At 37.2% G+C, this 72,089-nt stretch overlaps 5 protein-coding genes across 7 annotated transcripts; 2 read left to right on the top strand and 3 right to left on the bottom strand.

The window, feature by feature from the left end:
- Positions 1-24,584: 24,584 nt before the first annotated feature.
- LOC109002511 lies at positions 24,585-30,697 on the bottom strand. 2 transcript variants are annotated; one of them, XM_035688031.1, is made up of 4 exons: positions 30,606-30,661; positions 30,202-30,523; positions 29,528-29,696; positions 24,585-28,487 (listed from the first exon to the last, which is right to left on the bottom strand). In XM_035688031.1, exons 2-4 carry the CDS (start codon positions 30,313-30,315, stop codon positions 24,775-24,777), a joined length of 3,996 nt encoding a protein of 1,331 aa, XP_035543924.1. In that variant the 5' UTR covers positions 30,316-30,523; positions 30,606-30,661; the 3' UTR covers positions 24,585-24,774. The 2 variants fall into 2 exon arrangements, with proteins under 2 accessions (XP_035543924.1, XP_018835839.2); XM_018980294.2 differs by having other exon boundaries at positions 30,202-30,697.
- A 430-nt stretch (positions 30,698-31,127) lies between these two features.
- LOC118347996 lies at positions 31,128-31,820 on the bottom strand. The gene has a single exon (XM_035688711.1). It carries the CDS (start codon positions 31,818-31,820, stop codon positions 31,128-31,130), a length of 693 nt encoding a protein of 230 aa, XP_035544604.1.
- A 20,143-nt stretch (positions 31,821-51,963) lies between these two features.
- On the top strand, positions 51,964-52,475 carry LOC109002501 (probable carboxylesterase 15). Its single transcript, XM_018980287.2, has 2 exons — positions 51,964-52,258; positions 52,318-52,475. Exons 1-2 carry the CDS (start codon positions 51,964-51,966, stop codon positions 52,473-52,475), a joined length of 453 nt encoding a protein of 150 aa, XP_018835832.1.
- Positions 52,476-58,192: 5,717 nt separating this feature from the next.
- Positions 58,193-64,861, top strand: LOC109002513 (BTB/POZ domain and ankyrin repeat-containing protein NPR1-like). Of its 2 annotated transcripts, XM_018980296.2 has the most exons (5): positions 58,193-59,486; positions 60,649-61,399; positions 62,660-62,857; positions 63,940-64,237; positions 64,411-64,861. In XM_018980296.2, the coding sequence occupies exons 1-4, from the start codon at positions 58,929-58,931 to the stop codon at positions 64,230-64,232; spliced, it is 1,800 nt and encodes a 599-aa protein (XP_018835841.1). In that variant the 5' UTR covers positions 58,193-58,928; the 3' UTR covers positions 64,233-64,237; positions 64,411-64,861. The 2 variants fall into 2 exon arrangements, with proteins under 2 accessions (XP_018835841.1, XP_018835840.1); XM_018980295.2 differs by having other exon boundaries at positions 63,940-64,472.
- A 3,425-nt stretch (positions 64,862-68,286) lies between these two features.
- On the bottom strand, positions 68,287-71,243 carry LOC109002514 (transcription termination factor MTEF18, mitochondrial). Its single transcript, XM_018980297.2, has 2 exons — positions 71,061-71,243; positions 68,287-70,889 (listed from the first exon to the last, which is right to left on the bottom strand). The coding sequence occupies exon 2, from the start codon at positions 70,647-70,649 to the stop codon at positions 68,880-68,882; it is 1,770 nt and encodes a 589-aa protein (XP_018835842.1). The 5' UTR covers positions 70,650-70,889; positions 71,061-71,243; the 3' UTR covers positions 68,287-68,879.
- Positions 71,244-72,089: the final 846 nt, after the last annotated feature.

Below are 72,089 nucleotides of genomic sequence, written 5' to 3'. Positions count from 1 at the left end.
TCCAGCATCTCAGCCACGCCTAGCCATGCCACCGTCGATAGCCACCCAGGCCGTCACCATGCGTAAGTCTCTCAGTAAGGTGCCATCCATCTCCGTCTCCTTCTCGATGCTCTCATACCTCTCTCTCTCACTTGTCATTTTTTTCTCTCTCAGTGCTCCGCCGCCGGGACAGCCACCTTCATCTCCGCACCGCACGCAACTCCTCCATTCACAGTGAGCTACCTCTACCTACCTCACGCCGAACTCCATTCCTTCCACTAATCTCTCTTTCTGCCCCACGAGCTCAGCCACCCTTTTTCTGTCGTAACCACCGCCCTCACCACCATACACAACCGCCCAACTCGCCGCTCATCGAGCTCTCAATCTCTCAGTGAGCCTCTGCCTCACAAACCATTGTTTTGCTTTTACGTAGCATGAGTTTTTTTGTTCAAGTAGTTTTGTTAATATGAGTTTACGTAACTTGGTAATGTGTCGTTTAATTAAATAAAATTACATTAATACCCTTTGCTACATATTATTTGGATATGGAATTACAGTTTTGCCCTTGTTATTAGATGGTTTCAATTTGAAATTTTGTTTATATTAAATCTGTTTTTACATGGTTTATGCGAGATGTATAAGAAATTTTACGGAAAATAAATAAGATTTTCAAACTGTACTATTGGTAGCAAATTATTTTAGTAACTGTGTAATTTTATTTTTAAACATTTAAATTATGATTAAAGCTATTTGTTTATTATTATTTAAAGAGATTTTTACTAGTACTTACCTTAAATGTTGCGTATTATCAAAGAAATTTAGAGAATGAGGATATTTAAGGTTATGAAATTTTAGGTTTTGAGGAATTAAATAGGTTATTTTAAAAGCTTAGGATTAAATATCGAAATATGAGACTAATTAGAAATTTACGAGAATTACGTGATTATTTTATAGGTGACGATTAATTATTTTTCGACATTTTTGAGGAATTCCGAAAAAGCTAAGAAGTTCAGGTAAGCGAGGTTCCTATGCTAGACTTTGCATTAAAATAAAATGAGTTAAGGTTATTTTTGGAAAATATACATATTTGATTATGAAAAGAAATTTGAACTACCTTAATTATTTGTTCTGCATTACTTATGAGATTCTGTTTTAGAAGAAATTATTTTTTGTCATGACTGGTGTAGACATGAGTTTATTTTTTACATTCTCATTCTGAACTGTGAAAAGAGAGAGAATATGAAATTTTATGCATAAATTATGTCGTGATATCATTTTGTTCTGTTCTGAAGATTTTCTGTACTTTAATATGATCTGATGTGATTTCTGAAAAACCTTTGGTATAACATTCTGTTTCTATTTCTGCTCCGTTCTGACCTCACCACGGGTGTAAAACTGTGGCCTCTGTTCGGGTTGGTACCAACTTTTCCATTTCTGGTGTACCCACATTGGAAATAAAATGGTTTTCTGCGTGGTCATTCCTATGTGTACACTCGGTGCTCCGAGAACGAATTAGGGGAAGATTCACATTCTGTTTATGTTCGGTTAGCTACCGGGGTTTGCACAACCCTACCACGGGGGTTAAATATGGTATTTGTTCTGATATGATAAGATAAGATGTAATATTTCAGTTTATGCTATGCCAAAGGGATTTTGATTATGAATATTTTTGAACTTTCGCTCTAATATTTTTGATAACATGTTATGACGCTGCATTTTGCATTTCGAAAGTAAATATTTTTTTCTGCATTCTGAACTCTGTAAATGCTCATGTTTACATACTAGTATATGTCATCTGCTTACTGAGTTGTTGATAACTCACCCCTTATCTCCAAAGATTTTTCAGATAATTTTGATGGTCCAGCTGGAGAACAAGAGTAGGAAATTTTAGCAAGGTATGATGATCATAGTGGAATAAGTGTCTGAGGGTACAAATGCTTATTTGAGAGTCGTAGTAGTAAATTGATTTATTTTCAATTATTTTGATTTGATGAATTAAAGATATTTTCGAGTCTTTTGAGAGTTTTTAATTTATGTTGTTGAGAATTTCTTTATTGTCCTTATGAAGGAATATAGATTTTTGGGTTGAGTAAATGAATTGATATTTTTTGAAAGTTTCTAGATTTCATGGTTGTGTTATTGAAGGTTATATTAAGTATTAAGTACTAACTCTCCAAACCTCCGGGATCGGGGTTTTACAAGTATCCTCCATGCCCCTATAGTCCTTAGAAGTAATATCCTCCTTGTGAGGGAAAGATTCCTCTTCTTCCCCAAAGGTTGGGTCAAACAGAAAAGAGATGGATACCCGTTGCCACTGGGGTCCAGCTCGGAGGGCAGGGTCTCACCCCCCATACACTGTAGTGGGTTGAGAGCTTGTAGTGTTTTCTCTTTTGCCATGCGCGTTGTAAGAGGCAATGGCGGCATGTTCCCCCTAACCTTCACCTTGGTCGCCATTAGTAGGTGGGGTGGCATCTAAAGGTGTTAGAGGGCCAAGACCCAGCGAAAAGGTAGCACAGATATCCACCTCGCCATCTCCTCTGTATTCTCCCAAACCAGATGGAAGAATTATGGGAAGCTCAAAGGAGGGCGACGAGGCCAAGGCACCAAACTCCCGAGAAGGGTGGTCAAAATCAAAAGCAGTGGCCAAGTCGCTAAGCACCTAGCCAAGTCAAAAGCAATGGCCAAGTCCCTAAACACTAGGGGAGGTCTCGCGTGGCGTTGGAGGTCTGGTGGCAGGAAGTGGCGTGGATAAAGGCAGCTCCCCATCATGGGTAAGAATTTGGGCATCACAATGGCCTCTAGTCGGCGGTGGCACGGGAGTATTGCTAGCCTCCTATTGATGGGCGGAACGCTCTGGGCGAGTGTGTTTGCCTGTTTTCTTAGCGGGGGAAGAAGCATGCCTCTTTTAGGAGGCATTATAGTTTTGGTAAAAAACAAACAGCCTTTCACACTTGAGCGAGAAGGCATGACTAGGAAGCAATCAATATTTGTAAGGGTCAAATGGACTTTTGTCCAGATGGTGTCCTCATTTTCCTAAACCCAAGCAAGCATGATATCTACACGAGCTTGCTCTCGCTCCAACAAGTTGACGACCATTGCTTTGTCATCTGGTACCCTACGCCAGTTGGCGTTGACAGGGAATTCGCTCCTTAAGGCTTTACCATTAGGAAATTACCAACCTTGGCTCAAAAGGAAAACAAATTTTTTTTGCCATTGTTTAGTGTTGGAATGGCGAGACTCAAAATGTGCTAAGCATCCAAAACGCATGTGGACACTGTAGATGTTGCCCATCGAGCCTCTGATGGAATAACACCAGGAACTCTCAAGCGATCAAATCTAGGTACACCCCTTTAGCAGGCTCCAAAACCATCTACCAAATAATGCAACTACAAAGGAGAACTTGCCAAGAGTGAGAATGAAGTTGGGATGAATGAAGGGGAGCCTCAAGCCATGGGAAAAGGCACAAATTGGCAAGGCTACTTTCTTAGTGAAGCCTTCCTCGTCAACTGCTCCCCGACTGGGAAGCTCAAGAGTCACGGATTCAGGTATCTTGTATGCACTCTGTAACTTAGGAAGGTACTTACGGGTGAGAATGGATCACCATTTTAAGCCCTCAAAGCGAGGAACGTCTCTCTAGATGGATGATTCCGAGGTAGATGAAGGGGTTCTTGAGTGGACGGTTGTGCCGAACGTCGGTGAGCCATTTTGAGTCGATTGAAGTTGGGGTTTAGGAAAGCCAGGGTTTCGCAAAGAAATAGGAAGGTAAGAATGTAAGAACGCATAGGAGAGAGAGCGAAGAGAGAGAGAGAGAGTGGCGAAAGGGATAATTATGGATGAGTAGGGGAGTGATGGTTACACAGTCATGTAAAGGAAATCGAGGAGGGGGCCTTGTAACCGCATCATTATATGATCTGGTAATTTAATGAAAAGGAGGGGCTCATGGGACAAGCGTCGCAAAGGGATGGCGGACGTTTGAGTTCTTCGAGACCCATGGAGGTGAATTGGCTAGCGGAATTTCTATTGGACTCTTGCCCAGAAGAGGAGCTAGTAAGCAACCCACCCATTGGGTGCCACGTCAAACATAACCATGACTCAGGGAGATGAAGAGACTAGCAGGGTTGCATCTTCAATAATTCCCTTCGCGTCCAAACAAAAGGAATTAGTGGGATAACTGGAGGGGCCTGAGTAATCCCTTACAAGGAATGGGCCCAGTGAGGGAGCCCAGCCTAAAGCCAAAGCAGGCAGGCCTTGGAGACCTATGTGATTCCACTTCATAGCCTACTAATAAGGTGAAATGGATTGTTAGTTCATAACAGTTAAGATGAATCCAATATTTTTGGGGTAATCCCTAATTAAAAAAAAAAAGTAACTGAAGAGATAAGGCTTAGGCATGATGATCATCATTGGTACTTATTAGTAACTTGTTATGCCTATATATACTGTGGGCAGGTAATACATTAAGGTAACTAATCATTGAATTATCATCTGAGTGACTTAGCAATATACACCACTGACTTAGGCATCGGAGGTGTATTGGGCACACCTGGTCCCCACCCTTGTTACTTGCAAGTAGAAGGTTACAGCCAGCAGTGGGACACTTCCTTGACAACCCACTTGATCTATGGTTAAATGAATGAAGTTAATGTTCCATAATCACCATCATTGTTGATTGTGGGATGGGTAACGATTGATAGAAAATAGAAAATATAATAGAAATTGAAATGGAGAAGAAGATGAGAGAAGAGAATGAAGAAAAAATACTTTCTAAGTTACATTTTTTTATTCTCAATTGTAATTGAATACATAACATAAGTTCCTGTCGATAGAAAAATTAAATGAAAATGAGATAAAAGTAAATATTCTGAAGATTATTATGAAAAGTATGAAAATCAAATGGTTTTATTAAGATAAAATCAAATTATGAATATTATCTCTAACAACGATGAAGCCGTGCAAGACTATGCCATCGACCGCCCAAGCACATCGGCATAGCATTTTCTTAATATTTTTAATAAATATGTTTATCTCTAAAGTGTAAGATATTTTTTAATCAAAGATAATTTTTCAATTATCTGCCATGTAATGAAACCAAATAAGTTAAAATTTGTGTCCTTATCAATTGTTTCAATTTCTAAGGTGCGTGTTGACTTTAATGGTTACCTAATTCAATCACAACCCATAGTGATCTTGGTTGGAAAGAGAACATACTTTTTAGATCTTTATACATGTGGGTTGATCGAATACTAAATATTCAATCGGTCTTCCTTAGCTTATAAAGTCCAAAGTTCACGAGTTATAACTTTTAACATAAACAATGAAGAAGTTTTCACATAAAAAATGAAGATGACAAGCTCTAGAAATACAGTTGGGTTTCAATTGGAATAATTAATTAAGCAACACCGGAACCATCATCTTTGCAAAAATATGCAAAACCAATTCAACTCATAGTTTAAGTCAGAGATGAAGCTACAACGAGACTGTTATGAACCTGAAGATGAAACGGTATCATGCAGGATTAAAGGAGTATGCCATCGTACGAAGAGTGTAGGAAAATGATGTGTTTCGGTTAGCATTAGTGAAGCTGTGCATTTTGAGCTTTAAATGTTCCATTTCAAATATCTGTCATTTAGTCTTTACTATTTCAATCATTTTGGCTGTAAGAATCTGGCAGTATAAGTCAGAGAAGGGACTAGAATGAGGCATCGTCTGGACAGTTATCAATACCTTGATCTGTAAGGAGGTTGAGTTCCCTCCAAGAATCCCTTATCAATATACATGTGACTCTCTTTAGTATTTTCACAAGCAACTTTCAGCCATCTCTTATTTCCATTACAGCACCCATTGGTACAACTTCGTTCATTTCCTTAGACGTTACATCACAACTATCACAGCAGGTTCCTAACAAGTGGTATCTAGAGCCCAACGATCCTCCATGGGGAATAGGGTAAGCTTCAACAAACAACAAGCAAATTTTCTGTTGATGGAAAAGATTCTTGACAAAATGCTGCAGATCACAAAATTACTCTACCGAATGCATTCGAATTGCAACATTTTCAAGCATCAAGTACAGGAATCCTTCTTGGTCCTTGAAACCAAACTACGCAGGAAGAAGAAAATAATGCAGTAGAGGTGGAAGAGACACTGGCAGTGTCCACGGATGTGTATTCCTAAGAAATTCATCTTCCCTCACTTCCCTTAAATCCCTCACCCTCACCACAAAAAAATAGTCTGACTATATTACAACATGCAAATCTCTCTCACTCTCATTTCTCTACGTCTTCCGTAAGAGAAAACCTTCTAAACAAACAGTCGTCCCTAAGTATCTCTATCCCTTCCCACACCTCACTCATGGTCAAATCGAGACATGGCTATATGGATGGCTATCGACAGAATGGGAAAATAAACAAGAAAGGAATGAAAGAGCTAAATTTGGGCAAGACCTCCCCAGTGAAGCAAGTGAAATGGCCTAGGCAACACAAGAACACTCTGGTATCATGTTCTGGGTTGTGGATCTTTGACCCTGACACTCACACCACCTTTCAAAACCACATAGCATGGAATGGCATAGGGGTCAGGGGAGCCGCCATCGCTGTTTGCCGACCCATCATTGGCCATTCCATTACTTTTGACGGCTAGATCTGGTTTTATACCACAACCGAGCATTTTGGAAGTTCCAGGGTGGAAGCTTCTTCTTATTCTCTGCTCAACACCGATCCATAGCTCCCTCTCCGTTTCTTGGTTCAACTACCGCTTGGTATATTGCATTGGAACCTGAAGGGGTGGTGATTGGAGCATTGTTGCCTATTGTAGCACTGCTTTGTATTGAGTACCAAAGGAAACACTCTTGAATAGGGAATAGCAGTTCTCGAAGGGCAGCGACCATCCCTACCTTTACGAATGGTGCCGATACTTGCACCACATTATCCGAATTCGACCTTGAAAAACCTTCTACCATGGTCATCCTCCTCTCGATTGCTCGATGCTTAATAGAGCTTAGTGGCAGACCCAAAGCCCATGTGGAAGCTTTAATGGGTAAACTGGAGTGCTCTGAGAACATGGTAAACGTGATAATGGAATGTGGAGTTGTTCCAGCTTTGGTAAGGCATCTCCAAGCACCAGCGGTGGTAAAAGGCGACAACAGTCTGATGCTATTAGGAAGTGGCTTGAATCAGATGGAACAGTGCATGTGTCGTAGGTTCGCTCGAGCGAAGTGAAACTTGGCTCGAGCGAAATCAGACAGAGAGTCTCGCTCAAGCATCGCTCGAGATTCAGCTCGAGCAATTTCAAGTCAGAGAGTTTCGAGAGCTTCGCTCGACCCTCGCTCGACATCCAGCTCGAGCGAGTTCAAGTCAGAGAGTTTCGAGAGCTTCGCTCGACCCTCGCTCGACATCCAGCTCGAGCGAGTTCAAGTCAGAGAGTTTTGAGAGCTTCGCTCGACACCCAGCTCGAGCGAGTTCAAGTCAGAGAGTTTCAAGAGCTTCGCTCGACTTTCGCTCGAGTGTTAGCTCGAGCGAAGTACAGAAAACCTACGTTCGCTCGACACTCACTCGAGTGTTCGCTCGAGCCAATGTTCACAGAAGTGAACATTACTATTCCTATAAATACCAAACGGCGCCCACTTCTTAGATAACTTCAGAAAATCACTTTTTCACTTGTTTTTAGTGTTTTCTTGAGAGAGAAGTTATAGAGTGAGTTTTGAGAGATAACTTCCGTGTGAAGTTTTGTTGTATTCATCTGTACTTCATCGTTGTTGATAGGGAAATCTCCGATACCGACCCCACCAGTGGACATAGGCTCATTTTGAGTCGAACCACTTAATTTTTGGTGTTCTTTCTGTGTGATTGTCATCTTTTCTTTCGTTTAGTTCCGCTACTATACTTCGAGTTAGTCTTAGATATACAGTTATTCCCAACAAACTGGTATCAGAGCTTGGCTCAAACAGATCTGGAGGGATGGCTATGGCTAAGTTCGAAGTGGAGAAATTTGACGGTCAGAACAGTTTCAGTTTATGGCGCATCAAGATGAAGGCTTTACTGCGACAACAGGGCTTGTCAAAAGTATTAGAAGTGTCGATATCCGAAGATTCTCCGGCTCCTTCGAAAGAAGAAGAAGAAAAGGTACACAGTGCTATTCTTTTGTCACTATCTGATGGAGTATTAAGAGAGGTTGCTGACGAGGAGACTGCAACTGGTCTCTGGTCGGCACTTGAGAATCTGTACATGAAGAGATCTCTCACCAACCGTTTGTATTTGAAACAACGGTTATACACTCTCAAAATGAAGGAAGGTACTCTTATTACTGAACAGCTAGATGAATTTAACAAAATCATTATGGATCTTAGGAACATAGATATTAAGCTTGAAGAAGAAGATCAAGCGTTAATTATTTTATGTTCATTACCCACGTCTTTTGAGAACTTTGTAAATTCCATGTTATATGGTAGAAATTCAATTTCCTTGGTAGATGTAAAGTCTGCTTTGAATTCTAAAGAGTTGAGAAATAAATTGAGTGTGAAGAACACTAATAAACAAGCTAGTGGCTTGTTTGTTAAGGGGTCCTCAAGCAGGGGTAGATCAAATGACAGGGGTTCAGATAAGAATAAGGAGAAATCCAGGGGCAGTTCACAACCAACGTTCAGTAAGAAGAACGTCAAATGTCATTACTGCCATAAGTTTGGTCACTACAAGAATGAGTGTCCAAAATTGAAAAACAGAGAGGACGGCACTAGTTCATCTAATGCCGTCAGTGTTGCTGATGATAGGTCTAACGACCTAGACCTTGTTCTAGCAATTAGCGACTCAAATAGTCGCTTTAGTGACAAGTGGGTCATGGACTCAGCTTGCACTTTCCATATGTGTCCCAAGAGGGACTGGTTCACTAACTATGAATCGGTCAACGGAGACTCCGTTTTGTTAGGGAATGATATGGCTTGCAGAATTGCTGGAATTGGTTTGGTCCGAATTAAAATGTTTGATGGAATTGTCCGAACATTGTCTAATGTTCGACACATTCCAGATTTGAAAAAGAATCTTATTTCTTTGGGCACACTTGATTCGTTGGATTACAAGTACACTGGTGAAGGTGGAGCTATCAGAGTCAGTAAAGGCTCTATGGTTGTGATGAAGGGAGATAAGACAAATGATCTTTATTTCCTTTAGGGCTCTACGGTGACAGGTGCAGCTGCAGTGTCTGTTTCAGATGATCCGGATTCAGATGTCACACGTTTGTGGCATATGCGTTTGGGTCATATGAGTGAGAAGGGAATGTCAATTTTGAGTAAGCAGGATTTGCTATGTAATCAGAAGATAGGGAAACTAGATTTCTGTGAACACTGTGTGTTTGGAAAACAGTGTAGGGTTCAGTTCTCTACAGGGGTTCACAGAACCAAAAGTTCTGTGGACTATATTCATTCTGATCTTTGGGGTCCATCTTCAGTTCCGTCAAAAGGTGGAGCTCAGTATTTGCTTACGTTCATTGAAGATTTCTCATGGAAGGTTTGGGTTTACTTTCTGAAGCAGAAAAGTGATGTATTTGTTAACTTCAAACAGTGGAAAGCTTTGATTGAAAATCAGACGGGCAAGAAAATCAAGCGACTTCGCACTGACAATGGTATGGAGTTCTGCGGAGGTGAGTTTGATGAATTCTGCAGGAATGAGGGTATTGCCAGACATCGTACAGTTAGACATACTCTACAGCAAAATGGAGTAGCTAAACGGATGAACAGGACTCTCTTGGAGAGAGCCCGGAGCATGCTTTCTAATGTAGGTTTGGGTAAGGATTTCTGGGCTGAAGCAATCAACACAACCTGTTTCTTGGTCAATCGTTCTCCAGCCACAGCGATTGGTTTGAAGACTCCGAATGAGGTATGGTCTGATACTCCTGCTGATTATTCGAATTTAAAAGTTTTTGGTTGTCCTGCATATTTCCATGTTAATGATGGAAAACTTGAGCCAAGGGCAAAGAAGGGCATATTCATTGGGTATGCCAGTGGGGTGAAGGGATTCAGGTTGTGGTGTACTGATCCCAAATCACCCAAGTTTGTGATCAGTAGGGATGTCACTTTTGATGAAAAATCCATGCTTATTCCGAGAAAGGAGATTACTGGGTCTACAGGACAAGAACAGGATGTCAGAAAGCAGGTGGAGTTTTAGGTTGAAGCACCACAAGGGCTGCCTCGTGGCACCCAAGATCATGCTATTGCAGATGAGCATGATTCTGATCCGAGTAGCAGCGCACAAGATGAGCAAGACTACAGTATAGCGACTGGTAGACAGAGGAGGCAGATTAGACCACCTCAAAGATATGCTCATGCAGATATGGTGATGTATGCTCTTACTACAGCAGAGAATATTGTCGGTCAGGAGCCTTCCAATTATTCAGAAGCTGTCAAGAGCGCAGATTCTGCTCAGTGGTGAGCAGCTATGACTGAAGAGATTGAGTCTCTTCACAAAAACCAAACATGGGATTTGGTTCTGTTGCCAAAGAAGGTGAAGACTGTTGGCTGCAAATGGGTCTTCAAAAGAAAAGAGGGAATCCAGGGTGATACCGATGCAAGATACAAGGCACGCTTAGTTGCTAAGGGCTTTAGTCAGAGAGAAGGCATCGACTTCAATGAAGTCTTCTCTCCAGTGGTGAAACACAGTTCGATCAGATTGCTACTTGCCATAGTAGCATTGTATGACTTAGAGCTGCAGCAACTTGATGTTAAAACAGCGTTCCTTCATGGTGAGCTTGAAGAAACCATTTATATGCATCAGCCAGAGGGATTCATTGTTGAAAACAATGAAGATCATGTGTGCAGATTGAAGAAATCTTTATATGGTTTGAAGCAGTCGCCAAGGCAATGGTATAAGCGGTTTGATTCCTTTATGATTGATCATGGTTATTTGAGAAGTAACTATGATAGTTGTGTTTATCATAAGGAATTATCTGATAAGTCTTTCATTTATTTGCTATTATATGTTGCTGATATGCTTATTGCTGCTAGAATCATATCTGACATAGGTTTGTTAAAGACCCAACTCAGAAATGAGTTTGAAATGAAAGACTTAGGTGCTGCGAAGAAGATTTTGGGAATGGAAATCATCAGAGATAGGAAAGCTGGAAAGTTGTACTTGTCCCAGGGAAAGTACATTGAGAAAGTGCTTCAGAGATTTGGAATGTTTGATTCCAAACCAGTAAGTACACCACTTGCTACGCACTTTAAGCTTTCAGCTAGCCTATCTCCTCAGACAGATGAAGAGGAACGGTTCATGGCTAGTGTTCCTTATTCCAGCGCAGTTGGCAGCATCATGTATGCAATGGTTTGCACCCGTCCAGACATTTCACAGGCAGTGAGCGTGGTTAGCAGGTATATGGCTAATCCGGGTAAGACTCACTGGCAGGCTGTGAAATGGATACTCAGGTATTTGAGGGGAACCATGAACTTTGGGTTAATTTTTGATAGAGATGTCGATCTCAGTTCCAAAGTTACTGGTTTTGTTGATTCTGATTATGCTGGAGACTTAGATAAGAGAAGATCATTGACAGGTTATGTTTTCACTCTGTGTGGGTCAGCTATTAGTTGGAAAGCAACACTGCAATCCACTGTTGCTTTATCAACTACCGAAGCAGAGTACATGGCAGCAGCAGAGGCTGTTAAGGAGGCCATTTGGTTGAAAGGCCTGGTCAATGATTTGGGTTTGAAGCAAGATAGGATCTCAGTATTTTGTGACAGTCAGAGTGCAATACATTTGACCAAAAATCAAATGTATCATGAGAGAACGAAGCACATTGATGTCAGGTATCATTTTCTCAGAGAGATCGTTACAGAGGGTCTTATACAGATTCTGAAGATTGCTACTACAGAGAATCCAGCAGATATGATGACTAAGCCAGTTGCAGTATACAAGTTCAAACTTTGTTTGGACTTGATTGGTGTTTGCAGTTTGTTATTCCCGTAAGGGATTTGGTGGTGGGGATTGGTTTTGTGGTCAGAGGTTTTTTGTATTTTTTGGCAGAGTTCAAGCCAAGGTGGAGATTTGTTAGGAAGTGGCTTGAATCAGATGGAACAGTGCATGTGTCGTAGGTTCGCTCGAGTGAAGTGAAACTTGGCTCGAGCGAAGTCAGACAGAGAGTCTCGCTCAAGCATCGCTCGAGATTCAGCTCGAGCAATTTCAAGTCAGAGAGTTTCGAGAGCTTCGCTCGACCCTCGCTCGACACCCAGCTCGAGCGAGTTCAAGTCAGAGAGTTTCAAGAGCTTCGCTCGACTTTCGCTAGAGTGTTAGCTCGAGCGAAGTACAGAAAACCTACGTTCGCTCGACACTCGCTCGAGTGTTCGCTCGAGCCAATGTTCACAGAAGTGAACATTACTATTCCTATAAATACCAAACGGCGCCCACTTCTTAGATAACTTCAGAAAATCACTTTTTCACTTGTTTTTAGTGTTTTCTTGAGAGAGAAGTTATAGAGTGAGTTTTGAGAGATAACTTCCTTGTGAAGTTTTGTTGTATTCATCTGTACTCTATCGTTGTTGATAGTGAAATCTCCGATACCGACCCCATCAGTGGACGTAGGCTCATTTTGAGTCGAACCACTTAATTCTTGGTGTTCTTTCTGTGTGATTGTCATCTTTTCTTTCGTTTAGTTCCGCTACTATACTTCGAGTTAGTCTTAGATATACAGTTATTCCCAACAGATGCCTTATGAGCATGAGGTGGAGAAAGGAAGCGCTTATGCACTTGGACTTCTTGCTATCAAACTAGCACATCAACAAATCATAGTTGATGCTGGAGCTCTACCACATCTTGTGGATTTGTTAAAGACGCCAAAGAATGGTGGTAACTCCCAACCTCATGAAAATAGCCTATTAAAACCCGTGTCAGTATTGAAGGTGGTATCCCTCCTCTTGTTCAACTACTCGAGAATGCGGGCACAAGGGTATAAAGAACAGTTGTAGGGGTCCTACGAACCCTTGCACTAAAAACGATGGAAACAAAACTCAGATTGTAGAATGCAATTTTCTACCAATCCTTGTACAAATGCTTTGGTCTGAGGATGCCACTATACATTATAAATTGGTTGGTGTGGTAGGGAACCTGGTCCACTCATTCCCAAAGGTAAAAAAAGTTCTCCTCGCTGGAGCTTTACAACCTGCTATCAGGTTGATTAGAGAAAGAAATAATGAAATAGAGGCTGGCAAGGATAAAAGTATCCTGCCTTTGTGTATTGTATTTATAGATATAGATTTACAATGAACAAACTGATATGTACAATATCCTAAAATATAGGAGATAAGGATAACCATCCATATACATAGAACTAAGCCAACTACAACTCTATCCTGATAAGCACATACCTAACTCGTGGACTCATCTTTTAGCATGTTGGAAGAGATAACTAATGTTGTAGGCTGATTTATCTTAACATCCCCTTTCAAACTTATGGGAGGACTAATGACCATGAGTTTGTCTCTGAGTTCTAGAAATCGAGGAGCAGTCAAACCCTTGGTAAAAATATCTGCACATTGATCTGCAGTTGCGATGTAGTGAATAATAATGTCTTTGTTCAACACTTTTTCTCTAATAAAATGATAATCTACTTCCACATGTTTTATTCTAGCATGAAAAATAGGATTAGATGTGATGAGTGTACGAAAGTGCACTCTAAATATCCTATTATTGGACTAAAATGTTAAAATGTTAATAGAAATCATTAGAATTAATGTGTATTCTTGAATTGAGTTTCTATTTACTTTGGGATATTCCTAAATAGATTTTTATGTTTAATTTTAGAGTCTATAAAAGAGCAAGTCCAAACCCATTCAAATTCAAAGGACTTTCAAGTAGGCAAGCCGTTGGAACAACTTAAGAACTTTCAACGAGTGTAGGACTCTTCAAATAAAAATAATGATGGGTTTGAAAGTAATTCGGATCAAAGTCCAAAATGCGTTAGGAGATAGAATGAACACACGTTATTATTTTAATCATAACTTTTTGCTCAAATATCGGATTGATGCGATTCTTGATGTGTTGGAAATCTATTTTAAAGGGTTACAAAGTTGTCTCTAATGTAAAATGATCTGAGAATACACTTGGAACTAATTTTCTATGCTATGCTAAATTTGGATTAACAGTATGACAAGATGTGATACTTTGTGAATTGAATCTGTATCAAGATTGTTTCAGGAATGATGCTAGACTAGATGTGATACTTTTTATAAATCTTTGGCTATTAAATGTAATGACTACTAATTTTGGCATATTTTTTTGGACTTGTTAGAATGGATTGTTTTCAATGCATAGCATTCTATGATTTCAAATGATAGAATTTAGTTTTTATTCTAGAAGATAAGATTATTATTCCCTCCTCTACGTTTCATAGGTAGACATAGTTAGTTTTTTGCATTTGGGTGTCATATTTTCATTCTTTTGACTGCCAATAATTTTTTTGAATTAAAGAATTTGGCCAAGAAAGAAAAAACATATTTTTGAATGCTACTCTTCACCCACTAATGTTTCTAGGATTTTTTTACACAATTGGAAAACGTGTCTTGCACGTTGCACCATCAACTAGTGTGTATATATATATATATACATGAATACATATGAGAACTGAATATGAAGCAAATAATTCATAGTACTGGCAGAGCTGATGCAATAAGGACACTCCACTCAAACCAATAGACAAAAAAACTTCACATGATCATGATCAGCTTATTGAGATCCAGAAGATTCATGAGAATTTATAACCTCAGGAATAATTAGTCTAATATCACATGAGTTGGAATGAAGGTTGTATGCATATCCAAAAGTGAACCATCATCTGGAGTTACTACATCTGCATGCAAATTAAATGCTTTTCTTTCTGCAAGTGCGAAATTAGAATAAACACATTTAACATGACTGCGATAACTCCTCAGCCATTAATTAATTACTAGTCTGTGCCATCAATGGCAACCATTAAGCTTCGGTTTTGGTCAAAAACATCCAAAGAACTTTATAGTATGGGTGGAAGTTGACCATATATACCGTGTGAACATGGCAATTTTTCATGATATATAAGAAAAGTATGACCTGGTGTAAAGACTTGTCTGCATGTCTTGATCTTTAATTTCCTCGTAGCAGATGATGTAACCCGTCTTCGTTCATTATACTCGATAAACGTATCCATATTATCTGCTGATAATGTAGTCAAGATGGCAATTTTTAGGCGAGGATATTAAAAATAGAAAGGAAATGATAAGCTACAAATTTCAAACGTTAAACTTAGTGGGAACTGTGCCGACCCTTATTGATTTTGTTTTGGATTCATAATTAATTGTTGAAATAATATTTGTTTATGTGATTTTAGTTATTTATTATTTGTACGTCATTACGGCATCTATCAGCTAATCATTCAAATAATTGAAAATTATTAAAATTGGCAAATCTGTGTATTTTCCCATCACTCAATTATTATTATTATTTTTTTTAAAAGACGATGCTTTATTAATCAATCAATCATTACAAAACTTCCTTTTAAAACAATAGGCTTAATACAATCAGGAATCATTACCACATCTAACAACAGCAGCATCCTTGTGATAAATGGCATATTGAGCAAAGTAGTGTGCAGCTTTTTTGGCTAGCTTATTAGTGTGATGAATAGACCATTGAGCAAATGACTTGAGCATTAATTTTGTCTTCCAAGAGCAGGCCAACTTAAGCAGGCCAAATATTGAACTACTTGCAAAGAATCACCATCTAGCATCACTCTTTTAATCCTCATATCCTTACAAACATTCACAGCCACTTACAGTGCAACAGCTTCAGCCATGAAAGAATTAGCAACTACGGGCTTTTGAGTCATGACAACATCCAATTACTTGACTACTGGTATCTCCTATAATCACTCTAATGCCTACCCTCCCTCTGGATTGAGCACATGATGCATCCAAATTCATTTTAAACCAGTTAGCAAGTGGTTTAGTCCAAACAGATCTCTGAGCAGCAATAACATCTGGTGATGACTTTCTCACTTGATCCATCTAGAACAAATAGTAATCCTCTGTAGCTTTGTTTATAAGGAATCTAGGATGATGAAACTCTTTGCTATGAACAGTAGAATTCCTTTTATTTTTCGAATCATGTTTGATAAATGATGTTTTTATTTCTTGTAAGAAAATATAATAGAATTAAATTTCAATCTGGTCCCACGATCTGTAATTTTTGGACCGGACCAAAACCGATTGAACTATATTTATTTTTTAAAAATTATTTTTTTATATACATAATATATTATTTTATATAATAATTGTATTAGTTAATTATGTAATTTTATATGCTATTAATAATATAAAATGTTAAATAATATATGCTATCAATTAATAATATATCATAAATCATATGATAATTTATGTTATTAATCATTATATGTGGATACATTCATACATACTCTACAATTTACACTTAATTAAAGTAATACTAATTGGGTAGTTTTTTTAAATATCCAAGTTGCAAGAAAGCATGAATAATCTATGTACAATGAAATTATTTGATATTCATTAACCATATATAAAATAGGACATTATTACTAATTATGCATAGTAAAGAGTAAAATCTAAGTTAATAAGCAGTAACTATCAACATCATAAATATAATTATAATGAAATATTTTTTTAATGAGTTAATTCCATAATCCACATTAATAACTCACTTAATTTTAATTTTAAAAATTTAAATAATTTTTTTATTAATTTGTTTTTCAATGAAACAAAATAAACAAAATAACTTGGCCGGACCAGACCAAACCGGTAGCTCCAGACTAGACCGATAGCTACCGGTTTGGTCTGGTCCACCAAGAGTGATGGGTCCAGCCTGATATGAACCCGCGGGAAAGGAATCCCTTGAACCCACAGTCAATTTGAAAACTTCCCAAGAAAGCCAAAATCAAGTCAATGGATGGAGAACCTAGACCCAATGAGAACTCATTTCAAGAACATAGATTATATTAAAATCTAGACCCGTTGAAGAACCCGTCTCAAGAACCCAGATTACAAAGGAGGAACGCCACAAAGGTTGTGATTTACCTTTGATAAGTTCAAAAGTTCAATTAAGAACAAGAGGAGTAAAACTCAACTCACAATGAATAAATTCATCAAATTTCATAAACTTCATTTACTCATTAGAATGAAACTACATAGAGTATTTAAAAGAAAACCTAATGAAACCCTAGCCAAAATAAACCCCCATCTTCCAAAAGTGCTCCTGGATGAACAGTGTCGCGGCTACAGTGCCGCGCAACAGTAACTCTGCTACAGTAACCCTAACCCTAGTTCAATAAAATAATAACTTTCCCAACATGCCCTTGCATAGGCCCCCTTAAGTGCTTCCCATAATAAACTCAATTATTCTAAACTAATAAAATAAGTTCTTTAAATGAATTAAATAAGTTGAAACCCTTCAAGAGCCCAAAGCCTTTAAGTCATGTCGTTGCCTTCTTCCGTAGCTGATCAAATGAATTAAAACAGGATCCTCATCCTTCAAACCCCATCTTGAATGTTGGCCTCTTGCTAAACTTATCCCAGGTGGATTGCATCAATCCTTGTATTGTCTCTTTGATCTTCTTGGCCCATCTGGAAGTTGCAAATGATCTTTAAGACTAGGCTCATCTTGGTTCCCATCACAGCCCGATCCAGGAAAATGATAGACCGAAAATTTTGATTCATTATAATAAAGATAAGATACAAGGAAGAGCATCCTCCATAGTTACAATCATATCTAAAATGGAAAGACAAATTTTGTCAATAAGTGAGCCATAAAGTTCCCATTTCACCTCACATGAGAAACCTCCCACTTAGCAAGATTTTTCATCCACTGTTTTGCTTCACACAGAAACATACTAGCACTGCTCCAACCTTCCTTATCACCATGTAATGCATTGATTACTGGCAATGAGTCCCCCTTAATAATAACCTATAACCTATATGAGGCCTAGATGCAAACCAAACTTAATAGCCTGAAGAGCTCCAAACATCTCAGCCAGTAGAGGGTCTGGAAATAATTGTTTTCTTAGCCTCATGGTAGCAATTATCTGTCCTTCATTGTCCCTCACAGCCACACCAACTCCAATCTGACCATGAATTTTATCAACAAATCCATCCCAGTTCAACTTGAACCACTTCGAAGGAATGGCCTTCCAATCTTCAGCTGAAGTGCATAATTGTCTAACTATGTTGCTGCTCTTAAGGTCCTCCTCAACTAGCAAGTCAAGAATGACTCTAGCCTATTCACAATAGAGTTAGGATGTAAAAACTCATTGTCGATCTGCACCAAATCTTCATTGCCAACACCACAAACTTTTGAAGAATCTGACTATCCATAGAACCTATTAGTGCTTCAAAAAGTTGCAACATAGAGGATTGAGGCAGGTAGCATTTCTGCAATCTTTTAGAACATTGACTCTAGACATCCCTAGCAGACTCACACCTCCATATAACATGTATCGCATTCTCTTCTTCCATATACCAAATAGGACATAATGGGTGATCAACGACTTCTTTTTTAATAAATTTGACTGGGTAGGAAGAGCCTCCAGACAGGCCCTCCAGAAGAAAACCTTGTCTCTAGGTTGAACATTGAGTTGCCAGATTTGCTTCCATACCTCTTTAAAATGGTTACTACTTGAAGCCTATCCCTTTTCTGCCAATTCCCTTGATTTCTCCATTTGGTACGCCCTCCTGATAGAGAAGCAACCATCTTTTGAGCCCTGTTAAATAATTATATTCCTGTTGTTTAGAGTACTAATTGGAGTTTTCAAAATAATATTAGCTTCCCCTTGCTAAAAAATCTGCTGCACCAAATCAAACTTCCATTGCTTAGAATTAGGCTCAATCAAATCTACCACTATGGCTTTACTGTCCAGCACCTTGACAGGGCTTAGGACCTTACTAGGATTAGAATGATCTAGCCATTTATCCTACTAGATATGGATATCACTCCTAGTATATATCCTTTAAAAAGAACCTGATTCCACTATATGCCTAGTTGCAAGAAAGCTTCTCCACACATATGATGGTTTAGAGCCCAATTTTGCTTTCTAAAATGTGGAGCCTTGATAGTATTTGGCTTTCATCACCTTAGTTGCAAGAGAATCAGGTTCTTGGATCAACCTCCAACATTACTTAGCAAGCATTGCTTTGTTAAAGCACTTAAGGTCCCTAAAATCCATGCCCCAACAAATTTTGCCTTCCCCCTCAGTTTCCATGGTACCTAGTGAATTTTATGCTCTTTTCTTGCTGCTCCCACCAAAAATTCTGGATTATACTAATAATATATTTCAACTAGTTAGGCAGCTTAAAAACACCAATAGTGTAGGTGGAGAGAGCTTGAACCACAGCTTTTATATATATTTTCTTCCCTGCTTGAGATAACATCTTAACTCTTTGATTAATAAGTCTCATTATGATATTATCTAAGATTCCTTTGAAGGACTTGCTTCGATCCCTTCCCACTACAGATGGCAACCCATGATATTTTTCATATGACATGACAATCCTCATCTCAGTAATAGATAGGATGTAATTTTGAGTAACCTTGTATTTTTGCTAAAGATAATAGAGGCTTCTCAAGATTTAATCTTTGTCCTGAAGATGTCTCATACATTCTCAAAAGACAGAACAACCTTCCCCATTTAATAGAATTAGCCTTACAAAATAAAAGGCTATCATCCACAAAGAAAATATGAGAGATTCTAAGCTGACCTCTTGCAACTAGAACACCATGAATCAAATTATTCTCCTCAACCTTTCCAATCAGATTACTCGAAGCTTTAGCACACAAGATAAAAAGATAGGGTGAAAGAGGATCACCTTATCTTATACCTCTAGTTGGATGGAAAGCTTCTTGAGGATCTCCATTCACCAAAATTGCATAAGAGACAAATTCAACGCACTTCATCACCATCTCCACCCATTGAATGCAGGATCCCATTTTGTATAACCCTACTCTTAGAAAACTCCACTCAATTCTGTCATAAGTCTTGCTCATGTTTAGCTTTAATGCCATGTAGCCTTCCTTACCTGTCATTTTACATTTCATACTATGCAAAGCCTCTAATGCCACAATGACATTTTCAGAAATTAGTCTATTAAGAACAAAAGTTGATTGGGAAGGAGAAATTATGAGTGGCAAAATTTTTTTTAATCTATTTGTAAATACTTTTGAAATAAGCTTATACATCACATTACAAAAAGAAATGGTTCTGAACTCATTCACTTTAGTATGTGCCTTTTTCTTGGGGATTAGTATAATGAAGGTGTTGTTGATTTATGCTAAGCTGCCACAAGACAGAATTAAATAGATGTCAAAATTCAAATCCGAAAATAATATAAATCTGGCTACAATCTAGCATGAAAATCTGGAAACTAGTTTCTAAAAATAAAAGTTTCATAAAAGAAATTATCCTAAGAATAACGGAATTATTGAAAATGAAAGATTCAGTAATAAGCAGCTTGATTTACGAAATTCGAGAGGATTTGGTGATTAGCAAATTGATTACAGAACTTGGAAGGGTCCCACCGGGTAGATGTGTGCTGAATATAGCTAGTCTCATCACCTACTGAGAGGAAAGACTCCTGATCGGGATGATAGAACCCTCTCACCAACCGAGAGGAAAGACTCTCGATCGGGATGATAGAACCCTCTCGCCAACCTACCGAGTGATAAACCTGCTTGCCTTTTATTGTTGTTACCCACGATGTCATTTAGGTTGGTTGCTTAAGTTGGTCGTTTAGACTGGTCGCCCAATCTATTGGCCCAAGAGGTAAAACATCTCGCTTATCGCCTAATTCTTGTCGCCAATTCTAGTCGCCATTGGGTCTCCTCCCATAAATCTCCTCGGTTCTCTTCAGATCTCGTCACCTCTCGTCAATCTGGATCCATAGTCTCTTATTTTGTACCAAAATGCTTTTATTTCGCACTAAACATTTTCATTCATTCAAATCTAAGAAAATAAAGAAAAATATATAAAAATAAAATAAAATCAATTGAATTGAATTGAAGGAAAACTGACACTTTTTCATAATTAGAAGAGTAATAAAAATCACACTTATCACTACACTTCCTCCAATCTGATAACTCACTTCTTGTGTCATACAAGCAAATGGCATATTGTAAACTTGAATCCAGAACTCCTCTTTATTGAAAGGCACCTTATTGATCGACATGTTGCCATCAAAAACTTGAAGGCACAGAAGCCATCGATCAAATGACCATGGCCTATCATTGATCACTCGATGCATGTCCTTCTCCTTGTTGAACTCTATGAGAAACTTGTTGACTCCAGAATTGGATCTAACTCTCACACCTCCAAACCTTTTTCATTATACTCTTGAATGCTTCTTTATTAATAGACTTATCAGCCACAATCATGGCCAACAAACAAAGCTAACCATGTTGCATTGCTCTAGCCATTGAATTAGATGTTAGAGCCATCCCTTCTTTTACCCTCTCAGTGAGACATAACCTTTCCCACTGCTTTGCTAACTCTTCCTCCATGACCACCTCTTCAAACCAGATGCGCTAGCCTAAGAGACTCACACTATTCTAGAGAGAAACTTCACCCAACAAGGAGAGAACCCAGTCGGGCCTACTAATACTGAACAAAAAAGATTATTAATACATGAAGGCAAGCTTATTAATACTATTTGAATTTGTATCATATTATTATTAAAGTTAGTCAATGAATTTATATTTAAATTCTTTTATATATACATGATTTTAAATATTTAGATTGTATTATATATTGAGTTTAATATTTTTCTAAACACTTAAATACCTGAACGTACAACTTAAATCTAATGGCCGGTGCAAATAATATTCCAACAAACCACCAGCGCGTGTTGGTTCACCTGTTGTCATCAGCATGCGTGGAGCACTTGAACCAATTATGCTTTGAATTTGAGAAGGAGCTAAATGGTGATGAGGATATATAATTGAGAAAGATAAAACAACTGCTGCTTTACAATTTTCCTCCAACCTGCTAATAATTCGAGTAATTGCTTTAAATTATGTATGTATAATTGTTTTTTTCATGATATCCATGTTTTGTCCTTTATTATCATTCTTTTTTCGATTTTAGTTTTGCCCACAATGAACTGACATATTAAGGATTAAAAAGTATGTATATATGAATAATGTTGGGTACAATCTTCAAATAGACAAGTCTCGTGCAAGTTTTTTTGTAAAAAAAAATGAGTCTCACTAATAAAAAATAATTTTTTTTACATATTTTTAAAATGAGATCCACTCATCCATTTGGGACTTGTACAAATTATTTCTCGTATGTGTGTATATATGCATATATATATATATATATATATATGCATGAAAATGATTGGAAAAGGTTTGTTGTGGTGTCTTTTGATTATTCACATTGGATTTTAGGATTTGTTGATTATTTTGGAAAGGGCTACGTATTACACGCCCCAAAATTGTATAAATTATTTTTTTATCAGAAAAAAAAAAAAAAAGTGTATAGACACAAAGAATAACAAATCAAATGTTAAATTCACCATAATATGAGCCAATCACCTTTCTAGCTATTGATCATGATTAACAAAATTATGTGAGCAAAATTAAAATCTAGTTATCATTAGCAAGAAATTATTTGACTCAAATTGATTTAAATAAAATATCAAGATAATTCATATTTTATATTAAATGGATACAAGGTCAACCCTTTCTCGATCTAAACGTGGAAAATTATAAAATTAGTTAAATGCGTTTTTCACACGCTTTGGCATGAACTTACGAAAAATTGGTGCTTTGTACATGGAATGCATGGATAGTTTTTCAATCCTGCAGTAGTCTTCGGTTGACTCACAAAAGACTTTAGAATCATTAAGGCTGACATGAAATTCAACCGTCATGTCGCTTTATATAATATTCATAGAATAAACGATTTCCATGTGGTTTTAAAATTAATGCTACGAAAATGTTCCTATTAATAGAATGTTGGATTTCCTTTTTTAATTATGTTTAGAATCGCTAATTTAAAAGAGAGCTTGATTCGTATATATTCTGTTTTTCTTATAAATGATATTAGTTGTTAGATATCCCACACATTCTATCAAGCTTTTTTTTTTTTACATTCTAGCTAGTTACTAATTTATTGCTGAGAACTATACTGCAGGATTTAAATAGGGTTGGACTCTGATGATTCCAACGGAGTCAGAATGGTGAACTCCGACCTCCGACTTTGACTTGGGTCGGAGGTCAGTTTGAGTTCCAACTCTAACTCCAAATCAGAGCAGATTTCGACTCCGATCAGAGTTGCCAGAGTCAGAGCAATAGTGATGTAGAACATAAAAATAATATAATGTTAGGAAAACAAACAACTTGTGTTCTGCCACCAAAACACAAGTCAATAATTCCATTATCGATGTTGTGTGTATTTCCAGAATTTTCTCAAGAACCAAACGAAATTCAAATGTGAGAGAGAGAGAGAGGAACCCAAGACTAGTGCCATCACCTGAGACTTGAGAGCCTCACATTCCAGAAGTAAAAAAAAAAAGGAAACGCCAAAAGAAGGAAGCACAATGAGCAAAGCTAACCTTTACGCACTGAAAGCTCGCAATCTAGTTTCAAGTTCGGACAACAAACATCTAGGACTCCCCATGCTTTTCCGTAAGTCCAAAACATCAACATTCAAAGAGAGAAGAAAAATCAAGAGGGAGAATGGAAGGATCGAGAGCTTAGGGTTAGGCAATTGGGGGGATAAGACAATAAATAAATAAATAAAAAAGCGAGTGCAGAATATAAAAGGAAGGTGTTAAATCTCTTATTTGGCCCTCCTTGGAAAGTTAGGGTAGGTTTGGGGGGTGAGATGAGAATTTTGTGTTTTGTTTTAGTGTTTAAAATATTATATTTTAGTATTATTATTGTATTGGGATTTGAAAAAGTTGAATTGAAATTTGAAAAAAGTTAAATTGTTTATTATATTTTGTATAGGGATTTGAAAAAAATGTAATGATGAGATGAGATGAGATGAGAATTTTGTGTTTTATTTTGATTACCAAACCTGCCCTTAGTCTCATTTTTGCCCCACTACCCTGCCCTCTCGATTTTGTAGCTATTTTGACATATTAGTCAAAATTTGGAAGTTAGAGCCGATATCAGTTCTGACTCCGACTCCTACTATTTTTTACACAAAAATTCTAACTTCAACTAGGAATTCAGAATTTTCCGACTTCATCGGAGCAATTGTCAGACAAATCGGAGTTACGGAATTTTTGTCCAGCCCTAGAACATGTCATTATCCGAGTAATTGTTTTAAGGGAATAATTAATTAGCAGAAATGATCATTATGCCTTTTCCCATTCTTTCTACCATTTGTAAATGGATTCTTTTCGCAGCAATTGCTCCTGGTTGCAAATGGGGACAGACATTGTGTTCAGACAGCTCGAGATGGATCTTTCAGCCCAAAGTTTGAACGATGTCCTGGGTTGGACGGGGACAACCATTGTGTTCAAAGTCCAGACAGCTCGAGATAGATCTTTCAGCCAAAAGTTTGAATGATGGCCTGAGTTTGAGCTGGCTGAGGCATCCAGGAGAGAGAGAGAGAGAGAGAGAGAGAGAGAGAGCAAATGTGAAAACACAATGAATAAATAAAAATAAGTATTTAACTGTCACCCAAAACGAGAAATCATAGGCAAACATGCATCAGCGAGTAAAATAAAACCAGAGTTACTTCATCCCCAGTAACTTCACCTACAGAAACGTCCGAGCTTGCACAAGGGAGGATTTCCCAGCTTCAGAATGAAATATCCTTATTTCTTCATTGTGAAGCCAAGGAATTCAGTTTCTTTTCAAGAAGTTTGGCATGCCGAAGAGTATCCAAGGCCTCAGCTTGTTTTCCTGAGCGTTTCAAGTTTACTGCCTTCACCTTCTCTGTCTTGATCCGTTCTTCCAGTTGAGTTCTCTCTAGATTCGAGTTTTCACTTCTACCAGCATTAACTTTCGAAGGCTGCTGTCTTTCCGGGACGCTTGGTACCACCATATTAGCACCTTCCAGTCCAATTGCTTTCAAGGCATGTAGCAGTTGAGGATCGAGAAGATCCTCAACAACCACATCATCAGCTGGTTCTAACTTACTGACAGAAGAGACCGTGGAATCGTGAGCAGCCAACTCATCCAACTGCATCTCGATTGCTTTGGCCAACTCAAACTCAGCTTCTGCTTCTTCCATCCGACCTTCTCTTCGCAGCTTCAGGGCCTGGCGTTTGTGACCAAGAGATTCCTGTTGCAATTTGACACGCTCGCGACTGGACAATGGTTTTGGAGCCAAATTTGATGTACCATGCTCCTTTCTTCCAAAAGGAGGAACGTCAGAAGAGGACACGTCACTTGGACCAGTTTTTGGTTGGGAATTGTCCTCCAGACTCTTCTCAAGCAGTTTAGCTTGGCGAAGTTCCTCCCGAGCTTCTCTCAAATTTCCTTCTCTCTTTAAAGCAACTGCTTTCCTTTTATGAGCCAAAATTTCTTGCCGGAGGGAGCTATCAACCTTCTGTAAGGGAAATTCCTGAGCTGAATTTGCTTCATATGTATTTGGCTTCTCATCTGAATGTACCGTTTCTCTTTCTGTAGTTGTAACATGGTCCTTCCTTCCCAGATCTTTTTCTGGACTTTTCACAGATCCCAAATGAATAGCAGGACAGGTGGGAGACAATTCATCTGAACCCAAATTTAACTTATCCTCTTTCTTTTCTTCAGGCTTTTGAGAATAATTCCAATCATCACCAGTGAGCAGATCCACCATGTTCACAGACTGACCAGGTGGAGGGTTGTAACCAGCATATTTTGCTGTTTTGGTGTTGTCTGGAGGACTCATTTTATCTGAAGCAACCAATTCTACAGAAAAAGGATTGTTTTTCTCAGGAGACTCAGAAAAAATGGAGATAGAATCAGAATTCCTTGAGGGAGGATTAATCGGGTCAGTTTCTGTTCCTCCTAAACCCACAGATGACTGAACAACTTGGCCATTTGAACCCGTCACTGCTGCGACTGACACTTTGCTTACTTCCACTGTGCCTTCCAAACTCCCATGATTTCGACTACTAATCAATAATTCGGAAGGCTCAGGTCTTTCATCCTCAGATGCATTAACCACAAGTTTCAATTTTGGGACTTCCATATCTTCCAACTGGGCCTCTAGCACCTTCGCCATTCTCAATGTTTCCTCCACCTGTTCCATTTCTCCCTTGCGTCTAAGGGCAAGGGCCTTTCTTTTCAAACCCAAAAGTTCCCTTTGAATTTCTCCCTTACTTCTTGGCGCTGCAACAGGGGTGCCGGAAGAGGATTCAATTACAGATGGGTCTGTAGTACTTAAGGTACTAACAGCAACTTGTTTTGTTCCTTCTTGCATAATTACAGGTTCAAGTTCGTCATCCTTCCACCCCAGATTCTTTAGAATTGAGAGTAGGGCTGGGTCTTGCACATCATTTTCCGTGACATCCCCTTCATCTCCTTCCTCCACTGAACTCTCGGCAGGGGGCTCAAAGATTTTATCTTTAGGCCTATTAGATTCAATCTGTATTTCTTTCTTTGGAGCATCAATCTCAGCAATCTGGGCCTCTAACGCGTTAGCATTCCACTGGACTTCCTCAGCCTCTTCAGTCTTCCCTTGGCGTCTCAGAGCAAGACCCTTTCTCTTCAAGCTTAAGAGTTCCTTCTGGAGTTCAGCTCTACTTCTTAATGATCTGACCACGATACTAGAAGGGGATTGAGTTGAAGATGACTCAGTTATCTGCACAGAAACATTATGCTTAGACGGTTTGGATGCAGAGTTTTCAAGCTCATTATCTGCATCAGTCCAGCCTAAATTCTTTAGAAGTGAAAGATATGTTGGGTCATGCATATCGTGATCTGTCACATCTTCTTCACCTTCTCCTTCTCCAACTGAAATATTTTTGTTGACATCAGGATGTTTGTAAGACAAATCTGGGTCTTTAATACCAACAGTAACCTTAGTAGCTGTTACCTTCAAAGCATTATCCATATGTTCAAGCTGATGCTCAAGAACCTTACCCTTCTTCAGTTCTTCCTCTGCCTCATCCAATCTTCCTTCCCTCCTCAAAGCAAGAGCCTTCTTTTTTAAGCTCAGAAGCTCCTTCTGAATCATCAATCTACTCTTTGGAGCAACTCTGGAACCAACATCTTTCCTGGCATTAATATCTTCATAATCCACCGTCGCAGAGTTTAAAAATTTATCATCAGACATAAAAGTTGAATGTTTCTCAGTGACCATGGGACTCTGCACAATGGAGTCATCCGCTTGAGATTCAAAGTCTTCAAGGTCCCTTTCAAGAACCTTTGCCTTCTTAAGCTTAGTCATTGCCTCTGAAACATTACCTGCCCTTTTCTGATTAAGAGCCTCTCTTTTCAAAGCTTGAATTTCCCTTAATTTGGCTTCCCTGTCAATAGGAACGAACTCGTGAGAAGTTTTTTCATGATTAATAGAGTCTTCAGTCCAACCTAATGATTGCAAAGCAGCAGTTATTTCAGGGTCGTCCATATCTTCATCAGTCACATCAAAATTACTATCAACAATAAAATCATCAGAAGTGCCCACAATGTGACCGAAATCAAAATTATGCTCCTGCTCATATTGAATAGACAATTTTTCTTTATCATCGTCCATACTACGGATTAATTCAGACAGCTCATCATCAGAATCTTCAGCCCCAGCCAAGAGTTCCTGTTCTTCAAGTTGTTTCTCTAAAACTTTAGCTCTCTTCAATTCTTCCTTGGCTTCTGCTAGATTTCCCTCCCGCTTCAACATGAGTGCCTTTTTCTTAAGAGCAACAACCTCAGTCTTATCAATGCCGGGACTACTCTTATTTATATTAGTCTTTTGAGAGACTTCTCCAAGAAGAGAGGATAGTTCACCTTCCAAAGTTGTACTTGCTAATTTTTTGTCTTCATCACGTAGATCTTTATCAGACCATCCCAATTCTCTGAGTTCAGCAGCAAGGTCATCCTTTTCTTTACCCGCACTTGGAATGATCTTGTTTTTTCTGCCAGATTCTTTAGGGACATATTTGTTCTGGATATCAGCCATGTTTCCAGAAGATAACACCTTTTTACTCATTTTTCTTAAGTATATTTCCATAGCCTCAGCCTGCCTCTCAAGCTCTTTCCCTCTCTTAAAGGCTTTTAGAGCTTCCCCTAACTTCCCTTCTCCTTTTAGAATTTTGTACATCTTCTTTTCATCCAAAGCTCGCTCGCGCAATTCCTCAGGACTAGCAGACGCCATCTCACTCGTAAAACTATTAGGCTCGTTGAGAGAAATACTTCTTTGTACTTCTCCTCCCCCATCCTGCGCAGAACCTTCTGGAGCATTTGAACGGGATGCACTGCTAGTTGCCCTTTTAATACCAGAAACCATGTCACTATTTGACTCCTGTACAGATGAAAAAGATTCCTCTCTGGCACTACCTAGAATCTGGTTCAGAACTTCATCCTCGTACTTTGATGTCGATGTTGAACTGCCTGCACAAAGAGTATAAACATGGAGAACTGAGCAACTAATTAATAGTGACATAAATCTACATTGTATTGTAATCATGTGAAATATTGAAAGATAGGAAAATCTGTGAAATATTACAAGAAAACAAAACTATAATAATGACACCTGACAACTAAAATGCATAAAAAAAAAAAACATCTGGCACAGTCGTACAATTCATTTCATAATAATTTACTAATAAAATTAAAATAAGAATTCAAACCCTGATCACATATATATAAAAAAAATAAAAAAAATTCAAACCATGATTAACCAATAGGCAGGTAAAGAGTAACTAAAAATAAGAAAATATAGCAAGTAGCTAGCCAGAAGGAAGGACATAGAGAACAAAATCAAGAACAAAGATGAAACAAGAAAAGAATAAACCAGTAAGAAAATCCAGGAAGTTCCTGGGAGACAATCCTCCTGAGTATGTGAAACAATCAGTATGGTGGCGTAGAAATCTATAGTAGCAATCAGTTGAGCAGTTAACATTGAAAAATTCTGGTGATCTTAAATATATACATTTTTCTAACCTTAACTTAACTAAGGAAGACGATAGACTACAGTAGTGTTTCAGCTAGCATTTAGATAGGTTCCAAAAAATCTATAGTTGTTATTACCCAGGGGAAAGAAGATTTATAAAACAGCTTAACTTGTCTCAACCAATGTATAATTCTTATATATCCCTTAGAGAAAGTATAATTGAGGTATTTAACAGGTCATACCAGGAGCCATCTCAATTGCATGTGTGTCTCTATATGTGTATGTGTGTGTGTGTATATATATATATATATATATATCTGTGTGGGTGTGTGTAACCATCCATAACAAAGGAAATAGGTGAATTGAAGTGCCCTATACTTTTAAGGCTCTAATTAAAAGATGTAAATGGACAAAGAAGTGGAATGACCAAATGCTTCTCACAATGAGTAGACCTTGTAAATGGTGATCCAATGGGTATAAATGCTACAAAACAAAAGAGAAACTAACAGCCTCCAACCACAGTAAAAAGGAAATACACCTCTCCCAGCTCTGCTCTTGTGACGATGTCGCATCTCAAAACGTGCAGCCTCTTCAAGCTTCTTACAAGGCTCGCATATGCGCACAGGTAAATCACCTTGCCCACGCAAAACCATCCTTTGCTGAGTACAACTGCCACAAAACAAGCCGCCACACCTCCGGCAGTGATGCTGAAAGCCCAGAATGCACATCATCAAGTACTACAAATGACTAAATAGGATGACATTATCGAGTCCCATCAAAAGTCAGGAATAACTAAAAGGAAAAAATCAATGAACTTCTTACAAAAATCAAAGCCGTCAGCTGATACACCATTTTAAGTTCAAAAGAACAAGAATCAATCCTTTATGACCGAACTTTTCCAAAGTAATCCAAACCTCACATACATTAATTAGAGTAAACAAAACACAGTGGGTTAATAAGTCCCTCCACTCACATTAAAAATTACCCAAATAACAAACAATCATGGATTGTTCGAAAACCCCGAGCGAAAAGAAATCAACCATAGCATCAGCCTAATCATGGTCGTGTTCATATTTTAGAATCAAAAGCAAGAATTTGCGATATGGGTTTCAAAGAAATATACAACTAGTCAAATATTCGTAATCGGGTAAAGGGATCTGAGGTAGGGAATAGACAGATAGATAAAAGAAGGAAAGCCAAAGAAAAGCAAACCTTTCGATTGATGAAGGTAAACTGAGAATTACATCCCTGACAGTGTGAAGCATCAATCACCCAATTGTTCCCTCTAACTGCGGGCTTTGCCGGCAACCCGATCTTCTCTAACATCTTCGCGTTCTTTCCCGGGAAAATAGGAATCAAAGAAAAAGAAATCGAAGCTGATATGTCTCTGTTTTCAATAGATCATGGAAAGGAAACTGCGACTGACTCCTTCAAATATATCAACGACGGGGTTTCAAGAAAAGGATCGAGGGCCTTATGGCGGGTCCATAACAGCCTACACTCTACAGACCCAACCTGGGTTTGAAATCTTGAACTGGTCACAGAAGCAAGGCATTTATAATGGATTTGGATCAACAAAAAGACACTCAATGTAACATAAAAACACTGCCAGGTACCTCGTGGAGGAGGACGGCGATGCAAAGAAAAGGGTATAGGTGGGTGCTTGACCTGTGAAGAAAAGAGTCATGCGACAAGTAAAGATGAAAAATGAAGAAGTGTCGTGCAAGAGAAAGACTTATGCCAGTCCTAAACGGCAGCGTTTAATACGAGTAGAAACGACTTGCCAGGAACGGCAGAGTTTCATTTAACAGAAATGCTAATCCCACCGAACTTGGGTCTCGAAAGTGTGTTTCGAAATATTTTTTTATTTAGTAATTAAGAAAATATTTTTAAATAATATTGTGAATTTTTTATTTTTATTTATTAAATATTTATAATGATTAAAAAAATATATAAAAAAATAAAAAAATAAAATATATTATTCAATACACTTCTTCGAAATACTTTTTCTATGGTTGTATTGTCACTCTTCATTTAAATGGCAGCAAGGCCACAGGCCCATGATGGAGGTTCTTGTCAAGTGGATTGGTAGTGCGTTCGAGGACAACACTTTTTTTTTGAAATAAACCTCATTGTATTCATATAGTAACAAGTTCTCTATACATTTTGTCTATACTCAATTGACTTGTAATGGCCTCAGGGCCTTCCTCTACCCAGTACATATCATTTTCCCCATGTAAAGCTAGTTTAGCTAATTGATGGGCTACTTCATTTCCTTCCCTATGGATAAAAGCTAACTTCCACCTTGAATGTGAATTCAGTTTCTGCTGCAAGTTCTCTACCAGGTGACCAAGGCTAGAGTCATCTCTCTCCCCACTACTAACTGCATCTATAACAATTTTTGCATCACCTTCAAAGATGACCTCGCCTATTCCCAGTTCTTCACACAGAATCATAGCTTCCCACAAAGCAGTGCATTCAGCCCCATAGGCCCCATAGCTCAATGTTCTTCTTAAACTTGCTGCTGCAAAAACTTCCCCTCTGCAATCCCTTATGATCACCCCAAGGCCCAACTTCTTTGTAGACTCTTTTAATACTGCATCAAAGTTTACCTTCAGCTGTTTACCTTCTGGTTTTTTCCAGCCTCTGCCTCTCCTTGAATCCACATTATTAGCTGCTTGAAAGCCATATTCCTCCCTCCTTTCTCGAGCCAATTTTATATCCTCATAACCTGATAAAGACATTTGAACAATGCTAGTTGGACTCAAGAATTTATTTTCAAAAACCATCCTGTTTCTTCTGTACCATATGTTTCTTAATATAAGGGCCATCTTCTCTACGTTTTCTGCTGTTAGTTTACTATGCACATCCTCCCACCATTAGTAGAAATTCTTTTCCCCCACACTCCATTTCTGTACAGGGCTGCCTTGCTCTGCCCACACATCAGTAGCAGCTGGGCACTCCCATATGGCATGCATGACAGATTCCTCTTCTCTTAAGCATATTGGACACATTGAATTATCCACTACCTTTCTCTGGTATAAATTTTGCTTTGTAGGTAGGATATTACTTGCTAGTTTCCACAAAAAGTGCTTTACTGATCCTGGAACTCCCAGCTTCCACATATGTTTCCACAAGACTTCCCCTTTGCCCACGTCTGAGGCTTCCCCCTCTCTTTGTCTTTTGATAGAAACACATTTTTCCAATTTTGAATCTTGTTCCACACCCTCTCTTTTAGCCCCCTCAGAGCATTATATTTTGATCTACCAACAATGGCTGGCAAACCAAGATACTTTTCATATCTATCACAAATACAAGATCCAGCTTCCCTATAAATTTCACCTCTAACACTCTCCTTTGTGTTCTTGCTGAAGAAAATTGAGGTTTTGTGTTTATTTAATTTCTGTCCCGATGCCTTTTCATAACACTCAAGGATAGCATACATACTCCTCCACTCTCCACTTGTTGCTTTGCCAAAAATCACACAATCATCAGCAAAGAGCAAATGATTAACTCTTAAACCCCCCCTTACTGCAGCTACTCCCCTTAGCACCCCTTCCCTTTCAGCTTTCTTAAACAAATGGCTCAATCCTTCTGCACAAATCAAGAACAAATAAGGGGATAAGGGGTCTCCCTGCCTTAAACCCCTCGATGGAATGAACTTCTTTCCAAGTTTCCCATTGACCATGATTGAAAAACTGACAGTTTGGACACACATCATAAGCAGCCTTGTTGTCTTTTCTCCAAAACCAAGTCTAATCAGCATAACTTTCAAGAAAGGCCATTCCACTCTGTCATATGCCTTTGACATGTCTATTTTGACAGCCATATTTCCCACCTTTCCTGTGTTAGCAAACTGCATTGAGTGAAGTAACTCAAAGGCAACCATGATATTATCAGTTATGAGTCTATCAGCAATGAAAGCACTCTGAGATTGTGAAATGACTTCAGGCAGTACCTTCTTGACTCTATTTGCAAGAACCTTTGCAATCAGCTTATACAAAACATTGCACAAGCTGATTGGTCTATACTCCATCACCTCCTTGGGCATCTTCACCTTTGGAATTAAAGCAATGAGTGTATGATTTAAGTCAGGCACCATATTTCCCCTATTAAGAAACTCTAGCACTGCATCACTAACATCCCTGCCAATAATGCCCCAATGCCTTTGATAAAACCCAGCCCCAAACCCATCATATCCAGGAGACTTCCAAGGTGACATTTGTTTTAAGGCCTTTTCTACTTCTTCCCTTCTAAAAGTGCCTTCAAGTCCCATCCTCTTCTTAGTCGAAATCTTAGGCTCAAGATCAGATATGCATCCTTCAATATCAGTTACAGTGGGATTGTTTGATCTATACACTTCCTCAAAATATTTCCCAAATGCCCCTTCAATGTCTTCCTGCTTCCTTAGAGTGCACCCATGCATATTAACAATTTCAAAAATTGTATTCTTTTTCTTTCTTTGGCTTGCACTCATATGAAAATATTTTGTATTACGATCCCCTTGTTGCAACCAATGAACCTTTGCTCTCTGCTTCCACCAACTGTTTTCCTGCTCCAACAGTTCTTCTAATTCTCTACTCATCTGCTTTATTTTACCCACTGAATTCGGGCCCTCTTTTTCTTTAAGCTCTTTTAGTTTTTCAGAAAGAGACTTAATCTCTGTCCCTCTCCTTGAATCTTTCCCAATAGACCACCTTTTCAGAGTCTGCCTACACAGGTTGAGGCCCCTTTGAACATTTAAAAGCCTACTGCTCCCCCTCTCATTCCTTCCCCATGCCTCCTCTATAGCTTCACTGCACTCCCTTTCCTTATTCCAGCAGATTTCATATCGAAAAAGTCTTTTATTTCTATCATTACTAGCACTTTCTTTGGAGCAAGACAGCAGAATTGGTAGATCAGAACACCATGCTATTACAGTCTCCACCTCAACCTTGTTGAAAGCCTTTCTCCATACTTGGTTAGCAACAGCACGATCAAGCCTTTCTTTTACAAAAGATCCATCAGCATGACCATTACTCCAAGTAAATTTATTGCCCCTCCACCCAAGATCACTCAACCCTCCACTAGATAGAGCATTTCTAAACTCCTCCATCTGACTTTCTCTCCTCTCATTTCCCCCCCATTTTTCACTTTGAGACACTAGCTCATTAAAATCTCCAAGGACACACCATCCCACTCTAGGAGGAGGCTTTAACATTTGTAGAAGTTCCCACGATCCCTTTCTTTTAGATGCTTCTGGATGCCCATAGAACCCTGTCAAGAGCCATTTATGAAGTTCTCCTTTGGGCTTCACCCAAAGGTTGATGTGCCATTGAGAAAAATTCCACAACTCAACCCCCTCTACATCCTTCCAAAGCATTAGCAAGCCACCACTCAAACCTCTCGGTTCAACCACCATACACCCCTCAAACCCCAACTTCTTTTGTATCATTTCAACTTTCTTCGAACTCAATTTTGTTTCCATAATGAAAACAAAATCTGGCAGCTTCTCCTTTACAATCATGCAAAGGACTTGAACTGTCCGAGGGTTGCCAAGCCCTCGGCAGTTCCAGCTCAAGGCCTTCATATTTCCTGGCAGGGCTGCCCAGCAGCTCCTGCCAATGACATTGGAGAGTTAATCTCCTTTAAAGCTTGCCTCTGTTTTTTAAAACCCCCACCTTCTCCTTCCATCTCTATCCCTCTTTTTCCCTTTACTGGATACCTCTCATCATTTTCTATTTTTCCAAACTCTCTAGCTCTCCTTTTCCAAGACTTTTTTCCTTTCAACTTTTTTTTCTCTTCACTTACCATTTCACCACAAACCATTTCTGGTACCCCCAAAGGCATCTCAGGTGTTTTTCTCACTAAGATCCCCTTCCCCATATCTTCTGGTATTTCATCCATTCCCTTCCTAGGCCAATTATTCCCCAACTCTCTCTTCTTCGTTTTGTACCTCAGCCATTGCTTGTTCCTTCATACATCTCTCCCTAACCCCACCTTCCCCCACATTCCTCACCCCCACCACACTTGACTCTGACTCCTCAACATCAAGTCCATTAGAATATTTTCCTTCAGAATCTGCATGATTTTCACTTGCCTCACCCTTTTTTGAATCACCAAAATAATCTGCTCCCGCACCAGATCTCTCCTCCCTTCCTCCCTTCTGATTTCTTCTTTTTTGTCCCCCTTCAGCCCTCAGCCAAGATCCAAATTGATCCTGTACAGTCTTCCCAACACCATCCCCCTCATCCTTCTTCCTCAAGCATCCCTTCTCCCCGTGAATCAACCACCCACACTTAAAACAAAGTCTAGGCAGTTTCTCATATTTAATATCAACCCAAACCTTATGGCCATTCACCATAAGCCATCTACCTCTAACAACAGCTCTTTTCAAAGGAATCTCCACCCGTACTCTTAAGCACTCCCCCCATCCAATACCATCAATAGGAACATCAACTTTCATCAATCTACCTAACGATTTACCAATTACACTCCCCTTCTCCTTAGTCATGCAAATCATTGGTAGATTATGGATCTGGATCCAGAAAAGTTCACTCTCAAACTTCCACTCATTTGGTTGAGTAAAAGCTTCAAACGCCTTAAGTACAAACAGATGGTTGTCAAACAGTCATGGTCTACCATCTAAAACCCTCAGCTTATCAGCTACTGAAGAGAATGAAATAACAAATTTATTATCACCTACCTCCCGAAATTCCGCTGGCTTGCTAATACGCCAGATCTTCCCGTTCGAGGACAACACTTGGGAGAGCCTTTGGAGGTTACGATACATTTATCCACACTTTGTGGGCAAGGTTTTTAAGCGGGGAAGGTTGTCAAGTACCTCGTGGAGGACGGCAGTGCAAAGAAAAGGGTAAAGGTGGGTGCTTGACCTGTGAAGAAATAGGAGTCATGCAAGAAGTGAAGATAAAATGAAAAAGTGTCGTGCAAAAGAAGACTTATGCCAGTCATAAACGGCAACATTTAATAAGAGTAGTAACGACGTCGTATGTAAGTCTTAAATGGTAGACTTTCATTTTAATGCCTTAGTTTACTTGTGTCTAAAACATTGTGTTTTGACAGTTATTTCTATTGTATTAGAAGGGTAATGTAGTAATTTACTTGTTAGTTTGTTAGAAGTCATAAAGGGAATTAAGTACTGGGATGGGGGGAAAACAAAAAGGAGTCTGAATCTTGTATGATCTATCGAATTTTTTGATGGATTGGGTTTGCCTCAAACCAACCCAGAATATCAATATTATTAGGGCTGTAAACGGTCTGGTTCGGTCCGGTCCGGTTCGGTCCGGTCCGGTGATGGACCGAAAATTTTTGATCCATCATTTTTTCGAACCGGACCGAACATCCAAAGGGACCGGTCCGGTCCAGTCGGTCTGCCCTCTTTTTTTTATTTTTTAAATAATTAATAAAAAATTTTATTTAAAATACTAAATTAAATTAAGTGACTTATTAATGTGGATTATGTAACAAACTCAATAAAAAAATATTTTATATGGTCAATGATAATAAATTAGTTGAAAATTATATTATTAATTTATATAATTACTATATAATTAACTAATTGATATTATATATTTATTAATTCATAGAATATTAACAAGTGTTAATAGCATATTTAAAATTTTATATTGTTAATAGTGATAGGTTAGATGAAGATATATATATAAAATATTGTTAATTTATAGAATATTAACAAGTATTAATAATATATTTAAAAATTTATATTGTTAATTGTACAATTATTATATATAAAAAATATATATAATATATTTTTTTTAATTTTTCATTCGGTCCGGTCCGGTCCGAAAAAACCGTGGATCGTGGACCAGACCGAATGTTTTCGGTCCTCTAAAATATGGACCGGACCGGTCTAAGTCTCGGTCCGGTCCGGTCCGGACCGAAACGGCCAGTCCAGTCGGTCCGTTCGGTCCGACCGGACCTTTTATCACCCCTAAATATTATAGTGAAGTTCTTTCTAGGGGTGGGCAGTGGGGCTTCGCTCGGCATCTATGGCCCCTAGTAGGGGCGGGTGGCGAGGAGGGCCCAACCCCGCCCCACTCCCGCTTACATTTATATATATATTATATACATATATATAAACATAAATATATATTTCTATTTTACAAATTATGTATATATAAATATATATTACAATTTGTTAGACTTGTTCACAAAATATGCATCGGCAAATTTAAAAACTACAGAGTTTAAAAACTAATACACTACAATTTACATAAAATATGCACTAGCAAATTTAAAAATTACATATTTTTTAAATTATAATCATATTTACAAAATTTAAATTTATAATTTGGGCCTAAAAATATATTTTTAATTACTTTTACACTTAGAAATAATTTTTAAATCAAATAAAATGTAGTATTTTTTTTAAGTAGAAGGAGGCGGGGTGGATTGGGAATCTGCCCCGCACCTCGCCCACCGGGTCAGGGGACAGGGGTGAAAACCCCACCTCCGTCCCCATGCGGGGCGGGGTGCGGGGAAGGGGTGCCCTCGCCCCATAGGGGCGGTTAACACCCCTAGAACTTCTTTCATGGTCTTCTACTACATTTCCATAGTTCTATCTTACATTACTATACTGGGGGCTCTAACAATTGGTATCGTAATCCTCATGGCTAAGATCGCTCGATCTAAACACAACCAGAAACACACGCACCATCAACTAACGGCTCAGGTAAAATCCATTCCATCCCTCATTGATTGAGTAGACCAACTCACAAATATGTTGCGAACAGTGCTAGAAAACCAAAACTAGAAACAAATTGTTCCTCCTAAACCTCACCATGATCAAGATCTGGACATCCAAGACCCCAGGAGGACTTGCACAAAAGGGGTTAAGTTAGATTTTTCAAGTTTCAAAGGAGGTAACCCAACAGGTTGGGTATTCAAGGCTAATTAGTATTTTGACTTTATTAAAACACAACCTGCTCATCGTCTATTAATGGCCTCATATTACATGCAAGGAGAAGCACTTATCTGGTACTAAGATGCTTGAGATAGTGGCCATTTCCACAACTGGGAGTCCTGTACACGAGCCATCCAGCTTTGCTTTGGACCCACAGCCTATGACGAGCCCATGGAGGCTTTGACAAAGCTGAAATAGACCTCCTCAATGGCAATATACAAAGCAAAATGTGAGTCCCTCTCTAATAGGCTTAAAGGCCTATCCGATGTTCACAAGCTTAGTTACTTCCTCAACGGTCTGAAAGATGAGATCTGTCTCCCTTTCAAAATGTTGAACCCAATCAATCTAAATGCGGCCTTTGGCTTGGCCATAATTCAGGAGGAATACCTCCACAACACAAGGAAAGGGTTCAAACCGATAGGTGATAAAGCTACCTTACCTACCACATGCAAAAACCTCTTCACAAGGAGGCTCTTCCAATGGTGGGGGAAGTGGGTGGCAAAAAACTGTTGGACCTGCAAGGAAGATAATGTCAGTGCAAATGGATGAAAAAAATGAGAAAATGGCTATGCTACTACTGTGATAAAAAGTGGAGCCTTACCCATAACTGTAAGAACCCTAAAGTTTACTTAATACAGGGGTATGAAGAGCGAGACAAAAAAAAATTGATGTGAATGGTGAAGACCAGATTCTAATTGAGGAGGATATTGAAGCTAAAGAGGAACCTAAACCTAAAATATCCTTAAATGCAATAGTTGTAACCCCTACCCCCAAGATGATGAGGTTGGCTGGGCAAATCGGTGGAGAACAGGTGGTTATTTTGGTGGATTCGAGAAGCACCCACAGCTTCCTAGACCCAACCATGGTTCAAAAGGCCAAGCTAAAGGTTGATAAGGCACTGAGGTTGACTATGAGAGGTTGGGACCAGATCCAAGTGGTGCCAAAAGATTAAGCAAAAACCGCATTTAGAACTCATGAAGGCCACTATGAGTTCTTGGTGATGTCTTTCGTGCTCACTAGTGCATCATCGACCTTCTAATGGTTAATGATAGAGGTATTTAAACCTCTATTGAGAAAATTTGTTTTGGTTTTTTTTTCTTTTATGGCATTCTTGTGTATAGCAGGAGCTTAACTGAACACTTAAGCCACCTAGATCAAGTGTTGAAGTTATTGCAACACCACCAACTGTATGCAAAATTTTTGAAACACAAATTTGGTATAGAGGAGATGGACTACTTAGGGCATATCATTTCTACCCAAGGGGCAAAGACAGACCCTGCCAAGGTGAAATCGATGCTGGACTAGCCCACACCGAATAATCCTAAGGCTTTGAAGGGGTTCTTAGGTTTAACAGGCCATTATCGGAAGTTTATAAAGGATTATAGGCTATTAGTAGCCCTTTAACTAATTTCCTCAAGAAGAATGCTTTTAATTGGAATAATGAAGTTGAACAAGCTTTTAACAAGCTGAAGGAAGTGGTCACCCAACCTCTGGTACTCAAGTTATTAGATTTTTCATTCCCTTTTACAATTGAATGTGACTTGAGTGGGAAGGGGATCGAGGTTGTCTTAATGCAGTTTGGGTAGCCTCTAGCTTTCCTAAATAAAGTGTTGAAGGGGAAGGCTTTGCTCCTTTCAACTTATGAAAGGGAATTACTAGCCCTTGTGATCGTAGTTCAAAATTGGCGACCCTATCTTTTGGGTCAATCCTTTGTAATTAAAACAAATCAGCAGACTCTGAAATTTTTATTAGAGCGAAGGGTGGGGACTAAGGTGCAGCAGAAATTGCTATTGTGATTGATGGGATATCAGTTCAAGATTGAGTATAAGAAAGGCATAAAAAATAAAGTGGTTGATGCCCTCTTTGAGGTAGAAGGTAATGGTGGAGGGTTGCTGGCCCTAATTACCTTTCCCAACCCTATGTGGATTGAAGAGCTGAGAAGCAGTTACCAACTTTCATCTAAGTTTACAGATCTATTCCATAAACTCATAGATAAACTGGGGGAGACACTACAACAAGGGCTTATTGTAAAAAAGGGGAGACTCATGGTGGTGCCTAATTCCCATTTCAAAATGAAGGTCCTACAATACATACATTCAGACCCGTTGGCTAGACATTCAAGCTATCTAAAGACATATCAAAGGGGCAAGAGGGATTTCATCTAAAGGGATATGAAAAGTGACATCAAAATGTGGGTGAGGGAATGTGGTGTTTTTCAAGCCATGAAGTATGAGACAATGCCCCCAACTGGATTATTACAGCCACTCCTTATACCTCAACAAACCTAGATAGATATCTCTATGGATTTCGTAGAGGGTCTACCAAAATTTCAAGGCTTCACTGTTATATTTGTGGTGGTAGATTGGTTTACAAAGTATGGCCATTTTATGGCCCTGGTTCACCCATTCACAGCACAAGATGTGGCCAAGGAGTTTATGTAGTCAGTGTTCAAATTGCATGGATTTCCAAAATCCATTGTGTAGGATCGAGACTCTGTTTTTTTTAGCTCTTTTTGGAAAGGGTTCTTTGACCTATAGGGTACAACTATAAACTACAGCTCTACATACCACCCGCAAAGCGATGGGCAAACAGAGGCACTTAATAAAGCACGAGAAGGATACCTAAGGTGCTATTCCAGTCAAAAACCTAGAGCCTGAAGCCAGTGGCTTCCATTGGCTGAGTGGTGGTACAATAGTACCTACCAGAGCTCTATAAAGTTGACGCCTTTTGAGGTTGTTTATGGGTACCCACCCCGAAATTAATAGACTATGTCTAGGGACCTCAAACAATGACACAATTAATGGGTTATTGAAAACCAGGACTCAGATCATCAGTCTTTTAAAAGAAAATCTCAATGCATCATAGAGTCGTATAAAACACTACGTTGACAAACATAGAATAGAGAGAGAATTCATGGTGGGAGATTGGGTTTACCTGTGCCTCCAACCATACCGATAGAAGATCGTGGCAGTGCGCCACAGCTTGAAATTGGCCCCACAGTTTTTTAGGCCTTTCTAGGTGACCCAAAAGGTGGGATCTGTAGCATATCATCTAGATCTGCCACCCACAACCAAGATGCACCCTGTATTGCATGTTTCTTGCTTGAAACGAAAATTGGGAGCACATATCCAAGCTTTTCCAATGCTACCACCAACTAACGATGTAGGAGAAGTTTGACCAGAGCCAGAGGCGATGCTGGACCGTCGTTTGAGATAGCAGGGCCACAAGCTTGTGACGAAGGTTCTTGTCAAATGGGTTGGTGCCCCATCAGAGGACAACAGTTGGGAGGGCCTTTGGAGGTTATGAAACATTTACCCACACCTTGTGGGCAAGGTTTTTAAGCAAGGGAGATTGTTAGGTGCCTCGTGGAAGAGGACGGAGGTGCAAAGAAAATGGTAAAGGTAGGTGCTTGACCTATGAAGAAAGATGAGTCATGCTAGAAGTGAACATGAAATGAAGAAGTGTCATGCAAGAGAAGACTTATGCCAGTCATAAACGACAGCATTTAATAAAAGTAGTAACAACGTCGTATGTAAGCCTTAAAAGGCAGAGTTTTATTTTAATGCCTTAGTTTACTTGTGTCTAAAACACTGCGTTTTGATAGTTATTTCCATTGTATTAGAAGGGTAAGGGTAATGTATAAATCTACTTGTTAGTTTGTTAGAAGTCAAAAAGGGAATTAAGTACTGGGATGGGGGGAAAATGAAAGGGAGTCTGAATCTTGTATGATCTATTGAACTGTTTGGAGCATTGGGTTTGCCTCGAACTGACCCAGAATATCAATACTATTATAGTTTAGTTCTTTCATTGTCTTCTACTCCATTTCCATAGTTCTATCTATCTTACATTACTTTATTAGGGTCTCTAACAAACACCCAAATTCTCTCTAGATTTTCCATTAGGCCTTTCATCTTCTCTTCTTTTCTCGAATCTAGACTTTAGCCTAAGGAAGAAATGAAGACATTTTAGAATTTACCATCAAATTAATATATTGAAAATAAAATCCTAACCATTTATTGTTTATAATTTTTTTTTAAAAGAGGACGGAACCTCCAAACTTTATTAAAACAAACCCTCACTTTTGGCGGAAGAAAACCTTAAACAATCAGGACTAAGACAAACACAAAACCAAAACCCTCCAAGCAAGCAAATTAAGGCCTAATACTAGGCAAACCAAGATAATCCAACCTAAGCAAACCTCTAAAACGGTGGGGTAAATTATCGGAACCCACATAGGTACAATTCATCCCCTCTCCCCTGCCTTGCTAGAAAATCTGCCACTTTATTGCCTTCTCTAAGCTGATGAGAGATCGTGTAATCAAAACCATGAAGAGCCTTACGAAGCTCTTCCTAAAAATCCCACAAATACCAAACCGTGCACGACTTATTTCTTAGCCACTACACCACCAAAGTCGAATCACATTCACTTTCAACTTTCCAAATATCCAACTCCCTACAAAGCAAAAAATCACAAATGAGCACCCGAAGTTCAGCTTCATTATTAGTACCAAAGCCAAACTATATAGAGAAAGATGCCAACAATTTTCCTCTATCATTTCTCAAAACACCTCCCCCACCACAACTTCATGGACTACCTCTACATGAACCATCCACATTCAGCTTAGCCCATCCATTCATTGGCATTTTCCATAAAATAATCTGAGGTTTTCGAACCACGGCTTCACACATGGGTATGTCCAGTTTTGAAAGGATCATACAATCTACACTAGAAATTACACCCATCTTCGACATCGATCCAAAAAATTGCTACAGCCAACACTTTACCGACATCCAAACAGCATCAATGGATTCAAGTTTCCCTTCCATTCTAGCAAAGCAGTGTCTCTACCACAACCTCCAAGAGATCAAACAGGGCATTAAACCAATTAGCATCCCTATTTGCAATGATCTCTTTGCGCCCACCAGCTTCCTACGTGCATGAAACTCACCCCCCAAAACTTGCGCTGCCCTTTTCCATACTGCCTCAGCCACCTCACCCGAACACAGCACATGGTCTCTATCCTCAACATTACCCAAGAAGTAGCAGTCACAACGAGAGGCCAAAGGGATGCAAACTATTCCATATCCACTCCATCCCTTCTAGCTGAGGACCCTTACTCGTATCACCTCCCAAGCACTCGTTATAGAGAAACGTCCATCATGGCTAGGATGCCATAACACCAAGTCCCTCCCTTCTATACCATCAGGTACCTCAGATATAATTTTTGTCACCTGGTTGGAACCTACTAGCTCCTCCATCATCCTCATATCCCATACATCCTCCACCCAACACTTTTTAACCTTCAACTGCGGCAAAGTAATATTAGAAGTTGTAGCTGCGAATGGGCCATTAGACAACCACTTATCAAACCAAAACGAAACACCTCCATCACGCACCAGAATAGACATATTCTCCAAGACCTCCAACATCACACATAGGATCGACTTCTAGAATCTAGAATCCGTTGCTTTAGCCTTGGTCACCATAATATACTTGCCTTTTTAATATTTTGCTTTAAAGAACCTCGTCCACAAATTATCCGTAGACAAAAGCCTCCAAGCAAACTTAATATGCATAGCCCTTTGCACTTCCAAAAAATCCCTTACACCAATTCCCCCCTCCAACGTTGGTTCATAAAATATGCTTTTAAAGAGCCGAGTACTTATTCCAAAATTTATGCCGAGTACTTATTCCAAAATTTATCCAATTCCATCTATTGTTGTTTCCCTCTTTGTTTTGATGGATTTATCAAGATTTTAGTTAACTAGCTAACCATGGGTACTTAATAACATTATCAAATTTCTTTAAAAGAGTTTTGCATGAGTAGGGTTTATTTTATGAGTATATTGTTAGAGTTTTATGTTCTACGTAATATGGCACATATAACACTAGGCTACGATTGGATGTTTAGGTGATCTCAGATGTCCAACTTGATCTGTGAAAGTAGTATTTTGTAAGTCACATTGAGATGTGTTTGAATGTAAATAGGTAGTGGTGGGCAAAAGCTCCGACCACTCCGACTCTGTCCAAGCTTTGATGTCGCTTTGACTCTGACGGAGTCAGAGTTATCGAAAATCGAAGTCGAAGTTACTCCAGCTCCTTTAGTCGGAGTTTGGAGCCCACATATACTTCGAACACCAACACTTTTTAAAAACATTAGCCTAACTAAACAACATTGCTCCGTTTAAAGCAGAACGACGTCGTTTTATTCACAAGGGAGTCCAAAACATAGGAACCCCTTCATTTCTTTCTCACTTCTCCCCCTCACTCTCACATAGAAACTCTCTCTCCTCCTTGGTTCTCCTTCTCCAATATCTTCTCTTTGTCGTCTCTCTTCTCTCCCTATCGCTTGCACTGCCACGAGCCACTATAAAGGAAAGCGTAACATCTTATATTTTGTTATAAGAGTTTTAATTGTTTGTTAATTGAATGATTTAGGGTTTGAAAACTGTTGAAGTTGTTTGTGAAATTTGTTGTTTTTGTGGTTTTTGTTGTTGATTTATTGTTTGGATTGGGGGACTTCTATTTTTAGGGGTTTTAGTCATGAGATTTGTGGGATTTTGTTAGGGAAAAATCAAATAATGCCCTTCAGACAATGTCTGTTTGATGTTCGCTCGAGCTATACTTGAGCGAACATCACACAAATTGCCTCCAACCACCGTTGAGGCCCTCGTTTGCACACAGAACTTCTTAAGTTCAACACCCATTGGAGTATATACCATTGATGCCAAAAGTTATAGGCTTGAATCGGGTAACTTTATCATTTCAAATGATTATTTACATAAATTTAATATTTTTATTATTTAATTTATAATTTATATGATTTTGTAGACCTAGCTGTGAACCCTAAACTAATTGTGGATGACTGAGACGGACACACCGTGTGATGTAGAATCCCCTAGCCACTTTCTTAGTAAGAAACTCAATACCATGATTACCATCATGCCAAACTTGTCAGAGGTAGAGGTGGATGTGAGTTCATAATGTGTCATATTTTATGTCATGTATCACTTGGCTGATGGTTTAGAAATCTATAGTTAAATAATTAAGGAAAGATAGTGCATTTGCTCAGCAAAACTTCATGCAAGAAATCACTATTGAGTATTAGTCGACGAGTCATCGACTCAAATGCATGGATTGTCAGGATCGATGGAGGGGACTGTGACTATTTGAATCAAATCTATGACATTATTTATATTTTGGTGTTGTAAATTTAAATTTATTGCAAATTTTTACTTTTAAATTTATTGTTTGCACACATTTAATCACCTATTTTTGTATTGTACATGATTTAGTCATTGTATTTAAATTTTAGCTTTTTAACTTATTTTTTACAATATGTTAGATTTTTTAGTTATTTTTTTACATTATTTTGTCTTTTTTTTAAAAAATATTTTTAAACAAGAATGAGCCAATTTGAATTTCGAATTGGGTTATGGGCCCAAGCCCAATCTGAGTATGGCAAGCCCACATGCACTCCGATCAAAGCTCCGAACTCCGATCAGAGTCGAACTCTGACTCCAATCGGAGTCAGAGTCAAAGATGATTTTTACCTCCAACCCCAGTCGGAGTCGAAGGTTGGAGGTGCACATTCCGACTCCGTCAAAGTCCGAGTGAGCTCACCCCTATAAATAGGTTGAGATATGTATTTGAATGCATGAAGTAAGTTGAGATATGTTTAATTTTTTTTATGTGAAGTTGAAAAAGTAGTAAATTTTATCAATAATTAGTTTGAAATGGGTTGAGATCACTTTAACAACCAAACATAGACTTCTAATGACGGAATCATCTAATCCTAATTCTATTAGACTAACCGTTAAACATTAGAATTGGTTTCTAATTAATAATACTCTTACTTTGATGCATGGGGAGTAGTAGAGTTGCAGTTGTGGAAAAGGTTAAGTGAGAGAAACAGTTTGGAGAGAGACAGTTTGGTGATGTTTACGTTATTTTCAAATCATTGAGCAATTATATCTGTGTCTCTCTCTCTTGGAAATTAGCTCCCAATTACAAGGATTTTGGTCTATGCAGCCAAAACTAACTGTAAAAGGCAATACTCTTCTCTTGGCTCAGTAAGTTGCTTTTTATTTTCAAGAAGAACAAGCAGGGATGGATGAAAAAGATGCTTTGGTCTGTGAAACAAGCTGCCCATGGCTTGGTATAAATGTTCATGAGATTCCATAGCATAATCTGGCAGCATAATCACTAATGCCACAAGCTTGAAAGATTTGAGATCATGGGAATCCGGGGCGACTTCCACAAGGTATGCGTCCTTGATCAATTTGGAAACCTTCTTTAATCGACTTGTGAAAGACAAACAGCAGCATTCAAGAAGAAATACTTGTACAAGTCTCAAAACCAAATTAACATCATACGACTATATAATCTCTCCATGTGGACATGAAATGAGCAGATAATCAATTGTTGCTTGATCCAACTGTGAACCCATCAAAATCTGTATCTTGTTTTTGTAAAATTTGCTTATTTTCAAGCCCGAAGCAACTCTATAAATCCCAACAAGCCCTTCCAAGAAAGAGAACTCGAATTAAGCAAAGGCGGCGGATTAACTACGCCATTTGTGATTCTGCACCAAGGCATCTTGATTTGTGATAATAGCACGAGACCAACAAATTGTAGCATGTTTCAATTTCTGAGAGACCATTGTCCAGTTAAGCAAAAACAAAGTTAATCACACACAAACACAAAATTTATGTGATTCAGTAACGTGCATATGTATAGGAAACTGCAGTGAATTTTATTCTCTTCTCTTAAAAGTCAATTACAGTGCGGCAGTACAATGAGCGGCCATATAATAGGGAACGTGTAATGCCCCGTCCTTAAGGGTCCAGAGAGTTAACTTATATTACCTGATTATCAATTTCAACATTGCTAATACACTTCCAAAAGCTCCAAATCAAACATAAACACTTCAAATATAATTAACCACACATACTCATATATCAAATCCTCAATACAGTAACCTTAAAAATATCAATTTCTCTACATGTCACTTAAATTCACATTTCAACAATATATAATTAACAAAAATACCAATACTCATCAAAAATTTTCTATTCTTACTCCACTATTCTTAAGTCATCTCACTCAATACTTCATAGTCTTGATCCTCAGTTAAAAAATCTAAAATCATCTGAAAATATTGTGAAGATAAAGTGGGTGAGTTATCAACAACTCAGTAAGCAGAAAACATATACCAGTATGCAAACATGAGCATTTACAGAATTCAGAGTGCAGAACAAAATACTTTATTTTCAAAATGTAGAGTCAGAACATGCTATCAAAAATATCAGAGCGAAAGTTTAAAAATATTCTTATTCAAAATTCCCTTGGCACAGCATAACTGAAATATCATATCAGAACAGAATTCCATGTTTAACCCCCGTGGTAGGGTTGTGCAAATCCTGGCGGCCAATCGAGCAAAAACAGAATGTGAATTTTCCCTTTATCATTCTCGAAGGCCCGAGTGTGCACATAATAAAGACCATGCAGAAAACCACTTTGCTTCCAAATTGGATGCACCAGAAACAAAAAAGTTGGTACGAACTCAAACAAAGGCCACAGTTTTACACCCATGGTAAGGTCAGAACAGAAACAGAATGTCATGCCAGAGGTTTCAGAAATCACATCATATCACATCATAGTACAAAATATTTTCAGAACAGAACAAAATCAGATCACAAAAATATAATTTATGCATAATTTTTCATATTCGCTCTCTTTTGCATAGTTCAGAAACGGAATGCCAAAACTTTGTTCATGTCTACACCAGTCATGACAGAAAGTACTTTGTTCTTAAACAGAATGTCATGAGTCATGCAGAACAAATAACTGAGGTCATTTCAAATTTCTTTTCATAACAAAACATGCATATTTTTCCAAAAATCAACCTCAGCTCATGATTTTATTTATTTTTCCCGTAGACAGGTCTAGGCACTTATATCCTTGATGTGAGAGACTATAGCCAATAAATATACACGTTTTTTTTTTATCTATAATCAAATTTATGTTTGTTATAGGGGCGTAAGTTAGGCCAGCAAGCATAGCCAAAAACTCGCATAAAATTATAATTTGGTTTTTGGTTATACGCTTTTTCAAAAGGAGAGTAATTGTTCAAAATTTTACTAGGAAGACGATTAATTATATATACAGCAGTTAAAAACGCATCTTCCCAATATGGTTTTGGAAGATTAGCATAGGCCAATAAAGCTAAACCCATTTCAACAATTTGGCGATGTCGTCGTTCAACAGAGCCAATTTGCTCATGTGTGTAAGGACAAGCAAGGCGATGTTGAATACCACAATTGGAAAAGTATGTATTTAGTCTACGATATTCTCCTCCCCAATCAGTTTGAATAGCTTTAATTTTGGTTTCAAAGTGGCGTTCAACATACGTCTGAAATTGTAGAAAAATATGTTCAACATCAGATTTTTGCTTAAGAGGAAATAACCAAATAAATTTTGTAAAAGCATCCAAGAAACAAACATAATATCGAGAGCCATAGCTCGAAATTACGGAACTAGGCCCCCACACATCTGAATAAAGTAGTTCCAAGGGCTTAGTAACATGAGGTATAGAATTTGAAAACGGTAAATTATGTCTTTTTGCCATCTCACACTCAGGACAAATTCTGTGCCTTTTATTGGAATTGAAGGGAAGATTATTTTTGTGAACAACCTGATTAACAATGCTCTAAAGGCGTGCCCAAGACGACAATGCCAATCAGAGATTGAGACACGAACACCGACAAGAGCTCTTGGATATAAATGCTGAAGAGGTTGCGAGAAACAGTAGAGGCCGTCTTTGACTACTCATTTATGCAGGGTGTTCCCCAAGTAATCCTTGATCAAGAAATAAAAAGCATGAAATTCAAAATAGACAGGATTATCTTCAGTGAATTTCTTGATGGAAATTAGATTTTTTATAATTTGAGGGACAACTAAGATTTGATCAAGAACAAAGGATTGAGAGTGTGTCGATAAAGAGGCTTTTCCTAGGTGAGTTTTGTGCAAACCTGTGCCATCTCCAACTTGAATCTGATCGTTACCAGCATACTCTTCATTACGAACATTAAGATTGTTCAAGTTGTTAGTCAAGTGATGCGTAGCTCCAGTGTCGGCATGCCATTCTTGCTCCATTGAATGCTAGATGGTTTGATTGGAGGCAATGTTGGCTTGATGATTGGGCCGAGGAGGTTGGGGAAGAAACTGATTATCAAATCTTTTGAAGCACCGAGCCGCAATATGACCAGGTTTGTCACAAAGCTGACACCAAATATTAGTGTAGTTATGGGAACGAGTAGCAGATTGGAAATTACCTCTACCATGAGAGGATGATTGACCACGTCCTCTATTCCGAAAAGAAGAGTTGTTGCCACGACCATGTGATCCAAAAGGATATTGTTTTGTAGCAACATTAGCCGCTGGGATAGGAGTCAAGAGAGCTTGTTGATGATGCTGCATAAGTGCCTCACAAGTGAGCAGCATAGAGAATACCTCTTCTAAGGAGACATGTTCTTTAACAGAGATAGTGGTAATAAGGGAATCATACTCGGGTCCAAGACCAGCAAGGAGATATGTGATTATCTCATCACAGTGGATGGCCTGACCTGCCATAGCGAGGTCATCAGAAAGTTTTTTGACATACATGAAATAGTCTGTTACAGACTGTGTAGTCTTCCGAGCAGTGGCAAGTTGTGAACGGACTTGAATGACTTTGGCTTTTGACTGTGTAGCAAAAGCCGTGTGTAGAGAAGTCCAGACTTCATGAGAAGTACTACACTGTGATACCTGCATGAGTATTTCATCAGTGAGAGATGCATTAATACAGCTGAGAATAAGATTATCTTGGGTTTCCCATAGATCAAAGGCTGGGTTGGGTTGCAGTGTGCCATCGTTGCTAGAAATTTCCTTTGCCGGCATTTTGAGAGTACCATCAACGTACCCAAAAACTTTTTGACCCTTGAGAAAGGGAAGCATGGTGGCTTTCCAAGTAGGAAAATTGGTGCGGGTAAGTTTAGAAATATTTATACTGCTGGAAGGATTGAAGATAGGTAGCGTGGTGGGAGTATTATCAGAGATAGAGGAAGAGTTGGTGGAGACGACCATGGTGTTTATGAGTCGAATGAGAAATAAGTTTGAAAGGAAGTGGGAGCAGAGAAGAAGGATTTAGAAAGTGACGCAAGTCGTTGTGGCTGATACCATGTAGAACTTTACAGATGGATAGATTGAAATAAATCTGATATTTCTCGATGATTAAACTGTGTACAGAGTGTATGTATATATAGAACTCTTGTGAGTGACGGACTCTACTTTAAGTAACATTCAAAATTCAAAAAGATGCTAAAAAGGCGTGTAACAGAAATGGAATTGCAGGTCCAGGATTGCTACGTCTTCTCTGCAATTTGAGACTTGGCTTGAGGTTTAGTTACTGCAGAATATTCATCTTGATCTGTTATGTGATCTGCGGAATCTGATTTAAGAGACTTGGCCTCAGCTTTGGTTGCTGCAAAATATTCCTCTTGAGCTGTTACGTGATCTACGAACCTGATTTAATAATTGGAAATGGATATGAGTTAATTAACAAGGTTGTACATATTGTACTTGCTACGGGCAATCTTGTACCTCACGGCTAATAGATCATCATAACTTCATTGATAGTATTGGTCGATACTTTCGAACTTAAAACAAAGAAAAAATCACTCGAGAGGCCCTTCTTTTTCTTTTTTGGGAGGACACGTCACAATATACCAATAATATATATTTTTATTGATTAGATATCATTCAAATTCTTTTTATACTAATGGAATCTTACTCTATATATTTTACTATTTAATCCAAACTTTTTTTTTTTTTATAAATTCATTGAAGAAGTTCTATTTGCTAAATAAATTTACATCTATTTTTTTGTTTGTCCATTACATCTTTATTTATGAAATATGAAAAAGTTACATTATTATTAGAGTATTTTAGTTTAATAAGAAGAAAATTACTCATGTTAAAAACTTTGCAAATAGGATAACAAGTTTACAAAAAATAGGATGAAATCAGGAATGTGTTTTTTCCATCTTTATTTTCTTTTTAATTTTTTATTGGCATTTTGACAATAGAGAGATATTATGTTCACACTAATATATGAAAAATATTAAAATATTAGAAAATATTACAAATTTAACCGTAGTTAGAAAAATATTTAAAATGAAGAAAGAAATAAGAAAATTCATATATTTTTTTTTATAGGAGAAATAAGAATATATGAATGAATATTTAAACAATATAGAAAAGAATAAATTATTTTATTTATAGATATTTTAAAAGTGGTTAAGAAAAAGTAAATTTTAATTAATTAATTAATTTTAATTAAAAAGTGGTTAATTAAAGTGGTTATCTTTTCTCCTTGTCTTCCCATTTTCTCCCATTTTTCTGTTCGTCTTCCACCTTCTCTTCGTCTTCTGGTGCATGTTTTCTCGAATTTTCAGATGCATTTTTTTCAAAAACTCTATAGCTAATTGGCCAGAAGAACTGCGGGGAAACCGCATCCCACATGGCAAATTAGACGACGCCATTTCTTCTCCCCTTGTCTTCCCTTTTTTCCCATTTCTCCATTCATCTTCTGCCTTCCCTTCGTCTTCTAGTGCACGCATGGGCGGAACTAACTTAAGGCCCTCTAAAATTTTTAAAATTTTATGAAAATTAAGTTTTAGAAGGTGTTTTTATAAAGTAGACTATATAAAAATTAATATTTAACCTCCCAAAATTATTTTTTCTAAACTTAGCCTTCAAACTAGATTTTCTGGTTCCGTCCTGAGTGCACGTTTTCTATAATTTTGAGATGAACGTTTTCTCCTACCCAAGCATTTGTCCCATAATCCATTTGACCAAAACACATAAGAACAAAAACAAGATGCCACACACCAATCCAAATGCCGCCTTCAGCCTTCTATAAACTCTTCCATTGTTGTTCACTTTAAACCAATTACCAGCAAACCCTTTTGAATCCTTCCACAGAGGTCCTGAGAATTAAAGGAAAGAAACCATGTTCGACATCATTGCCTTTGCCTTAGCTTCTGCCACCACCACTCCTCCCTATGTAGTTGATGAATGCCGAGGCGTCCTTGTATATAGTGACGGTTCCATCGTCTACTCTGCCAAACTGAGTTTCGATGTTCCCATCCATGATGATGACTTCGTTTTATGGAAAGACGTTCTTTTCAACGCCATTAACAACCTTCAGCTTCGGCTCTACAAGCCGACGGTGGTGGCTAGCTCATCCTCTTCCACCTCTAGTTCCAAGCTTCCTATATTTTACTACATCTATGGTGGCGATTTTTGTATTGGGTCTCTCGCATAGCCCAATTGTCGGAACTATTGTTTTTGCCTGGCTTCGGAGCTCGGGGCCTTGGTCGTCTCTCCAAACTATCACCTGGCTCCGGAGATGACACCAATGAAGACGATTTCATGGCAGTGAAGTGGCTTCAAGCACAAGCAGTATTAGAGGAGCATGACATATGGCTGACAGACATGGCGGAGACACCCACACAAAGATGACTATGCAGACCCGCCCAGTCATGATTTTTTCTTCTGAAATGAGAAATTTGAATTCCTCCCTCCGTTTCATTTCGTCTATGATTTTGGAAGTGTTTTTTTTATTATTAGTTGACGTGGCAGCCAATTTCCCCACGATTTCACTCAACGGTTGCCTATAGAAAAACTAATATTGGTTGGGCAGATAAATGAGCGAGGGGCCCAAAACTTTCAAACTCAGAACCCAAGATCTGACCATCTTCACGGCCTAACATAAAAATATTTTATTTCCAGGTGAAAGTTCAAGTATGAACACAATATGAACGCTGACCGTAGAAATATTCTTTTCTCACTGAAAAGTAGACACTACTTAAACTTTATTGTATTGATAAAAACTATTCTATACAGCTCTTTTTTAGTAGATTATATTGTTCTATTAATATTAAACTTTATTGTATTGATAAAAACTATTCTATATTATCTCGAAGAAAAGATTAATATTAATATTTGTTCTATTTTTATTCTTAGAATCTTAATAGAGATATTATATTTTTAATCGTAAAGTATGTAAGTACATCATAATTTTTTTTAAAAAATAAATAAATATAAGATTCAAATAAAAAAAATCTAATTTTTTAATAATAAACTCTATTTTTTTTAAAAAGACAATTGTACGATATTTACGTACTATATGATTTTATATAACAATACAGCTCATCTTAGAAATATTGAAAGAACTCGATTTGTAGGATCAAAGAAACAGATATATTTTAGGAAATATTTTAATTATAATTATATTCATCAGTTATCATGTTAATAGTTACTAACTTAGTATTCATCATGGCCTATATTAAAATTTCAATATTTTATATATGGTTAATGAATATTAATTAATTTCATTGTCCATAGATTCTCCATGCTAATATGCAAAATTAGGTATCTTAAAAAAATTACTTAATTATTTTAATTAGATGTAGATAGTAGAGTATGTATCTATATATAATAACATGATTTATCTTATGATATATTAGTTAATTGATAACATACATTATTTAAAATTTTATATGGTCAATTGTAATCTCTTTGATGAAAATTACATAATTAACTTATACAATAATGATATAAAATAATATATTATATATGTATATTTATAATATTTAATAATAAAAAATTATACTTATCATCTCTTACACTACACATAAATATATTATTTATCATTTTTACCATTCTATTTAAGCACATATATTGATGTGTAAATATGTGTATTTAAATAAAATGATAAAAAATGATAAATCACATGTTGATGTGTGGTGTAAGGAGCATTTCTTTTTAATAATATATATACACATTCAGTCTGTCTGGTCCAAAACAGCCACACCCCGAAACCAGACTGATTACTGAATTTTTCAAATGTTGGGACCTAGACCGACCAATAAGACTAATCATTGCTTAATTATTATAATTTTCTCAAACTTAGAAACAAAACATAAAAAATAATTCAACTTTTTCAAATCTCAAAACAATATATGTAATTTTTACCCTTTGATTTTTATTTTAGAATTTGAAAAAATTGATTTTTTTCTTTTTTTATTTTTTGTTTGTACGTGTGGAAAAGTTGTAATAATCAGACAATAATTAAATGAAAAAATTGAAGATTTGAAATTAAAAAAATATTTATATTTATATTTGTAATGTTTAAATATTAAGATGAAATGAAATAAATTCGTCTCTTTTATCTAAACCAGGCCTAAAAGGGCAGAAAAAATAAACTATTTTGTATGGCAATCATTTTTGGGCGGAAACTAAAAAATAATCAACAATAGGTACTATCACTTGGGAAACTACAAAATAAACTTTCACAGCTTGCATATACCCAATATTGCCGTATCACCGCACATTGTTTCGAGTCGACCACAAAGATGACAAATTGCCCACAACAATCACTTACATATATAGTAACCATCGACCTGCGGAAAAAAAAGGCAATTGAATCAGGTCTATCCGGTGAATTATAATAATGCTCCTAAGCCCCCAAAGGTGCAAGTTGCAACTAATTTAATGTGCCACCAACCTTCGTAGCCAAGAGATGACTCTCCCAATTGAAAGGGGCTCAGTTTGATGTTCAGCCCAACTAGTGGGTTGGAGTTGAGATTAGGGGGAGGGGGAACCCGCCAGCTATTGTTGTTTGAACCATTTGTTTCATTAAATATGTGAAAGCTACGGCCAAGATCAATACAAGGTATATACAATAGAGTCACCTGTTTAAAAATAGAAAATAAACAAAGAAAATCACAATATTTAACCCATTTAAGTCTATGGAGGCTAGGCTTTGCAATGAAATATAGTACTTAAAAAAAAAAAAAAATGATGTTTTGAACTTCTCTAACATCCATTGACCATTCTCAAAATTCTTATGGCCCATTTTTTGGATAGTGAAGATGTTTCAACTCATCTCATCTCATCATTACAATTGAAAATTTAAACTTCTTAAATTCACCTCTTAGGATCTATCTTTTGCAGGAATATCAAGAAAAATAGAGAAATAATAACACAACAATTTACGCAGAAAACTCCCAAAACATGAAAAAAACTACTAGACCCAAAGAAGAAAATCTACTATATGTGAAAAATTGTTACAATCATACAATTTTGTTCCTCACCCCAAAGACACCCACAACGCTTTTCCATTAACAAAACTTTAACTCACATCTCTTCTCTTTTTACAAAAAAAGGCCAATAGAAGAATTTAATTGAAGTAAAAAAATTACTAGTTAAGCCTTTTGACTGATACACTTAGCCAATGAAACTAATCCTCATTTTATAGGTTTTAAGCCTTGCTTCTTCTTTACTCTCCACTAATGTGGGACTAAAGCTAAAAAGCAAGACCCAACAATAACTTTTTTAAATTTTTACAAAAAATATAATAAACAGTTCAACTTTTTTAAATTTTAAAATAATAATAATAATAATAAATAATATTCTAACAATATCTTATTTAACTTTTAACTTTAATTTAAAATTATCTCATCTCATCTTACTATCCAAACGGCACCCATACCCTCAAAATACATAATACCAAGTAAAAAGGAATCATCTTCCAAAACATTGTAATAATTTCCTCCTAACCTTCTCCAAGAATTAAAAAGTTATACTACTCTTTTGAGCTTAACCATATGCAAGCCTAACCAATCCATTTGAAGAAGTCATGTCATAAATCTGGGTTTATCTCATATTAAACTGTGTTTAAAAATGTTATGAACTGGATCCCACATTATTTAAAAATTCTAATTGTAATTTGGGTCCAAATATGACTTAGGTCTCACTTGGACAATTACAAATAATATCAGAGCTAAATAAAAATGGTTCCACTTTTGATCAAACGGTCCGACGAGAATGTTGAAATTTTAAGGTACTTTCTTGGTACGAATTGCTGGGAATTGTATCAACATTTCGGCATCTTTTATGATAAGGAATTGAAATTTTCAAAGACAGAGACCAAATGCAAACTACTCGATCAAGAAGTGCTGGCAACAGCTATGCCAATAATTGCATTAATTGACACCCGCGGTGAAGGTACCTCCGGCACTTCCTATCAAACCACGACAAGTCAACAAGACCAACGTTTTATACACTCATCTCTAAGGAAGTACTTGTTACAAGTTACTGCTCAATCAAGGTGTGGATGCTCTGAATTTTCAACGCTTATTTACGCCCTTATAAGTTTTTCAGTTTTGCATTTTAATCCTTGTGTTTGGAACTTTTTGCAAGTATCTTCGTCCATCCAAGTCCTATTAATGCAGTTTTCAAACGCTCTTAAGATGAAGTTAGCCCTCTTGAAAGCCATAGATAAGCGTATATGACTTGGAGAGGAAAGAAAAAAAGAAGTCCAACAGTCCAACCCCTTTTACCTTGAGGACGGTGGTATTTATAGCCATAGGCGCGATCTGATGGTGGTGAGTGTCGGCACAAAAGTATTGATTGGCGCACCTAACATCGAGGGGATAGCGTTAAATGTCTGCATGTAAAGAGTCTTTTCTCCGGCTCCGGGACACGCCTCAATTAATACTTAAATACTGTTTCAGTACAAAGTTATTTATTGCGGCACCTAACATTGAGGGGATAGCGTTAAATGTCTCTAACATCAAGGGAGACTTATCTCCGGGTCCGGGACACACACGCCTCAATTAATACTTAAATAATATTAGGTAGTCCCACCATTTTATACTTTCCAAAATTATCATTAATGTATTAGGTTTTTTTTTTTTTTTTTTAAATTGATTAAAAATGTTACCATTAGTGTCTTAGGAAGTTAAATTGTGTTATCAAGTTATGAATATTTAATTATATAAGATAAATTGAACCTCATTTATTAAATTAAATGTGTTAAATTTTCAAATCGTAATTCGATTTATTTAAATAACGAGTTGTATCGTATCATATATTTTGACTCTTTACAAATTAATTAGAAATAGATTAATACAACATGACTCATTTAAATTCATTTTATGTAAATTAGTCGAACTAATACGCATAACACATTTTACTTTATAAGCATATTTTTACATAAAAGTTAAAATATATATTTATTAATAATCACAATATCTTTAAAAAAAAAAAAAAAGATTACACCTACTAACAAAAAATATTAATATTTTTACAGATTTAACATATAATAAAATCAATATTATAAGCTCTACAATAATAAATATGAATATAGGTATAAAATTACAGTCTGAATAATAAAAATATAAGTGTATTGAGAAATATCAATATTACAATCAATAATAATAAAATTATAATTTTAAAATAAAATTTAAACAGATCAAAATAAATTGATTTTGAGTTAAACAGACTAGTCTTTTATTGATCCATTTTATAACATGTTAATCAGTTTTCATCCAAATTCATTAACATTAAATTTAAATCCGTTATTTTTATATGATGTTGGTGTTGGATTTCACAGATCTGTCATATACTTTCCCACCTATTAGTGTATTTGTATATTTTGTTAACATTTAAAAATATAAAAAAATATAATTTAAACTAGTGATAATTTTGATAGGTACAACGATGTGACTGAATAGCATCACCCGCTAATACTTATCATGCTTTACTCAATAAATGAGTCATCAAGTCACATTCGTATTAATTGTCCGGAAGGTTGATCCTATCCTATATAAACCAATTGGATGAATAGAGCTAATTGCGAAAAATCTCAAATTCAAGGACTAAGATGTTAAAATTGAAAACTTAAAAAAAAAAAAAAAAAGCTTTTTCACAAATGATTGAAGACATGGGGAGTCATTTTTCCTTTTAACCTAAGTTGTTTTGATTTTTTAATATAATAATTAAGATGACATTTTTGTGTCATGTCACGTTGAATTGATTATCATGTGAGATTAATGCCACACCATGCCATAACCATATTGTTGCTACATCTTTCAAACTCAAAAATTAATATTAAAATTAAAAATCCAAACAACAAAAGGTGACGTCGGCGAGACATGGATTTTCAGCAATACACTGTCGTTTAGCCAGTTCGATTGTAGGCACGCAACAGATTTGCTTTATATCTATGGGTATCTTTCAACTCCACCGTTTACACTCCTTTTTTTATTATTTATTATTTTTTATTAACATAAAGTAATGTATGTATAATTATTTAATTACATATCTGGGCTCGCTTTCGAAGATGGGCATGCCAAGACTTTGATGCACGATGCTGATGCCACCATAGACGTCTGCAGAGCCCAGCTTGGAAAACTGACGCCATCTCTGTCGTCACCAAAACGACTTCATCTTCTCAACGAAACTCCCACCTTACGAGTATCCAAGAACCAAAACCAACCAATCCTCTTCTAGTCTCCTTCTCTCTCTCTCTCTTCTCTCTCTTTCTCGGGACTTTCTCTCCCTAACAGTGTCTGAAACCGAAAATTGAAGCTTCCGCTGTCTCGTCTCTCTCTTGTTTTCTGTTCTTATCTTTCTTTTCGCCATATCTTCGGTCAATTTAGGAAGTTTCTCGTTCTGATTTGGGGTTTTGAGTTTTTTCTTCGTCAGATAAATCTTTTGGTCTTGTGGTCTTTCAAGTATTTGAGAAGATCTGATTCAGAACTTGCGGAGATTTTTGTTTAGAACTTAAGTTCAATTATGAATTTCGTGGGATTGAATAGGTGGTGTTTCTGTTTCTTGTAAAATACAGAAATCAAAAGATCGGGACCAGAAGTGCATTCCAACCTGTCAGAGTTAAAGTTTTGATAGAACTTGTCATTTTGATAGCATTCCAACAGGGGGGAGTTGTATTATGTGTCTCAATTTCGTGTTTATTGAACTTGTTTTACGTGTTTCCATGAATCCCGGATGATATTTTTCTGTGCAATTCAGTTTTTCTGGTAGTTTCCTTTTTTCTGGGCTGTGAATGATAAGGGTGTGGATGTGTGTATAGGCATATATTGATAGAGTATTTTGCACTTTGTCTTGATGGCTTACTCAACTGAACCATCGTCGTCTTTGAGCTTCACTTCATCTTCCAATTTATCGAATGGCACATTTGGGCAAGCTAAATCACCCTCCTCTGGCGAGTCAGGCCTTGAACAGGGTTGTAGCCTCGATATCATTAGCTTAAACAAGCTCAGTTCTAATTTGGAGCAGCTCGTGATTGATCCAAGTTGTGATTATAGCGATGCGGATATCGTTGTTGATGGAATTGCAGTTGGTGTTAACCGATGTATTTTGGCTGCTAGAAGTAGGTTTTTCCATGAGCTTTTTCAGCGAGATAGGGGATCTGCTGAGAAGGATGGAAAGCCAAAATATTTGATGAGTGATTTGTTGCCTTTTGGCGAGGTTGGACGTGAGGCATTTTGGGTTTTCTTGAGCTATTTGTATACGGCAAAATTGAAGCCTTCTCCAAGGGAGGTGTCAACTTGTGTTGACGAGTCTTGCGTCCACGATGCATGCAGACCGGCTATAAATTTTGCGGTGGAATTGATGTACGCATCGTACCTTTTTCAGACGCCAGAGCTGGTTTCACTTTTCCAGGTTAGTACTCTTTACATTCTGATCGCGAGTTAAGCGAATTTAATCAACTGATCATGTCCTGAACTTTTTGGAGTGTTGTGTATGGGTAAGCATATACTCTGCTCTTTCTCAACTGTTATGTTGCTTGTGCTTCCATTTTTCTTACATTATTGGGGTTTTTAAAGTACCTAACACATCCAAATCATTTGTTCATTTTCTTAATAAGCCTACTCAAATCATTGCAAGTGTCATGCTATTTCCCCTTCCTGTATGCGTTCTGTGCAGCACAATGATCCACGTTCTCTGCAACAGGCCTAGTTTGTTTTTATAACATTTTATCCAATCATTACAATTTTTCCGAGCTCCAACACAAAATGGAATAAACAATTCAACTTTTTTAAATTTTAAAATAAAAATTATATTAAAAAATTATATTCTTTCAACTTTCAACTTATATCTCATCTCATTTGTGAAAACCTAGTCTGTACTACAAACTTAAAATTATTCTTGTTATCTTTTATGTAAGGAGTCTATTGCAATGAACTTAATCGCCGTTTATGACAATTGCCAGATTTGTTATGCCATATGAGATACATGTTGGGGCGTAAACCGGTACCTACCTTTAGATTACTTGTGTTGAAATTAAAAATGTTAATATTAGTGCTTATTCTTTTATTAGATCCAGGTTTGGCCATTGTGATGGAATAGAAAAGTGAGAAAGAGCAATTCTTCACCCTATATCTTTTCCCCCCTTTTTGTGATGGAAATCTGTCCTGGATATGAATTAATTATCCAAGTGAAATTCAGGATGGCAATGAAATTACGAATCATATCTTGTATTTCTTTTTCCTCCATTGGATGAAAGAAAAAAATGCTTCATGGATTTTATGTGGCACACCTTGTCATGAATATTTTCAATGCAAAACATTAAATTATTTTCTAGGTTAGGCCTGACTTTCCGCTTTGTTATAGTTAAAAAAAATCAAAACTCTTGGAATTAAAGGCAACATTGCGGTTGTTTTCGCATTATTTAATATTTTTAATTAGATGCCATTACTTTCAAGTATTGAGTAAAAGAAGACCCATAGTTTTAAGCCTTTTCTTCCCCATCTTTTATTTTTCTATGGAGGGTTTAATCCGACTGCAGGGAAATCATTCTGAATGAATACTCTACATTTTGCAGCGTCGTCTTCTTAACTTTGTTGAGAAGGCTTTTGTGGAAGATGTCATCCAAATTCTTGTGGTTGCTTTCAATTGTCAATTGAGTCAGCTTGTCACTCAATGTGTTTATAGAGTAGCAAGATCAGATCTTGACAGCATCTCTCTTGAGAAAGAGCTACCTCATGAAATTGCAGAGAAAATTAGTTTGCTTCGTCTCCACTCTCAGCATGATGATGAAAATAAAAAGGAAGCTGTGGACCCCTTGCATGAAAAGAGAATTAGGAGAATTCACAAAGCATTAGACTGTGATGATGTTGAACTGGTTAAACTTCTCTTGACTGAGTCTGATATAACCTTAGACCAAGCCCATGCTCTCCATTATGCTGTAGCCTACTGTGATCCTAAGGTTGTGACCGAGTTGCTTGGTCTGGGTAGGGCAAATGTCAACCTTCAAAATAAACGAGGTTATACAGTACTCCACATAGCTGCAAGGCGAAAAGAGCCATCAATAATAGTGTCGCTTCTGACCAAAGGAGCTAGTGCATTAGAATCAACACGGGATGGTCAGAGTGCAGTTAGTATTTGTCGGAGATTGACAAGGCCAAAGGATTATAATGCAAAAACAGAGCAGGGGCAGGAAGCAAACAAAGACCGGATTTGCATTGATGTTCTAGAGAGAGAAATGCGGAGGAATCCAATGGCTGGGGATACATCTATTTCCCAAACATTTGCAGATGATCTGCACATGCAGTTGCTATACCTGGAAAACCGAGGTATTATTTGCATCAATCACCATTGCTTCCACTCACCTTGTCTCACCATACTAGTTTTTTAACCAACCTCATCAGCAATGCTATAGTTTTTTGCTCATAAAGGCTTAATTTTGTGATTATTGCATTGATTGGGGAGTTCTTTGCTGATTTGAGAGAAAACTGTAGGAATTGTTTTTGGGGTGGGGGGGTTTAAAAGTTCAACCAAAAGTTTTTATCATGAACTGACATGACATTCCATGCCAATAGAAAGAGAAAAAAGAAGTGCCATGACCCATGGGCCCGTGGCATTCCAAGCAATCTTTCTGTTTGCCAATAAAATAAAACTCATAGCTTTTATTTGGTGCTGACATGACATTCCATGTAAATGAAAAATGTGACATGGCATGCCAAAGTGATCTTTCCTTTTGCCACATGAACCGTTGCAATTATGAAATGCGTAATCTGATTAGCATTTCAGCCTTTTGCTTTTGGAGTATAGATTCAGCAAGGCTTGATTTTGTGATTATTGCTTTGATGAATCTATATTTTGTTACCTGTTACTTTATTTTCATACTAGAGTTTAAAGGAGCCTTTTGATATTTGAAGATATTCAATCCTCTGAAAATCAGAGTTACTTTCCTGTATATACATCTAAGATAGTTTGAGATATTTTCTAATATAACATTGTGATTGTTGTTCCAAAATGCTTGTGTGATGACCTACTACAAGTATCTAAATGTTTAAACATAATTGAATATTATTGCAATGTGAACCATCAGGCTAATATTGAAGTTTTTTGTATGTAAAAAAATAAAATAAAAATTTAACCAAGGTTTTTTTTTTTTGGTATAAAATTCAACCACGTTGTTTCTGTGTATAAAATATAAGTTTTGGTCCCCTTTCTTTCTACCTGGTAGTATTATTGGCAAATTCTGAGCATATCATTTTGGAAAAATATTGGAATTTATTTCCTAAAGGTATAGCTGAAGGTATACCACAAGTTTTGCTGTTTCTTTGCATAAGGATTCAATTTACAGTCCACGTGGCTGGACCGAATGTGGTAACTTACTACTAGATAAGCAATTTAGAGTTGAAGCTGGTCATGCATGCAGGTTAAGGGAACCTTCAATTTATGATGTTCTTTATGTTTGGAGGCTAAGGAAATTTATATTACTCATCGCTGACAAATTTACCGTATAGCCCTGGTTAAACTTGGGCTAGTCTCATCCATACTTATGGTTACACATGCATAGATGAATGATAATAGTGATGATATTGCAGTGGCATTTGCACGATTATTCTTCCCTACGGAAGCTAAGCTAGCGGTAGACGTTGCACATGCTGAGACAACATCTGGGCTTGCCGGTCCTTCGACCTCAAAAGGTTCAAGTGGTAATTTGAGGGAGGTTGATTTGAATGAGACTCCAACTATGCGAAACAAGAGACTGCGAACTCAAATGGAGGCGCTAAGGAAAACAGGTAATGTGGGCTTTCAGTACTATTGTATTCTGATGCCTCGTCCATTGTTCTATTGTATTGTGACCTATTGTGTAATCCTCGACTCTCTCTCTCTCTCTCAAAAAAAAAAAATTACAGGAGAGAAAAGGGAAAAATAATCGTTTATCTGATACTTGCTTATTTAAGGTTGTTTTATAAGGTAAGGAACTTTTCTTTCAGGAAGGTGCTTTGGTTCATCTCATGTCAGGTGGTCACCTTGCATCTGTAAAATGGTGAAGACAAGATATTAATATATTTTTGCAAATTAAGACGATGAGAATGTGCTAGTAGTTTAGGATTTGTTGGATAACAATTAGAACAAGTCGAAGTATCTTACATAAAAGCATGTCTATTATGTTTCTTTAATGGGTAAAAAAAGTGAGAAATGCACAATGCACCTACACACACACACGCATGCACGCGCATAAGCACACGTGTATAACCAATGCTTGCTTAGGTAAAAGATTGTTGACGGTCTCTCTCCCTCTTTCTCTGTTCCTGTGCATGATGTATGTGATGACTGGTAGTCACTTCTTTTGTGGTGTTCTAGTTTAATTGTTCAGTTGTTCAACTGGGATTGTTTCTTGGATCTATGTTGGAAAAATCTTGTAATTCTCAGTTTATTAAATCATGCATTGTTATTATATTGATATTTTTGCCTTGTATTTACCATGCTGGCTGAATTTGCTGCAATTATTATGCAAACACATTAGGAAGGAATATCTCGAGAAAGATAGTTGTTTGATAGCGTTGGGCTACATGAATCCTTTGTTAGTTCAACATTGTTGGTTTATGGTATCTAAAGACTATTCCTCATTATTTATTAATCAAGGCAACTTAGACTTGCTTAGTTTTCAAAACAGCAGAGCCTAAGCTAAGATTTTTGAATTGTATACTTGCATTTTGGAGTTGTCACAAGATGAATGAGATTGAGCTAATTTACTGACTGCCATGTAAGAAAGTTGACATAGATTAATTAAATTGAACTAATTTACGGTCTGCTCAGTGAAAAAAGTTGTTTTACTTGGTTACTTGCATTGAAACTTTGTGGTGCATGGTGACAGTGGAGATGGGTCGACGCTATTTTCCTCATTGCTCAGACGTGCTGGACAAGTTCATGGAGGATGACCTCCCCGATTTGTTTTATCTTGAAAAGGGCACCCCAGAAGAGCAGAGAATCAAGAGGAAGCGCTTCATGGAGCTAAAACAGGAGGTTCAAAAGGCGTTTCACAAGGACAAGGCCGAGTCTGAGTCGAATCGCTCTGGATTGTCTTCTTCCTCACCATTGTCTTCTCTAAAAGATGGTGTAAATTATAAGGTTAGAGAAGATGGTGTAAATCATAAGGTTAGGAGATAGTAAGGGTAAGTGTCTCAATAAGCCTGATGATAAAGCGCAATTTTTTTTTTTAACAAATATACTGGGGAGAGTGTCATAAATGTTGGCTCACATCTTATTCTTTAAGATCTTGGCAAAGGAGCATGCTCTCTGTTGTACTATTAAGCTAGTAAAATCATTCCACTTTTGACTTTTGCAGAAAGTGTTATTAAGCATTTGGGGAGTGAATGAAATCTTCACTGACGGCTCTTTTAGCCCTCATTTGTGCTGCATTTGGTACCATGCGAAAGTAGATCTGTGAACTATTTCTTAGAAGACATTCACAGGTAAATAGTACGTAAATCTGTATAGCAGAAGATGGATACCTAAACGGAAGTAAATCATTCATTTCTCCCGAAACGGATTAACATAAGATTTCATCATCTCGGAAGTCATTTCAGAAAGCCGGCGAACCCTGGATGTACCGAAAGAGAACATATGGCGAGAATTGATTTGCATCTAGTAGTGTAATCGGTCTGGTTCAGTTCGATTTTGAATGTATTTTACAACCGAACTGGTATATACCGGCGTTAAGACTTGAAGAGCCGATGTCGCAATGGTTATACCTTTAAACCGGTACTTTCAGTTTTATCAGTATATAATAATATAGTGATAATATATAATTATTTATATAGGATTTTAAAATTTAATATTATATTAATTAGTAATTTATCATATAATACAAAATTATTTTATATATAATTATATATAAATTATATATGATACAAAAAATCATATAAAAAATATTTTATATCATATAAAAAATTAAAAAATATATATGAACCGGTTGGGTTCAGTTCGGTCCGATGTCAAAAAAGGAAAGATCAGAATAGAAAAGATTTTGACCGACTTTGAGAAAAATGGAACTATTACTGGACCGGACCAAACCCGATGCTGGACTAAACCCACCGGTTCGGTTCGGTCCGATCCGGTTTACCGGTTCACTAGTTTATTTGTTCACCCCTATTTGCATCTCATCAAATGCTATTGCTCCCTTGTTTGTTACTTGCAGATTCTGGCCACTTGATTGAAGACCGAAGTGAACAAGGTTAAGCTATAACGCCCAAGGTGAGTTCATTTCTGGGTTATTCTGTCATTTCTAGGGTTATAGAATGAAGAAAGACAAGCAATTATTATTCACAATAAATGGATCTTCTGCAAGGGGGCTGTGTGAGGGATAGGATCTTAAAAATGATTGGTAATCAGAACAGGCTATCGAAAAACAACTCTTTTGTACTTGATTTATATATATATATATACATATATATATATTTTATAAGAAGAATTTATTAATTCTCATATTTTACCTGTATATATAAAATACATAGAGAAGGAATGAAGGATCTCTCCGTTTCATGTTATTCGAAAGACCGGTGCTACAATTATCGAATTTGTGTCCCGAATAAGTTACCGTACAGTGTATTTCAATTTTTCATTTCTTTTTTATGTATTTTTTTAATCATCATAAATATTTTTTTAAAAAAAAATTCACAATATCATTAAAAAAAACATTTTTAATCACTAAGTAAAAAAAAAGAATAGAAAAATCCATTCGAGATACTATTTGGGGTCCCGAATTAAGCATTTCTGTATTCGAAATAAATAGAATCCATCATATAAAATCGTACGGTAATCTGTTTTGCACTAAATGGATACAGCATCACCGTCTAGTGAATAGTATTCAGGTAATTCTCAGAACAGAAAATAACATCCATGATCCCAATAACAACAGCACAAAGGGGATCTCTTAAATGAAATACTAATATAGAAGAACGCCGAGAAAAAAGAAATGGCATTGAACCCATCTCCACCAGTAGTAAAATCCATTTAGACGTAGTAAGATCAAACTTTACTTGGGCGCATGGAGGCCAGACCACGCACCATACCATCACAGATTCACAGCCTGCCCAACAATAAAATTGACTCTAGCAGTTTGAAGAAAACATACATTCCACATGCTAACTAATACCCGTTTTCGCAATATGCACTATAATCTATCAAGAAATAAGCAACGGAAAGTGAATTAGGAGTGGTAATACGTGGCACGACCCCTGAACCCAATTCTAACACAATACAAAATTAACTAATTTTGATTTGATACAAATAAGTTCGGATTAAAACGAATTGACCCGTTAAAATATTATTAATAAATGAGTCAATTTGCTTAACTCAGAATTAACCCACAATAACCTATTTATATTTTCTTTCAAAAGTACAATTAAGTTATAATATTGATATTTCTCAATATGTTTATATTTTTATTGTTGAGTTTGTAATTTTGGACATATGCTCATTTTGTTATTGTTATTTTCGTAATATTGATTTTTTTATTGGTTAAAATCTGAAAAATATTGATTTTTTTAGTAAGTAGTCTTATATTTTTGAGTTGCTAGGGTGCCGCCCAACAATAACTCCTAGGCAAAATTCTCATTTTCAATTTTTTTCCTTTTCTTATTTCTATTTTTAAAATTTTTTTAAACATTTTTTAAAAACATAAAAAAGAAATCAATATACTAATAGTTACTTCCTTAATCATTAATTAAAAGAAAAAAATGTAAAAAAAAAAATTTAAATGCACAAGCAGTTAAAATGAGAGGACAAAATGAGACGGCATAATTGCATTATTATATATATTTTTTTTAGATATTATGGCTGCTAACAAATATAAATTTTAACTTTTATATAAAATTTTATTAATCAGTTCAAATGAATTATGTGAATTATTTTAACTTATTTTTATGAAACGGATGAGATGGAAAAACTCTTATTTAAATGAGTCGTATTAGAATTTGAAGGTTTGACCTGTTTAGCTTAACAGGTCATGTTCAGATTAAGCCATATAATTGAATGTCCATTACTTAACATGACACGAACACGATCTACCAATACAAATTGCCATCCCCTGGTCAGTGGAGTCATCCCTTATTTAAACCGTAAGTTAAGAGCTACATGGAAATGGTCATATTCTGAGATGAACTAGCTTAACTAGCTGGCAGTGTGGCAGATGAAGCCCAGAAACTCCATTTATGGTCAAAATGGCGTTTACTACTATTTTGCATTCAGAAAGTTAGGATATGCAAATAGCATGAAGACCATTACTCAGAGATTAGGACTGTTTTACACAAGTCAATCTTTTGGATCAAACATAAGAATTAAGGAGAAATTAAAAGGCAGAAATTCTGACGTTTACTACTCTTCCATAACAGATGCAAAACTGAAGGCAGAAACATTCTGCAGAAGGTGTAAATGCAGTATGAAAAGAGGACAAAGTACATTCTATATAGTTCTACACGCAAAACCTTTTCCACATCATATCAATCAAATAAAGGGACTAGATGATAAAGGGACTAGATGAGCAAAATCAAAAGAGAAATTCCTTCACAACCATAAATTCTTTCATTCATCACTACAACCAAAAGTTCCAAACTCCACCCAGTAATTGAATCGACCACACTACATCCTAATAGCACAATAGAAACAAGAAGTAAGTTTAGGAATTTTTTGTTTTAATTTTTTATAACGCCCCACGGTGGAGCCTTTAGGACTCACCCATGGAACCTAAACCCCCGGAGAGACTAGCACAACAACCCTCTGCCATGGCCTCCCACTTAAATCACAGTTTGATTCCAGGGGGAATCAAACCTATGACATGGGGCTCATGCACACAAGTTCGCCCTTATCACTTGGGGCACCCACGGATGGGATAAGTCTTGGAAATTCTGATAAGTGACAGTACTAGACAATTTGACCTTCCCATCAATTACAACTAAAAAATCTAAATATAATTATGACTCAAAATGCTTTGTTATACAGGAATTATGCACAAAGTTTCAGTTCACCATGAAACTATTGAATTTACTAATCATAAATGAAGCATAAGGAAAGATATAATGAATAGATATGTAGCTAACATATTAGATATGAAAGTTGATGATACTGAACTAACAGAAATTCTCCACAACGAGTTTCAATTATCACTATAATCCACTAAGAATATAAATGAAACCTTCATATGCCATGGACGGTAGATGTGGAGCTCAGGCATTACATAGTTCAGATGCTATTCTTTGTTCAATGCCATGCATACATCATCCTTTTTATGAAATATATACATAGCGTGCATTTTTACACGCCTCACACACCTTAAGAGGATATCTATTTATGCTTTGTGACCAAAGACACAAGTCTCATGTTAATACAGATAGGCAGGGAATTGGACAAAGCTTTACCAATTTAGGCATGGAGATATGTCTGTCTCATTTTGAAAAGTTGATATATCTTCCCAGATAAAAAATGGGAACTCTAGTTTCTTCTGTTGAAACGGAAAGTTCAATGGTATGACAATGGTACCAAAGGGATAATGATACATTGACTTCAAGTACCGGTTTAATTTATAACCCACTAATCAGTGTCCGAAAAGCTGCAATAAGCAACCCAGCTAGATAATATTTCATCAAGAAGTGAAGAACAATAGGAGATTGAAATCATGGATGAAAGTGAAAGAAATATGAGTACAACAAACAGACGGGCCATTCATAAAGCATATGTTGTTGTTATATAGAATGTGGTGCCTTTTTCATTAGAAAAAAAAAAAAAAAATCATGAGCAAGGATGAAAATGTTCTCAGCTTTAAGGTTGATGGCCCTTTATACTTTCCCACGTAGCCGGACCTTCAAGATGGACATCTACAAAATATCTTACAAAGCGTGCATCTGAGCATGCAAGAAGAGTACTCAAGGACAATGTAGGCTTTGCTGCACCTCTCTCCCTCAGCCAAACGTACATCGAAAGCCTTCTTCTGATTCTTTCCATGTCATAGCATAAATATGCCGGAAATGCCACCACAGAGTCCAGTGGGTAACCTAAATAGTTTCTTAAGCAATCAATCTTCTTTTCAAGTATGGCTTTCGTCTGGTTAAGAATCATAGGGGCTTGTTTAACAATTTTTGCCACAACATTGCAGTCCAACCCGGCATCCACCAGGCAATCAAACCTCTCCTGTAATTGATCTCCTCTGCCTCGAAATTGCTTCAGAGCTTTCATCATCTCATCTGAATTTTCTGTGTAACCCAATCTCAACAAAAAAGTTGTTTTCTCAATGTGTATACTAGGATATTGAGAAGATGCCTGCTCACTGTTCTTTATTTTCGATTTTGATGCCTTACTGAACAACTTCAGTGGATCTTCCTTAATAATTTGACATAGGTCATACCTTCCAACTTTCAGTTCTTTGCAAACAGTTTTGGGTCCTTTCAGAGTGCACGAACCCAGGAGCTGGATATGGGTAGATATGATACTTGCAATGTATTTTGGCTCCATTCCAACCTCAAGTAGAAAATACATTGCTTGCAAAAGATTTTTCAGACGCTTACCTGACAAAATATGAGGATTATGTGTAAAAAGAGAATAGATCTCATCCATTTTGAGACCCAGCTTGAGTAATCGACCAAACAATAAATATATTGTCTTCCCAGAACCTTCAAACAGCAATGAAGGATTTGAGTTAAACAAATAACGCATCTGCTCCTCACTATAACCTACCTTATCAAGAAAATCCATTGTATCAAGCATTCTGTTCCAGTTGTACGTTCTTTTACCAGATAAATACCCTCCAATCCAATTATTTTCCATTCCAAATTTCTTCCATCTCTCAAGAACCTTGACAAATTCATTATTAACACCACCAATCAAAAGTGATGGACAACAATTAATGAGCTTAATAACTATGGGTCTACTCAAACCCAATGTTTCATAAGCTTGAAGTCTCAAAGCCAATATCCCATAATCATATCCAAAAATCTCATTAGCTTCCTTATACAATTTACCAACCCTACTACGCGGAATTCCATAGTCACATAAAGCATGAAAGTTGTCAAGCATAACACGATCATCACTCAAAAACATCAAGTGCCGTGGGAGAAACATTGGTAGCTCAGACGGATTCAAACCCAAACTCTCAAGAAATGGTTCAAACTCATTAATGGGATTGTATCGCAGGAATTTTGTTAAGTTCCGAGCAACATCTTTCTCACTATCAATCCTGGAGAGCAAATTTTGAAGAAAATGTGGGGAGTTCTTGCTTATGTGTTCAGCATCTGTAAAGCTGAAGCCCCTAGTACAATGCAAATAATCAAAGAGCACTTCCAGAGCTTCAGTCCTGGCTATCCGAGAGACTCGGGAAGTGAAATTGGGTAATTGTGATGACTCAGTAACAGAGACATTTGCATCATTGGAAAGCCTGTATGTGCTAAAGCATCGAACTTTAAGGGAGATAAAAGACGGGTCTTGCTTTGCTGTAGGTTTCACATAGACAATAGGTGAGAAAAGCACATGGTAGTTGAGTTTGGCAATCATTTCAGGCAATTTAGATGCCCTTTTATGGTTTCTGGATAAGAACATGGTAAAAAGAGAAAATAGAGAGTGGAGTGAGAGAAATTAAGAAGCCACAGGAGTAGCATAGATCATAGTTTACGTAAGACAGACTTCTACAGAAGTAAAACAATATATCCACTGAAGAGGGAACTCTTGTACGAAAGAGAGAGAGGGAGGGTAAAGGTTGAAACCCACGAGAGATTGGTGAAGAAATAAAGTGGCTCATTCACATATTTCCACGGAGAGCTGAACCCAAAGCAAAAAACCCTGAAATTGGGGAAAAAAAGGGTATAAAAGAATCGCCGTTACACCGATAATCGGAAAGTAAATAATGCAGGAGTTGTTAAAATCCAGTGAAAAATGTTCGCTTTCCCCCATTAGCATGACATTCGAAGCCTCACATATATCCTAATAAACAAAAAGCCTAATAAATATTACCTCAGAGAACAGGAATTGCTGCTGCTGGCGGTGCGTCTTGGCAACTTGCTGTTGCCGACACTGCTGCTCTTCGCTTATCGCGGTGAGGCCTTTTTTTGTATGGTTCGATTTATAGGTGTCCTGCAATTTTTCGGAGGCGACCGCCGACTGTTGCTGGCGTACCGAAGTCCTTTCTGAACGGGTAAATCCCCTTGTTTGTGGTTTATTTATTTATTTATTTCAGATGTCATAAAAACACGAATACACAAATAAACGAGAAAAATCACTGTTCATGCGATTTTACTGTTTATATATGCCATTTTTTTTTTTTCACAATTAATAAAACTTGTATTCTTTAATAAGATGTATCAAACAATTTTCTTCCAAACTTTTTTTTTTTTTTTTCAAATTTTCAGATACTAGTTGAAAATTGTAAACAGGAATACAGATTACATGCCACACCATTATTCACTTTCATAATATTATATGGCCCCGTGTGAAGCTGCTGTCAATTATGTTGCTCGCGTCCTCGCAAGTCATAATTTGGCTGGTGACTAGTTGGTTTAAGAGTCTCGATTCATTGAGCCTTGGTGGTAGGGGTGTGGACGAGATACCTTTTTCTTGCACCCCCGTTTGGGCGAGGGAGGTTTTGCACCCTCGACTCCAGCCCCACACCCTTGGGCGGGCCACTTTTTGGCATGTGGCCTTGGTCCGTCTGCCGTTGGGCCTCAATGAGCCCATTAGATCTAGAACCTGTTTCTAGACTATTTTGGGCCTAGATGCCATTCTTTTTTTACCTAATTCAACAAAAAGTAATAATTTAAAAATAATTAAATACATTGATAAAAAAAATTAAACTTCAAAACATAAAACATAAAATTCAATTATATCTAATAACTCTAAGCTATTACAAATTAATCTAAAAATATTACAAATTATCAAATAAATTGAATGAATAAAAATGTTTCTAAAATTGAAATATTTGTTCAAAAAAAAAAAAAAAAAGAGATCATAAGCTTGTAATTGTAGGCTTTTAGCAACATGAGATCA

Source organism: Juglans regia, chromosome 3 (genome assembly GCF_001411555.2).
Source record: "Juglans regia cultivar Chandler chromosome 3, Walnut 2.0, whole genome shotgun sequence".
NCBI classification, from domain to species: Eukaryota; Viridiplantae; Streptophyta; class Magnoliopsida; order Fagales; family Juglandaceae; genus Juglans; species Juglans regia.
Note: the sequence above shows the minus strand (reverse complement) of the source record. Positions and strands in the feature narration are given on the sequence as shown.

Bases quoted from the DNA above. Each gene is read 5' to 3' on its own strand.
- LOC109002511 (XM_018980294.2), bottom strand. From the start codon at position 30,315: ATGTTAGAGAAGATCGGGTTGCCGGCAAAGCCCGCAGTTAGAGGGAAC. The intron at 29,697-30,201 runs GTTTGCTTTTCT...CTGGGCTTTCAG, and splicing joins TTACCTTCATCAATCGAAAG to CATCACTGCCGGAGGTGTGG. The intron at 28,488-29,527 runs GTGTATTTCCTT...CTCTTTGTGCAG, and splicing joins CAAGAGCAGAGCTGGGAGAG to GCAGTTCAACATCGACATCA.
- LOC118347996 (XM_035688711.1), bottom strand. From the start codon at position 31,820: ATGGCCCTTATATTAAGAAACATATGGTACAGAAGAAACAGGATGGTT.
- LOC109002501 (XM_018980287.2), top strand. From the start codon at position 51,964: ATGTTCGACATCATTGCCTTTGCCTTAGCTTCTGCCACCACCACTCCT. The intron at 52,259-52,317 runs GTATTGGGTCTC...CTGGCTTCGGAG, and splicing joins CATCTATGGTGGCGATTTTT to CTCGGGGCCTTGGTCGTCTC.
- LOC109002513 (XM_018980296.2), top strand. From the start codon at position 58,929: ATGGCTTACTCAACTGAACCATCGTCGTCTTTGAGCTTCACTTCATCT. The intron at 61,400-62,659 runs GTATTATTTGCA...ATGATATTGCAG, and splicing joins GCTATACCTGGAAAACCGAG to TGGCATTTGCACGATTATTC. The intron at 62,858-63,939 runs GTAATGTGGGCT...GCATGGTGACAG, and splicing joins GGAGGCGCTAAGGAAAACAG to TGGAGATGGGTCGACGCTAT.
- LOC109002514 (XM_018980297.2), bottom strand. From the start codon at position 70,649: ATGTTCTTATCCAGAAACCATAAAAGGGCATCTAAATTGCCTGAAATG.